Source organism: Calidris pugnax, unplaced genomic scaffold, assembly GCF_001431845.1.
Source record: "Calidris pugnax isolate Ruff unplaced genomic scaffold, ASM143184v1 scaffold132, whole genome shotgun sequence".
Lineage (NCBI taxonomy): Eukaryota > Metazoa > Chordata > Aves > Charadriiformes > Scolopacidae > Calidris > Calidris pugnax.
The window spans coordinates 100,749-172,069 of record NW_015090910.1 but is presented as its reverse complement, the minus strand read 5'-3'; the positions used below and the strand labels follow the sequence as shown (position 1 = coordinate 172,069).

At 44.4% G+C, this 71,321-nt stretch overlaps 1 protein-coding gene and 1 long non-coding RNA gene across 3 annotated transcripts; one reads left to right on the top strand and one right to left on the bottom strand.

Annotated features, from left to right (window-relative positions):
- The first annotated feature begins 11,744 nt into the window (after window positions 1-11,744).
- SH3BGRL2 (SH3 domain binding glutamate-rich protein like 2) lies at window positions 11,745-45,101 on the top strand. The gene is made up of 4 exons (XM_014949353.1): window positions 11,745-12,006; window positions 31,884-32,069; window positions 41,215-41,295; window positions 42,431-45,101. Exons 1-4 carry the CDS (start codon window positions 11,962-11,964, stop codon window positions 42,443-42,445), a joined length of 327 nt encoding a protein of 108 aa, XP_014804839.1. The 5' UTR covers window positions 11,745-11,961; the 3' UTR covers window positions 42,446-45,101.
- Window positions 45,102-50,506: 5,405 nt separating this feature from the next.
- LOC106892263 lies at window positions 50,507-63,622 on the bottom strand. Of its 2 annotated transcripts, XR_001412840.1 has the most exons (6): window positions 63,523-63,622; window positions 55,986-56,091; window positions 53,483-53,648; window positions 53,124-53,193; window positions 51,470-51,658; window positions 50,507-50,665 (listed from the first exon to the last, which is right to left on the bottom strand). It is a non-coding gene; the product is annotated as an uncharacterized LOC106892263 (long non-coding RNA). The 2 variants fall into 2 exon arrangements; XR_001412841.1 differs by lacking the exon at window positions 63,523-63,622 and having other exon boundaries at window positions 55,937-56,003.
- Between the last annotated feature and the right edge of the window lie 7,699 nt (window positions 63,623-71,321).

Sequence of the window (71,321 nt, the reverse complement as noted above, 5' to 3'; positions counted from 1 at the left end):
GATTTATAAAACATGATGAAAAGAATTGCTCACTTTTTCCCTTATAGAAGACAGCATTTACTTTATATTCATTTTTAAGCAGGTTTCCTGGAAAAACAGGAAGCTGAGAATCTTTCCTGCGCCTTGCAAGTTCCCAGTGTCATTCCTGGGGGGTGGAATATAATCCAAAGCAACTGAAAATGCCCTGCCATCAGCCTGTCTCTGTTTAATCTATTAGCTACTCAGCTGTATATTGTATTATCTGACACACAGCACTAAGCAGCTTAGCTGTCCGAGATCATATTAAATATGTTGGGTTTAGCCTAATTCTGCAGTGCCCCACGAGGAGACACCCTGGTGTCCATCTGGAGCCCTTCTGAGCCAGTTTGGTTCTACACAGGGATGGGGACCCTCCTGCGTGGCTCATGGAGGAGAATATTCTTTCTTTTGGGGGAGAATATTCTTTTCCATCATCTGGTCCTTCCTTCCTTCTCTAAAAACCCTTTTTTCAGCTCCTGTTCCTGCACTTACGAAATGAAACATTCAAGCGAGCCCATGCCCTAGAAAACAAAAATATCCCTCTAGCAGATCATCCAGAAGTTTATAGGTTAGAATGGAACTGCCTTTAATGAGTTCTGCTGGAAAAAAACCACAGTTTAAAAAGAACTCCTACCCTGCATTTTCCATACTTTAAAAATACATCTTTTTACTATTTTGTTAATAGCTCACTGGAAGATTTACAACCACATCTACTCCCTCTATTTTCTCTTCAATTACTTGTAAAATTCATGTCACCTTGCAAAAAACCCCTGAATAATCAGGTTTCTCTTGAGTCTGCCAAAAGCCCCTGACACTAATACATGGTGCCTCTTTTTGACACCTCTCTGAGGTTGAAGGGATGAAGGCTCTGTCCTGACAGGTCCTCGCAGCCCCCTCTCCATCGTGGCTCCAACTGTTCCTGGCACGGATGCCTGGGCTCCTTTTGCTGTTTGGGGAGCTCCATCTGCAGCTCAGGGATCAATCACCAACTGAATTTTACCCAATATATCTGGATAGGTTTGATGGGGATGATGAATGTGATAGAATCATTGAACCATAGGTTGGAAGGGACCATTAAGATCATCTGCTCCAACCGTCAACCTAACTCTGATAAAAAACCATCACTCAACTATGTCACTAAGCACTGTGTCAACCCTCAGCAGTCACTGCCAAGAAAATAGCAACATTATTTAAAAAGAAAATATATCTGCTCAGGCTTCTTCTCCTTATAAACTCTAAAATGCCTATTTTAAAGTCCTTTTGGTGGGAAATTACATTGGCTGTTGGAGTGAAAGGTCCTATGACCTCAATCGAGATGGGTGCCAGCGCCGGGAAAACAGGATAGAGTGGTGCCATTTCCATGGGATTTAAAATTAACCTCATTGCCTGATTGGCTTACATTGCTAATCCGATATACCAGGGCTAAATATAGCCTTTGAAGACAATGTCTTTCCACGCAAATAATCACTGCAGGCTAAAAATGGGTAAAAATGGAAATGAAGAAAGAAAAATGTTAAATTAAATTCTAGACAAACTGTCATCTTGCTAGAATATTGATCTGAAACTGTGCATAGAGAAGACACCTGCAAGGGAGAGGGAAAAAATAAATAGAGAAATTAGTAGGTTTGAATAGCTATTTATAAAGGGAGAGTTTCTGATGCTGTCAGCAATTTCTGTCAAAGATCTACCTTCAGAGGCATCGCTGCTGACTTTCAGACATTTCATGTTTTATTACTGCATTTCCATCATTAACTATGAATGGTGTCCCTGGATGATCTGCAGGAGCTATGAATCATTCATTATAACTAAAACAATTTTTTTTTTTTTTCATTAAAATAAATACGAAAGAGTTTCCGAAAAAAATGCGGACAGCAAAACCTTTAGGAAAGAACTCAGAATTGCAGATCAATGCTACAGAAAAGCTGCAAGGTCAGAGAAGGAACCAGAGAGTAGAGACCTGAGATTAAGACTCTATGCAGGTCTTTTTTTTTTGTTTTCTCCTCTAGTCTCCTAAATTCCCAAAGAATGTAAATGTAAAATGTATTATGTAGGCAGGTGCGATTCTAGTTTAATAAGTCCATAGTAATATTTTGTAGATAAAAGAGCTGCTTCTGTGTGAAAACCAGCTCTGTAGCACTAAACCTGTTTGGGAACAGTCTTTTATTTCCCATATTAGTGCAAGACGTGATTTTCCATGTGACAGACCAAAAAGACTTGCTTCGCTGACAAAGGTTCCTATCATCTCTGCTGGAATTCAGTGAGCTCCAAACATAGGAGAAATATTATGACCCAGTTCACTTGGTCTTATTTATTTGTTAGTATAACTTGTACCAAGAAGTATAAATAGCCTGGGGAGGTTCACGGCGCTGGTTTTGATCAGCCTCACAAGAAATTTGCCCTGAATCCCGAGGGGGTTCATTCTTAATACATGAATTCCAGCCAAAGGGAGAAACTGCATCTTCAGCTGAGATCCTCATTAAATCCAAGTCCCGTAAATAATCAGAATCATTCGGTTCAACATCTAGATGAAGTGTTCGGATGAACAAGTGAGGCAACCCAGGCTTGGAAGTGACAGCAACATGGAGATAGCGTGAAGATACCACAAGTAAAGCCGAATCGTGGCAAGATGGAGATGTCTATGGGTATAAAAACCATGATTAGCAATTTTGAAGAAGACATACCTGCTGCTACACATCAGGTTGGCTGCACAACTCAGAAGCAACCCAGGCTTCTTGACCTGTAGGCCAGTATCTGGCCACTGGGTCATGCTATGGAAAGTTTGAGAGGTCCTCACCAGTCTTATAAACTCTAAAATGCCTATTTTAAAGTCCTTTTGGTGGGAAATTACATTGGCTGTTGGAGTGAAAGGTCCTATGACCTCAATCGAGATGGGTGCCAGCGCCGGGAAAACAGGATAGAGTGGTGCCATTTCCATGGGATTTAAAATTAACCTCATTGCCTGATTGGCTTACATTGCTAATCCGATATACCAGGGCTAAATATAGCCTTTGAAGACAATGTCTTTCCACGCAAATAATCACTGCAGGCTAAAAATGGGTAAAAATGGAAATGAAGAAAGAAAAATGTTAAATTAAATTCTAGACAAACTGTCATCTTGCTAGAATATTGATCTGAAACTGTGCATAGAGAAGACACCTGCAAGGGAGAGGGAAAAAATAAATAGAGAAATTAGTAGGTTTGAATAGCTATTTATAAAGGGAGAGTTTCTGATGCTGTCAGCAATTTCTGTCAAAGATCTACCTTCAGAGGCATCGCTGCTGACTTTCAGACATTTCATGTTTTATTACTGCATTTCCATCATTAACTATGAATGGTGTCCCTGGATGATCTGCAGGAGCTATGAATCATTCATTATAACTAAAACAATTTTTTTTTTTTTTCATTAAAATAAATACGAAAGAGTTTCCGAAAAAAATGCGGACAGCAAAACCTTTAGGAAAGAACTCAGAATTGCAGATCAATGCTACAGAAAAGCTGCAAGGTCAGAGAAGGAACCAGAGAGTAGAGACCTGAGATTAAGACTCTATGCAGGTCTTTTTTTTTTGTTTTCTCCTCTAGTCTCCTAAATTCCCAAAGAATGTAAATGTAAAATGTATTATGTAGGCAGGTGCGATTCTAGTTTAATAAGTCCATAGTAATATTTTGTAGATAAAAGAGCTGCTTCTGTGTGAAAACCAGCTCTGTAGCACTAAACCTGTTTGGGAACAGTCTTTTATTTCCCATATTAGTGCAAGACGTGATTTTCCATGTGACAGACCAAAAAGACTTGCTTCGCTGACAAAGGTTCCTATCATCTCTGCTGGAATTCAGTGAGCTCCAAACATAGGAGAAATATTATGACCCAGTTCACTTGGTCTTATTTATTTGTTAGTATAACTTGTACCAAGAAGTATAAATAGCCTGGGGAGGTTCACGGCGCTGGTTTTGATCAGCCTCACAAGAAATTTGCCCTGAATCCCGAGGGGGTTCATTCTTAATACATGAATTCCAGCCAAAGGGAGAAACTGCATCTTCAGCTGAGATCCTCATTAAATCCAAGTCCCGTAAATAATCAGAATCATTCGGTTCAACATCTAGATGAAGTGTTCGGATGAACAAGTGAGGCAACCCAGGCTTGGAAGTGACAGCAACATGGAGATAGCGTGAAGATACCACAAGTAAAGCCGAATCGTGGCAAGATGGAGATGTCTATGGGTATAAAAACCATGATTAGCAATTTTGAAGAAGACATACCTGCTGCTACACATCAGGTTGGCTGCACAACTCAGAAGCAACCCAGGCTTCTTGACCTGTAGGCCAGTATCTGGCCGCTGGGTCACGCTATGGAAAGTTTGAAAGGTCCTCACCAGTTGTATCCCAAAGGGAATTCTGCTCTTTGGGTTCACTTTGATTCACAGTTGTCGTCTCACAGCCTGAATCTGCAACCCAGCTTGCTGAGTGTCATTCATTCACACAGATGAATTTTGATGTTTATTTGAGTGAATTCTCTAGTCTGAGTGAGGTCTACTCAACAGGAATGAGGACCCCAGATACCGGCGTTAGTGACGAGGTGGGGAGCAGGCAATGGAATGGAAATGAAAAAGCTGAACTGGCTCTGGAGTAATATGAAACAATAGTCTTCCTTTCTGTGAAGCCTTCTGTGAGGTCTTTGCTGGACCCTTCCTCGTCTTTGATGATGTGAGGGATCTCAGGAGGAAACCCCTGACACTGGCTTCCACTGCAGCCTGCTCTGCAGCCCAAACTGGTCTGTGTTATGGCCTTTTGTCTAGGTTCCCTTAAGAAATGCTGCATCCAATTATGATACCAAAGTATGCATTGTGCTGGGTTTGATATTTGTCAGATTTCCCTAGACTGCAGTCATCAACATTAAAAAGTTAAAACTGAGTCAAAGTTATCTCCTGTTATTTCAAATAGAACTGTTTTTTAGTAGCAAAAAGTGTAGCAAATAGACTGGGCATCACAAGTATTTACCCGCTTAGGCTCTGAAATAGCTGTGATATCATATTTGTCCATTTGTGGCCAAAAGACAACTTTTTTATATATAAGTTAGGAGACAATTCATTAAAAAAAAAAAAAGTTTTTTCAAAAAATTGTAGCTTCTTTTTCAGGAACTATCCAGAAGCAGCCTATGCTGACCAATTCACGGCTAAAATAATAGGTTGTGATTGAGACAGGTAAAATAGGCTAGTTTGTGTGCATTGCTCTTGTAAACCTTAAGATTTCAGGTGTGTTTCTACTTGCTAAACAACCTCCTTAATCATTTTCTGTTCTAAATTTTAGTCCAATCTTTAGCATTTTTACATAGCATATTCTGCACTCGAATTAATCCCCAAAAGCATCAGAGAGCAAAAGGTTGGTGTTAGGTTTAGCAACACACTTGTTTGGCCGTACCTTCGCTAGTTATTTTATATCTGCTCTTCTGAAAGTAATTCCAGTTCAGTCCAGCTACATTTAGAAGGAAATCAATAGCAGCTTTGACACACGCTTCCCCTTGCCACGCCGTTAGTACAACAGCGGACTGGTCCCCTCTGGCTGCACGATATGGCTGTTGCTTTAGTGAAACACAGAGTGTGTATCCAGAAGCGATGAATTTTGATGAATCAAACAAATAATATTTCTTGCTGCAAGATTAATTTTGCTAACCTCTCATAACTTCCCATTGGGCTTATCGTGTCTGTTTTCCAGATTTCCGATGAAGACCAGTTGTCCGCCTTTCACCATCCTTTTCCCAGTTAATTAAAAAACAAACAAAAAAATGGGGTTGAATTAGTTTTTTGTTCTTACCATCCAAGTCATGCTCTGAATAGTCTGGAAGCTGTTCTGAGCTGTGCCTTCACTGACAAAAGTAATACATACTCATTGTGTCAACCGGCACTTCTCCCAGTGGGAAAACATGGACACAAAGAATGGCATTTTTGCTGCAGAGAAGAGCTGGGAAGGTCAGATGTGACCAGGGGTAACACTGCTTTCTGGAGCTAACTTTTGGGAAGTGCTAAAAATGCCACTTAGCGTTTTCACCACTTTATGTTTTAGAGCTGAACAACAGTAAGACATTAATTAGTCCTCTAAGGAAAACATTCTTCCCAACCGCTACCTCCCCGGTACCTTTATGGCAGCAGACAGTAAATCTCAGATAGCTTTGGGATGGAGAGAGCTGCACTGAAGATCTGATCTGGGAAAACATGGCACAAAAAAATCTGAAAGGAGTAAATAAATGTTAGCAAATCTTGCAGGGTTACTTTACCAAAGAATTGTATCTGCTTTGACAGGCAGATCCATGGTTAGCACCAGGGAGCCGGGTTGAGGCTAATAAGATGATGCATGAAAGGGCAATGAATTGTCTACCTCTCACTTGAGAAGTTGTGTGGTTTCTCGTTTACTCAGCTGCTGTTTGGCCTGGCTTATGTTGCTCCTGCATCCTCCTTTGCTCAGCACATTAGTTGCAGAGGTTGTATCTACGCTGACCTGATGGTTTCCATCCAGTGTCCTCCTGCTCTGAATCCTTGTCTCTTCCAGGTGTGTCCAAGCAGCAGAATGTTCTCTCTGTTCACACCAGCTCATGAAACTGCAGTCAGGTCCCTCGTAGGGTGATACAACCCATCTGCAGCACATCCCCAGTCACCGCTGCCATGTTTGCCTTTTCCACCTCTCCCACTTGCTGGAGCCCCTTCTCCAGTTCGAGGTTTGAGGTTCCTAAAGGTCACCTCAAACCTGTGCCCGAGTACAGCTTTGTGTTCCCACAATGTCAATGTGGCCTCCATGTGTGGGCTTGAACCCACGTGTGAAATGCAGTACACACATAATCTTTATCCTCAAATTTATGTCAGCTTTCCAAGTCTGAGATTTTTTTTCCCACTCTCTGTTCTGTGAAACATCTAAAAAACTCCCAAGTGCTATAAAAATAATAACTATTCTTAGTTTATTTGGTACATACAGTTTAGGAATGTTGCCAGTATTCATGTACTCAGCTGCTTCTTATTCTCCACAAGATTACACTCTCCTTGTCCCCGTATTCCTAAATATTATTGCTGACCCACTTCTCCTGCGTCCTGAAGAAATGAAGCTTTTAAAGTGCCTCCTCAGAGTGGAACCGGACAGACATGGAAAACCAGCTGGAAAACGGCCAGAATGAAGGTGGTGGTAGATTGCTTTTCCAAAGGCTTGGCAGAAGATCCCTCAGGAAAGGTCTGGCAGGACTGTAATGCTCTGTGTCTGCTCCCTGGGTGCACTTTGCATCTCCAGCACTCGCTAATTTACATTTCAGTGGGAACTGCAGATGGGGAAATGAGATTTGTGGGGGCTTTCAACCCTCGTCCCTCTGCAGTAATGGAGATTACTAAATGTCGTTCAAATTAGCAGAAATAAGGATGAAGACATGAGTGCAAAATGAACTCTGACACGTCTCACACCACATAGCTGGAAGTTTAAGGCATGATGTATGATTTTATACAGAGTATCACCTCCAGGTTCAGTTATTGCAAGTCAGATGACTGAGATAAACGAGATAATGAATTTCACAGGAAAATGTTTTTCTTTTCAAAGGTCCCTTGTATTAGGAGTTCATGGAGGGAATCAAAGCAGCCACAGATACTTGCTTCATGTCCTACTTCAACTCAGGGGCAGCAGATCGTGACTTCCACTGAAAGGCAGCAGCTGAGAAGAACGGACTCCTATATAGGTTTGGAATTATCTAGATATATTTAGATTTAAATGGCATGAAGGAAGGTTTACTCAGCTCACTGTGGGGTTTTTTTGTGCTATCAGGATTAAAAATCACAGAATCACAGAATGGTTTGGGTTGGAAGGGATTTTAAAGATCATCGAGTTCCAACCCCCTGCCCTGGGCAGGGACACCTCCCACCAGACCAGGTTGCTCAAGACATGGTCGAAAAATAATTCTGAAATGAAGACCAGCTGTACCTTTCCACTTTCCTCAATATCCCACACATTTGTGAATGCGAGAATCAAAACTGTTCTCAAAATTGTTCCAGCTCTGTCTCTTCCCGAGAGCCTGCTTTGACACCTGCACTTTGTAGGAGCTTCAGAGTAATTCAAGTCAAAAGAGTAAAAGCTTTTGTCTTGGGACAGTGTTTAATTCTGTTGATGTTATCTCTAAAATTCTGACAGTGGGGAAAGCTGTGAAATGCTCTGAATGTAAACCTCTGGCTGGGGAAAAACCCAGAGTCCTGGGTGAAATGGAGTTTGTTATTGGGACACTCTGGTGTGACTTACACAACCTCCAAAGCCATTTTTGCAAGGGATAGAGTGACCTTGGCTAGGAGCTGTGTGTGTTGAGGAGGAGCCACAACAGTATGTGCAACCCACGCCTGCTGGCGTTAGTGCACAGCGGAGAGAGTGTACCCTGGAGGCTCCTTCCCTGATTAAACCGATACCTTAAAAATCCAGTGGCTTCTAGATTGTGTGTGGAGGATCAGGCTCCAAACAGCATTATCTCATAGGCTTTCAAGCTGTGTCAGAGAAGATATTTCCAGACCGCTCCAAACAGCATTATCTCATAGGCTTTCAAACTGTGTCTGGAGAAGATATTTCCAGACCATCAGCCGCCGCGCTGAGTGCCATCACTCAACAAATGGAAAAATCCTGTACTTACACCACAGTACTCTGCCCGCTTTCTGTGTTTTACAGCCTTTAAGGTATCTATTTTCTCTTGGGATCTGCAGCACGAGATCAGCTGATGATATCCCATAGCTCTCTTGCAGCTGGAGTGCTCTGTTTTCTCTACTATTTATCATCTCCTTTTGCTGCTCCCTGGCATGCCAGCCACATGTCTACCAAGGAACATTGCTCAGGACTGTCAGAGCTTTTAATGACACTTTAAACCCATTAATTTTCAACATGCTTTGCTATTTAGAATTTTTTTAAAGTCCTAAATACCCCAAGTGTGTGGATTGTTCCAGAGTCTGTGTGAACTCACCACGTCTTGGCAACCTTTCAGAGAACCCAGAGAAATAACGGGTGGGTCCCAACAACCCATAGACCAGAAAACATCTAATACACCTCAGTCAGACTGCTCCTTCCAGGTGAGAGATGAAGCCATTTTTATCCACTTTTTCAGTTCTGAATATAAGGTTCCATTTCTCTAGGATTTCCCCCCTGTGCCTGTTGCATATTGCTGTACAAATAATCTTTTATCATAATTAGAACCTTCTTTGTCTGAGGCTGCACTTTCATACTTCTGGTTTCACATATTCACAAGCCTTGGTTTTGTGTGTTCTTTGTTCCCTTAGCAGCAGCAGCAAAGTTCTCTTTAATCTTCCATGAAGATCTGGCACAACAATGAATCATTCTTACCGTGAAATCTTTAGAAACTACCCTCTGCCCCCCATAAATTTACATCTCTAACTCCAGTCTCCACCTCCTGTAAACATAGAAAATGGCCCATAAATCATTTTAACAATGTTTTTAATTTATCACAGTTCTTCTACTCAACTAAATATTTGGTCTTCAAGCCTCTAGAACTGTACAATAGAAATGGACTAGAAGGTGCAGCCTCATTTACTGGCAGTGGCTGCAGGATGGAGGGTGGTGGCCAGTTTCAACCTGTGCAAACACCTGAAAGCACAGAATTTCACGTGGTTTTACCCTCCACAGAGTTTTGGAGTACTTGTCTGCTGAGGGAGCTGCACAAAGTCAGAGGCTGCTCCACAAGCTTTGAAATCTTCAACTTCTCAGTGCAGTGTTTCTTTTTCCTAACTTTCTGGGTTACTTCCATGATGGAACTAGCTCTTTTGTGTGCATGGAAATACCAACAAAAGAGAGAAATGAACAAGCTGTCTGGATTCTCAGTGCTTAGGCTACATCAGTGTTGCTGTGGAGAAGTTTGAGATGCAAGATTTTTAGCCCAAAATATTATAAATTTACTTATAAAAATTGAGAATTACAAGAAAACTCATTGAAATACAGCTTGGGATTGTTCAAAATCTGTTCCAAAGTGTGTTTGAAAGGACACTTTAATGAAAGGTCCTGCATTCACGGTCAAGTAGTAGAAGGCAGGCAGGAAGCCCCCTGCTCTGTCTTCGTTGGTGTCTCTAAATCTATATGGAATAAGGGTGCAGAAGCATTGGCTAGAAGCTGTGTCCAGCGTGATGGGTGGAAGATCTCCATGAGCTCTGGCACTTCAGCCTTTCCTATCTTTTTTTTTTTTCCTCTTTTGCTTTATTTAAGAAATATATTAGAAGGCAGGAGTTACAAATGTTGTAATTTAATACTAGATATTAATGATGTGAGAGAATCAAATACAGTCAGCTGCAGTGAGTTGCCCTGATTCCATTTATTTAATATAATAACAGTAAGGTCAAACTAGAACATTAAAACCAGTATTTTGTAGTAGGGAGTAAATAGAAAAGTAGTTGGTAGTAAAAATCTTCTCCTTTTTAAGGAATTTTAGAGAGAGGCAGGAAAACATGTTGTCAGAAATAATCCTGCACTGTGAAGGAAATTCGCTGTGTAAGGTAATGGGGATTTTCCAGGAAAATCCCTATAATGACTCAGCTGTCACAGCGTTTTAACAAGTTGCTCGGAGTTACCTCACAAGCCAACGTGGAAAAAAAAAAAAGTTGTTTGCCTCCTTTGTTCTTTTTGCTGGTTGTTCAGCAGCGATTAACCAGTAACCACACTTTGGTCACTGGTTTGTGGTTCCCAAGGCAGACAGGAGCACTGAAGCCAGAAAAGCTTAACCTTTGTACCCAAGTTTACTCCAATGAAGTTGACCCTGTTTTCAGCAAGCGCCCTCCTGAAAGCAAAGTAATGCCTGCTTATAAATCTGTGCCAGACCTGAATTCCCAATGTTAAAGGCTTGGACTTTATATGGCTGATACCGAGCTCTGGTCCAGAGGAGAGGGAAGTCAGTGGAAAGCCTCCCGGTGACTTCTACGAGACACAAATCAAGCTCAGAATGAGCACTGAGCCTCCTGATTGTTTTTTTATGGCTCTTGTCCACGCAACCTGCAGAATTTCAAAATGAATGATGAATATTTGAGGGGTAATGGTTTTGAACCGAAGGAAGGGAGATTGAGATGAGATGTGGAGAAGAAATTCTTTGCTGTGAGGGTGGTGAGAGCCTGGCCCAGGTTGCCCAGAGAAGCTGTGGGTTTTAAATTATGTGTTAAACCGTGTTTGTCTAATAATAAAATAATGTGACTCAACACAAGACATCTGAGCAGTGTTGTGTGTGCCAAAGAGAACGATGGAAAAATAAGAGTCTTTTATCCTTGCTGCAGTCCCTAAAGGGGCTCCGGGGGAGATGGGGAAGGACTCTTGATCAGGGAGGGGAATCATAGGATGAGGGGGAAGGGTTTGACACTGAAAGAGGGGAGATTGAGATGAGATCTGTGGAAGAACTTGTTTGGTGTGAGGGTGGTGAGAGCCTGGCCCAGGTTGCCCAGAGAAGCTGTGGCTGCCCCATCCCTGGAGGGGTTCAAGGCCAGGCTGGATGGGGCTTGGAGCAACCTGGTGTGGTGGGAGGTGTCCCTGCCCAGGGCAGGGGGTGGCACTGGATGATCTTTAAGGTCCCGTCCAACCCGAACCATCCTGTGACATTCTACGAAGGCGGCACTGGTGGCCCCGCTGGAGCAGGCCGGGGAGCGGGCTGCCATGTCCCCCCCCTCTGCGGCCCCTCCATCCCGGTAGAACTACAGCCCCCGTCGGCCCCTGCGCGCCGCCCCCACCTTTCCCGCCTCTCGCCGGTCCCGCCCGCCTCCTGTCAGCCCGCCGCCGGACCCGGCTCGCCACAGAGGGGCTACCGCTGCGGGCAAGCGGGGTGCTGCGGGTCGGCGGCCAGCCTCGGGGGTGGCTCTGGCGTGGGTGGCCTCCGTCCTCCCGTCCAAGTGTTGTGAGGGGAGCGGGGTCCCCGCCGCTTCTCGTTGCCCGGTCCCGTCGCCGCGGCGGCTCATGAGGTGAAAGATGGTGATCCGCGTCTTCGTCGCCTCCTCCTCGGGCTCGGTGGCGGTGAGTCGGGGCTGAGCGGCGGGGAGAAGGGGAATAGAAGCCAAAGGGGTCGCCGCGACCGGGGCTGAGCCCCCGGGACCGGCGAAGAACCGGGGGAATGGGGCAAACTGCCCGGCGGTGTCGGTCGCCATCCCCGCGGTTGCCCTCAGGAACTCGCCACAGCTCGCCCCGCACGGGCACGGCCCCGAGGGTGCTGCCAAACGCGGCTCCCTTTACCCTCCGCAAAAAGGCTGCTAAAGAGTAACTTGTTCCTTAATTGCCTTTAGCAATCACACACACACATCTCCCCCCCCTCCCCGCCCCCTGAAATTTGTGGGCGACAACTATTGTGTGTGTTTAAAGGGGCTTAAAGGTGATTAAAGGGGGAGAAAACTCGGCGCCTGGGTGCGGGGGGAGGCCGAGCCGGGTCAGGTGCGGTGCCAAGTGCTAGGGGTTTAACAAAAAACCAAACAAATAACTAAAAGAAGAGCCCCCAGAGACAAAGTTGAGGCCGGCGGCACCTCCCTGCGATAACCGGTAACTCGGGAGGAGGTGCAGCTCCTTTCAAAGGGGGTTTTGAAAGGCGTCCCTCTGCTTAATTGAAGCTCTTATAGCTTTCTCCTGTTGAATTAATTATGCATGTGACCTGTGAATTTCTGTGTTTTCACAGAAAGTGGCAGCTCTGGTTTCCGTTAAGGCAGTTGAGCGTTCTACTGAATTTGCTCTTTAATGAGAAACGTCAGAAGGATTTAGATATAATCGCTATTCTTCATGCTCCAGCAGTGAAGGCAGCAGCATTTTGGGGTTGCGGAAGGAGGTAGCGCTGTATTTTCCCGACTGAGGGTTTACTGTGTGTTCCCTTCCTTCAGCCTTTTACTGGGCGATACTTGTTTTCAGTTCAGTGGCACGGTGACAGGTATGTGTTCTGATATGTTTTGGCATGAAGCCTTCAAAATGCTTAGTGGCTGCATTACAGCTAATAAGAACTAATTATCCGTTTCAGCAGCCAACTGAGTGAAGGCAGAGCATCTTCAGAACTCTGTAATCCATGTTCATCAAGCATCCGTGATAGAAACATCTCCTTCCCGGCGTGGGCAGTTGGTTCCTGCTGTGGTAGCTCAGCATTGTGAGGTTTAGTTTCTGTTTCATGCCTCACAGCCTGAACAATAACGCAGAGTTTTACAGTTTATTTTTGTTGAAGGCAGGGAAAAAGGGCCACCACGTAATTAGCTCCCCCGTTATCTCCTGTTCTGACCAGTCTGCAAATAGGTTATTGATGGGAGGTTTTGATTTTGCCCTCTCCTTCCCCTATCTCTGCCTGCAAGGTACATGTCCCATTAGCAGTAGCAATATAACCCTCTTTACTGTTTATTAACCCAAATCTGAGTTAGACAAGCAATTCAGCTTGCACATCAGTTCATTTGCTGACTTTTTTCTGGGTTGGACAAGAAAAAGATGACATAAAATACGAATAGCAGTTTGAATACTGGTGATGGTCAACTTCGCATAGACAGCAGTATATCTGAGTACAACCAAACAGCGAAGAGCAGATAATTTAGTGATTGAAAATACTGTTACACAGGGCCTGAGCCCTGCCATCTCTTTTCTGTCAGTTTTTCTTCATCTGTGTTATCGCAGGAACCTTCATTGTGGGCTGGGTTCCTGCTGTGCTCAGTGTCACATCACCCAGGCTTTTTTTCTGTGAGCTTTGCAGGGGGCAAAGCGATCCCAGCTAAGTGATGGAGAAAACGACAAAGAAAAATCTGTTACCAGCTGGTTATGTGGGAATCCCCATCTGGAGAAAAGGGTAGTTACTGTATTGCAGGTCTCTGAACAGGGAAGTTCTAAACTTATTTTCTTCCTCCTGGAACTAAACGTTAGTGAAAGGAAACAAAAAAGTGTTTGAGTCGTGTAATTCCTTGTCGTCTCCTCCAGACTTCAGCACAACTATGTCTGCTGCTTTTTGGTGTCCTGTGCAATTAATGAGACTGGATGATTTCCCTCTCTAGAGGAATTAGTACCTCTTAGAGATCCTGCTCTGTCTCCTGATAAAAACAGAATCCGTAGTTTAATTTCCCCCCCTAGGTCAGCTTGAGTCAAATCCTAGGGTAGCTGCTTGCTGTGGCTGAGATTACTGTCTGTCCTGCTGTCATTGACCAAAAACTTACATATGTAATATTTGCTGATAAACTAAAAGATAAAAACTAGAGTTATTTTGTTAAATTACTCTTTAAGATGAAAACTCCATCTAGTCTCTAGAGTAAGCTTTTGGTTCTGTTTGTTACCTCGCCGGCAGCGTGCTGTTAAAGCAGGGGCACTTCTCAGTCCTATTTCTTCTTTGTGCCTGGAATAAAACTGGTTTGAGTTTGCAGAGAGGGAGGGGTGAAGGCAGTGATTTGTTTAAATAAAAACAATATGCAGCAGTTTCCTTATGTTAACTGGTGGAAGAGATGATATTGCCAGGCAAATATAATGAGCTAATCTCTTTGTGCACGGCTCCTCTTGAAATCTTCAGAATACCCAGGCCAAATGATAGGCATTTGGCTGAAACACCCCTGAGAAATTATATTCTGGTTGTGTAGTCAGCAGATGCTCGAGTTTGCATAACTTTCCTGGAAACTTCTAAAATGTTTATTGATCCTGGTACTCGGTGTAATCTATTTTGTGCTAACGAGGATAAAAATATGTAATAGCCGTACACGATTCTGAGAGTTCAGCACATAAAATATTTTAGGGGTAATTCTGGAGAATGAGAAAGGGAAATAATTGGAGTGGATGAGATGGAGCCAAGAACAATGTGAACTTTGGTCTTGGACTTCTCCCTGCAGCATCTGCCTCACTCTGAAGTTCTGAGACCTCTGAGAGCTTGATGGTAGTAACTTTTTTGCTGTTTTTTTAAATAGAACTTATGAGTATAAATGCCTTAAAAGAGCTCAGATGTCCCAAAACACAGTTGTTGCTTGAGTGGAAAACATTCACCTTCAGTGTTCATGGAAGCTGGAGGGTGGGTTTACCCTGCAGGGATGCTGCAGGCAAGTTCCTGGGACCTTCTTGAGGGAAGGGAGGAGAGAGGCATTGTGTGTATGGGGACATTTCTGAATAACCTTGTGTTGTTTTAAGCGTGCCTTAGGCAGATCCCATTGTGTCACAATGCCTGAATAGGCAGGCAGGCGTGTTTCTACAAGCCTTACTGCCTCCTACTTTTTTCTGACCTGAATTTCCACTTGTTGGTAAGCTGTGTCTCGAATTCCCAGCCCTTCTGTGTGGGACTGGGGAGGCAGGCTTTGCTGCTCCTCCCTGATAAGGACAATCCATGGTCTTTTGTGCTTAGGAGAAAGGCTACTTTAAAATTAGCATTTACTTTTCTCCCTCTGCAGCGGTTTGCTGTTTTCGGCAAATAGGTAATGCCCTCATTTTTCATCAAATCATTCCAAGGTGACTGTAATTTAATCTGTTTCACGTTTTCCAGTCTATCAATAAAAATTTACACCGGTGCTACTGTACTGTGTATTGAGGCAGTTAAATGGTTTTCAGTGTTTTAAAGCAGCTCTACCTTTGATGGGAAGCTAAGTAGCTCTACCCCTGGAATTCCTCCAGTTATCTGGGAGTGCCACACCAGAGGAGACTTCAGTCAGAGGACTGAAGCTCAGGTGAGGGGGATGTCACTGAAGAGCTTTCAAATAATAGAGAAATTTCAAACCACTCTCTCATTTGTACTTTCTCTGTGCTAATCATTTATTGCCTTGGAGCTTTGTCTGTTAAGCTGAATGATAGGGAAATTACTGAAATAATGGAACAGCAGGTTGCCTTGGAGCTTTGTCTGTTAAGCTGAATTATAGGGAAATTACTGAAATAATGGAATGTCCTCTGACCAGTGAGAGATGCAAAACACTTCCATATCTCATGAATATACAAAAATTTCAAGGGGAAAAACTCGTGACTGAAATGAACTCCATTTAGTGTACAAGGACAAGCCCTGCTCAGCCACGGTCTCCAGGAGAACATGATTAGGACAGGAAGGTTTGGGGAGAACAGCAACAACCTGAAACGAATAGCCTTTTCAAAATGACCAAAACTTGGACTTTGACTTTTTCTACTGAAAAGAATTACGGATTTTTTTTACTAGGAAGCTTGATAAGATAGGGGCAGTTATAGCTAAATTGTTTCTATAGCAAATATTGGTTTTATGAGACAAAAGCTCTGATTTTGTTTAAGCACATTATGCTTAATCCAACAAGTTGGACTTTTTGTTTCCTGGAATGATTTTAAATTACAGTATAAAACACCAGAATGTCAGAATAGTTGCAGTCGTGTTTGTTTGGTTCACGTGTTGTTGGATAAGGTGATGAAGACAAACACAATGCTAACATTCTTGAGGCTAAGCTTGTCTCCTAGCGATAATGATGAATTTCAACTCCACCCTTGTTTGTACAGTCATTGTAACTCAACATTGCTCAGGAAGAATGTGCTTCCTGTTGAGAGGTGTGGAATAAATTAATTTAGAATGTGCCACTTCTAGAATATCCACCACCCAACAGTGGTTTTTTGTTTTTTTTTTTTGGTCTCTGCACCCCAAGAGCACAACAAAGTGATTTGGTTGAGTGACACAAGTGCCTTTTGTGAAAACTATATTAGTTATGGTGGTCATTTGGAGTGACTTACAACTCGGTGCATGTGATTTACAGAAGTTGAACTACTGATGATATAAAATATTAAGCTTTGCAAATTATAAATGTTAGCATGGTTTTTTAATTTCAGACGTTTGTAAAATCAGATCGTAGCAGCAGGTAAGTTAGTTTTTCAGAAATGAGAGGATAATCTTTACAATTAGAAGGGATCCCACAATATTTACATGTGAAATAGCAGTATTTTGAATGTCTAACCACATCTGTCGGAGTGTTGAGGGTACACCTGTTGGATCGGATCCTCAAAGCCTGGTGATTTATGAATCTCAGAAGAACTGAGTCGCTTCACTAGGTCAAGCTGGCAGTGCTTTTGGCTGGGCACCTCCAGAGTTGTGCTGTGGCAAAAGCAGCAATGCTGGAGGAGAAGTTGGATCCTTGCTCAGGCACAGGACGTGTCATGTGTAGCCATAGCAATTATATTGTACTCATAGGAAAGATCTGGGAACTCTCTGGATCTAGTCCCTTAGACTGGCAGAATTAGTTCCCTCCTCCTTCCTGGGGTTTCTCATTGTCAGGGCAGGTGGCTCATATTCTTCTTTTCTGGCTTCTGTCAGTCCTGTTTTGCAGGGTCCTCCTGGCAGAAGGACCTTGAGGGCCCCGCTCATGACTGTGACTTCTGCAAGACAGGGAGGTCAGAACTGAAGGCTACAGCTGTTCTTCACCCTGAGGACCCTCTGTAGATCTAGCTCTCGAGGCTGTATTCCAAAAAAGTCTAAATTCTAGTTACATCCTCCTGCCTTGTGGTGGGGAGATCTAAGAGCCTTTGAACAGCGTTTCAGGCCTCTTAAGGAGGTCTCTCAGGAGGGAGCGGGTGAGAACACTAGTCACAAGGATGCAGGGGGAATTTAGCCCTGCACTTAGTCAGTGTGTGGTGTTCAGTACCCAACTCTTGCACCATTCTTGTGTGCTTTAGTGCTTTTCAAATATTTACACTGCTTCTTGGCAGATAGGTCATGTCAGAAGTAATGCTACCTTGAAGAACACGCTTTAGACTACACAGTGTCACGGGCGGTGGGAGTCCTACCGACCTTTGATAACAATTATAGCTGTAATAACACTTCAAAGGAGGTATTGTTCTGACTGTTTGGAGTGTGTGTGTTGGCTCTCTGATCTGCTTTGTGCAGGCATATGATGGTTCAATGTCTCTGGCTACTATATAGTGACATTTTCATTAAAGATTTAGCCCTTTATTTTGAATATGTCCACATGGGTTACAAAGAATAAAACAAGAAATAAAAAGCGACTTGTCCGTTTTAAGAAGGTTTCTCCCCGCTCTGTTTTTCTGTAGAGTACAGCAGTGTCAAAGTGCAAGTCCCTGAATGGACATCACAAATCATAGAGTCATAGAATTGTCCAGGTTGGAAAGGACCTTTCAGATCATCTAATCCAACCATCAACCCAACGCTCATAAAAACCCATCACAAAACCATGTCTCTAAGCTCTATGTCAACCTGTCTTTTATATACCTTCAGGGATGGTTACTCCACCACTTCCCTGGGCAGCCTGTTCCAATGCTTAATAACCCTTTCAGGGTAAAACATTCTCCTTAATCTCCCACCTGTGTCATCAAAGCCTGGAAATTCATCTTTTTTAACCCTGGTCATAGTGTCAGTGATCACAGGAGGTCACATATAACTGGTCACATATGAACTTGCATGCAATTTATTGGTAGGACTGACTGTTGGATTCCTTCTATTTTCCACCTTGTAATGTGAAATGAAAATTAATTTGGGCACATAACTCACCTGCCTGTTTTCTAGAGAGTGCAAGCCAGGAGGAGAAGTAGGGAACGGAGCATATGCTGTTCTTTGGTCGTCCCCATTTTGTTGTCTGGCACTAGTGCAGCGATGTATAAACTTGCCACGTTTATGGCACATTCATCATCACATTATTCCCTGCCAACATTGCTCCTTGCAGAGACAGACTCCGGCAGAGGGGCAAGGCTGGCAGCTCTCCTGCTGTCACACCTCGGATCAGCTGCTGAGCCACAGCTCTTGGTACCAGCGACTTTAAACTGGTGAATTCAAATTCAAATTCAAATTGGAAGCGGAGTGGTTTTCCACATGCAGGCTTGGTGTCTGGTTTCTTGTCGCTGCAAAGGTTTCTCAGCCAAAGGACAATGAGTTGAATTCTCTTACCTGTGGCCATCACAGAACTGCTTTCCCAAAATTTGTTCAGCTACTCTTCAGTAGTGACTTTTTTTTTTTTTTTTTGCTTATTTCTTATTTATTTTTTGTCAGAGCTAGGTTGATGGTTGGACTAGATGATCTTTAAGGTCCTTTCCAACCTAGACGATTCTATGATTCTATGAATTAAGTCACTGCTGGACTAATGCAAATCCTATCAGCTGCAGTCGTTTGCTGGGATGTGGTGTCTAATGTAGTACATTCCAAAGCTTATTAGAATTAGTAAAAACATCTTAATTGACCAACTGGGCTTTGATTCAAACCAGGTGGCTTCTGTGCTTACCGTTAAACATAAACAGTGTCTCCTGTGAGTGAAAACTTCAGGGCTTTAACAATGTGGATTGTTCTAAGTGTTTTTATTCATGTATATAAACTGTACAACGCTGCTGGCTCCAACTTTTATCATCACAGGCTGGAAGATCTGGTCTGTTGTGATCGTTTTCACCAATCTGCTATGAAATACAGGTCTTCTGAGTGCACTGGGTAGATCCCAGTTGAAGCAAGAGAGCATGACTCAGAAAAAAATGCGTCAGCATTAATGTGGAAATTCCATCACAACTTTCACAAATTGGTTTTATTTCCTGACATTTTCATATATTGCAGAGGATGACACCAGGCATTATCTGTGCTATTAAAACCTTTATGAGTGATTATTTGGAGCAATTTAATAGTAACACTAAGAATCAATTTAAGAGTGGTTTCTTAATCATGGAATCAGGGTCTGTGTTTTCAGAGCAAGGCAAGTGAATTTTTGTGTGTCTTCGTTTGAAAGAAAGGTTCCTTTGATCTGAGGAACAATGGAGCATCAGCAACTGAAACCTGTCATTACTTGGCTGCAGGGATAGTGGAATTATCATCCCTGTCTAATCTAACGAAGCACAATTCAAGTATGCATTAAACCTTTGATCTGGGTCTGCTTTTCTAAGGTCAGACAATCTTCCTGAAGCATCTCTAATGGAGTGATCCCATACGTTTATATAGAAGCAGAGACAGGAGCAGCCTTTGAAGGATGTAGATAGCATCAAATTCTTCAGTAGGAACCTGCTAGGAAGCTAAAATTAGTTAGAAAGGAGATACAAAACTGGTCTTTGATCAGAGGAGGCAGCTGCCTTGAAGGCCCTGACGTGGAGCAGTCCCATCCTACCCAGTGAGACTGGTTTGCCTGCAGCAAGGTGGGGTTTCTGGTAGAGGGTTCCCAGCATCAGGCCCTGGGAGAGTCTGAAAATCAGTGAAAATTCAGCAATGCCTTTGGCCACGTGGAGGTGACTCCTGTTGAACTTCCAGGAGATGTGTCTGCAGTTTATGGGCTAATAATCAGATGGCTGCTGTGTTTGGGGACGCCCCTAGCCATCAAGAAATGGGGCTGCAGAAGCATCAAAGAAAAGGGAATTTGCACAAAGGGAGCTGCAAGAACACACAAGCCACAGGGATATAGTTGTTTTTGTTGAAAGAGAACTAACGTTGACGTTTGTTAATAAAGTTAGAAGCCTCCTTTTGCTCTCACTTGAGTCAAAGGTAATTCTGTTATTGATCTGAGTAATAGCAGTGGCAGTCAGTCCTGCTTTAGAGAATAATCTATCAACAAAATCCATCCTCCTAGCCTTACAAAAACATACAATAGCACTTTGCAGGAATACAGTCCCGTTTTATCTGAAATCTGACATTTGTCTCGGGAGCCACAAATGCATTTTTCTGTTGCTATTTCATGTACTGGTGGGAAAACCTCTAAATATCCCTGAGAACGTAGTGCAACAAATTCAGAATGACTAGCACTGCTGCTACTGCTGCTGGTTTAAAGTGCATTATCAGGGGTGTGTGTATCTGGAGTTGGCAGAATGACACAGCTGTGCTGTGCGGATAGTCGCTGTCAGGAATAAAGAGTGAAAGTATCGACAGCTTTATTTCCTAAGCTTGTTTTTCAACTTCTTTTGGGGAGTTTTGGAATCGTAGTATCTCTGGTCCTTCAGGAGGAGAACACAAATAAATGCAAGCATGGTCCTGCTTAGGGAAAGGCCAGGTTTTTCCAAGTGTCCAATCATTCTCTGAAATTCACTGTGGAGGATTAGTGTGGAAGAAATACGGATGTGACCTACATGGGAACAAGGTTCTCCATGAATCCCAGTGTGCCACCACTGGCTGAAATGGTGCTGTGGTCTTGGCATTTGCCTTAATATCTCTTTGAAGCTCCACTGTGTTGTCAGGAGGCTCTTCAGCTGCATGTGGCACCTTAGGGCTCCACATCTGGTCCCAGAAACAGCTGGAGCTGCAGTTGGGTGTTGGGCTGTGGGTCCTGAGTGACAAAATAGAGAGGGTGCAGCCTCTCAGGTGGGGCAGGAGGACTTACATCTCCAGCTGACAGAACTGAGACCCCACCTAGATGGAACAGGACTAATTACTTAGCACATCTAGGTGTTTTTATCCATTCTAACCCATAAATGTTCCTATGCCGCTGGGTTTTGATGCTTAAAGCTAACGAGAAGGAAGAAACATGACCTATTTTTTTTTTTTTAGTGCCGAGAAATTTGCTTTCATATCTCATTTGCAATAAGTGCAGAAAATACAGCTGGGGAGGCTTTATTCATTGTTACAAAACAATGTGACTGATAAATACATAGAGCTAGTTCACAGCACTCAGTGCTCCGCTGACTCACCATGTCACAGAAAAAAAGACAATTGTCTGTTTTCATCTCAAAAGTTCAGGTGATAAACATGTTAGATAATAGGAAAATGTGTGGATGTCATAATAGGAAAATGTGTGGATTTCTCGTTAGGGAGATTTTTTGTTTTTAAAATTTTATTTTTCTTTGTGGAATTTAAAATAGAATAGAATATTTCAGTTGGAAGGTACTTAAAACAATCATCTAGTCCACCTGCCTGACCAGTTCATGGCCAACCAAAAGTTAAGCATGTTATTAAGGGCACTGCCCGAATGCCTTTTAAACACTGACAGGCTTGGGGCATCGACCGCCTGTGTGTTTGACCACCCTCTTGGTCAAGAATTGCTTCCTAATTTCAAATCTGAACCTCCCCTGTTGCAGCTTTGAACCATTCCCACATGTCCTATCACTGGGTACCAGGGAGAAGGGCTCAGCACCTCCCTCGTTTGAGGACCTTCACATCCTTCTTAAATTGTGGGGCCCAGAACTGCACACAGTATTGAAGGTGAGGCTGCACCAACGCTGAATTTCTCCCCTTTTGATCGGCTGGAAAACATGTTAGATAATAGGAAAATGTGTGGATGTCATAATAGGAAAATGTGTGGATTTCTCGTTAGGGAGATTTTTTGTTTTTAAAATTTTATTTTTCTTTGTGGAATTTAAAATAGAATAGAATATTTCAGTTGGAAGGTACTTAAAACAATCATCTAGTCCACCTGCCTGACCAGTTCATGGCCAACCAAAAGTTAAGCATGTTATTAAGGGCATTGCCCAAATGCCTTTTAAACACTGACAGGCTTGGGGCATCAACCGCCTCTGTGTTTGACCACCCTCTTGATCAAGAATTGCTTCCTAATTTCAAATCTGAACCTCCCCTGTTGCAGCTTTGAACCATTCCCACATGTCCTATCACTGGGTACCAGGGAGAAGGGCTCAGCACCTCCCTCGTTTGAGGACCTTCACATCCTTCTTAAATTGTGGGGCCCAGAACTGCACACAGTATTGAAGGTGAGGCTGCACCAACGCTGAATTTCTCCCCTTTTGATCGGCTGGAGATGCTGTGTTTGATGCCCCCCAGGATGCAGCTTGCCCCCTTGGCTGCCAGGGCACCCTGCTGACCCATACAACTATTACAGCATTTTCTTACTTTCCAAAACTTGCTTATGAAACAGCTCTCTTCGCTGCTATTTCAGTGAACTTTAAAAAATTACCAAATATTTAACATGTTTTAAGAAAATAAAGAAACAAAACATAATTATTGTGGTTTTCCTCCCTCCACAAAATCCTGATTTTTGGGACAGCCTTGTTTAAAAACATAATTATTGTGGTTTTCCTCCCTCCGCAAAATCCTGTTGGGACAGCCTTGATTCACATTAACAAAGCAATAGCTCTTAAATCTCTGGAGATTTTCAGCAATACCAGTGGTGGACTTCTGTGTGCCAGACACCAAATTATTCCCTGCTCTCCTAACTCTGCAGGAGGAACTGAGATTCAAGGGTCCATTTTCTTTTCATCCCTGCAGGACTAAGGACTGAATTTCCAGTGGTTTAGAACTTTATATTTCTCAATTACCTTGCTGAACGGGGACTTTACTGGAAACCAAAGGATATTCTTCAAAATCAATTAACTTACAGAAAATCAAAAGAAATAAACATATGAATAAACGTAATGTAGGATGGAGATCAGAGAAGTACTTGCATTTAATTAGGATGTGCTAAAGAACAGCTGAATTAATAAGGGTTGCAGTTATTGTACTTGTATTTATGTGTAAGTATACATTTTGAAAAGGAAGAGAGATGTTGCTTGTTGAAAGGGTTTCTTTCATGATGCAAAATACTGGCTATAAATATGCCATTTTGACAAAAGAGAGTAGTATGAGGAGGAGTTAAATGTAGAATGCTAAACAGGAGAGTTCAATTATTCTCTGGCAACTTTGAGAGGTTTCTGTTGGAAAAATGCATGAAAATAACACTTTCTTTTTAACCACTCTCTTGAATTACTGAAACATATGGCGAATTGCAAACAAAAACATCTATCTATTGAAAGAAGTTAGCTGCCAGCTAGGGTTTGAATTGTTTGTCTTTGGAAATGACTTACTCTAGTCCCGAAGGATGCTTCCATCTGGAGAAGTTTTTGATAGCTGAAAATACGCTTTATGAATCCCTGAAATCTTCCAGGTTGCTCAAAGTTTCTCTTGTCTTTTGTGGTAGCCACTAAGATCCCCAGACTTGGTTAAAAAAAAATAAAATAATCCTGGCACATAATTCCAATAATACGTCCAGCTTCAATGCTATTCTTACTCTTTTGATGGGAAGTAATAAGCCAAGATTTGGTTCTGATGGCATCTGGTTTCCTCCAGTCCACCAGAGACTCACACCTAAGTGGATTTTCAACGCTGTAGGAACACGTTGTTCCTACTGCAAGAAGAAAATTCTGATCGAATCATTTACTTCATTTGTGTACATCAGTGGCAAGTCTTGTTTCCTGAAATACAGAAGAAATCAAAAGAAGTAGAGTTGGGAGTGACTTCAGGGGGTTTGTGAGGTGCACACAGCTCACTGCCTGCAGCTGATGTTTCTGTAGAACCTTCTGGTTTTCCTTTCTTGGTCTTTTCCCTTTTTCTGTTTGTTCCATATTTGTCTCTCCTATTCCCTTTATGCTTATTGAGATAATACCAGGGAAACCCCTGAGTAAACTCCCACCATTGCTTGTTTGGAGCAGCGATAGATGTATTTGTACTTGCTAAAGACTCTGTTTCTGAGTCTTACCTTGTTACTTGCAGAGAGAACAGTGATTTTTTACAAACTATCTTAAATAAGAAACTTTTCCCTTCAGCTTGTAATGGACATACACAGAAATAGATTTAAGTGCGTTTTATCACAGTGCAACATCAGACAAGGAAAATCTGAGTCGAGTGGGCATTGAGCATGGAACAATTTACTGTTTTCTGTAGCTTTATATATGCACAAAGCTGAACAGATTGCCCTCCTGGTTCAAGAGAACATTGCACATGGTGTGTCCTTAATTACATCTCCGTGTGCGGGCGGAAGGTTGCTGCTGGCAGGAGAGCAGGGCAGTGCAGACTGCACGTGGCCACTTCTCAGGGACAGCTCTGACCAGATTGCAAAGTTCTGTGGTTAATTTTGAGGATGTTGAAACATTTTCTTGAGGATGAAGCATTGAAAGTGTTTTCAGCTCCTTGGAGGTTTGTTCGGAGGAGACTATTTTCCTTCTGTTGCATGTAATGCAGTATTTGCTGCGGCAGGCAGCCACTTACTTTACTTTTGGGAATAGTTATGCAATGCTGACTTTTTTAGTTTTTATTTTTAAAATGTCTTATTATCTTTACCTCAGCTTCTCATCTCCTTTTTCCTTGTGTAGATAGCTGAGTTGTATTTTCCTGTGCCAAGAATTGCAGAGTGATATGGGGTTGGAAGGGACCTCTGGAGATCATCCAGTCCAACCCCCTGCCAGAGCAGGGTCACCCAGAGCAGGTCCCACAGGAACGTGTCCAGGTGGGTTTGGAATGTCTCCAGAGAAGGAGACTCCACCACCTCTCTGGGCAGCCTCTGCCAGGGCTCTGCCACCCTCACAGGAAAGAAGTTCCTCCTCGTGTTTAGATGGAACTTCTGTGTTCAAGTTTTGTGCCCGTTCCCTCTTGTCCTGTCCCTGGGCACCACTGAAAAAAGCCTGGCCCCATCCTCCTGACACCCTCCCTTTGAGTATTTATAGGTGTTGATCAGATCCTTCTCTTCTCCAGACTAAAAAGGCCCAAGTCCCTCAGCCTTTCCTCATAGGAGAGATGTTCTAGTTCCCTCATCATCTCTGTACCCTCTGCTGTACCCTCTCCAGCAGTTCCCTGTCCTTCTGGAACTGGGGAGCCCAGAACTCATCAAGAATGATGAATGAATCATAGGACCCTTTGTAAAGGTCTGTCAGGGCACTGCCATCTCCTTGCAGTAAAAACTGGGTCAGTTGTGCTGTCTTTTCCTAAGCCAGGCAAAGAAAGGGAAATTTGGGAGAAAGTCTCCGTCGCTACAGGTTGCAGATGTGACGGGACCACAAGGGTTTGGGTATCAGCCCCGTGAACCTGTGGGATTGTTTTTCATTGCTGCTGTGTGAAATCAAAACCCACAGTGGGAACAGAAGGAAGGAATGCAGATGTTGCTTATTGTGTTCAAGGCACAGCCTCCTCCTCGCTGTTCGGAGGGAGGCATGTGTAGGTTTGTGTTAAAATTGTTTGGGGTTCTGCTCCTTTGATGTGGTTCGGGCTTGCATCTCTTTTTCTTAGAGATGCTTAGAGGTTCTTTTTCTTTTCTTTCTCATCTCCTTGTTATCTGGGAGTACGTGTTAAGCCTCATTGGTAGGAGAGGAGAAGATGAGTGGTCCTCGGCAGTAACACTACGACATCTGTAATCCCCGTGGTTCTGTTTGCATGATTTATACAGGCTCCTGTTTGATGTTTTCGGCTGTGGGAGTGTTGTGTTTCTCTAACACAGCTGCGGGTTTTGCAGTTCATATTTCAGATACCTGTAGCTGGTCACGCTGCAGCTTCTGCTGAGCCCTTCTCTTAGGGTGCGGTTTTGCTGCTGACATAAACGGAGGAGGTTGTGGTGCTGACATTATTAATGCTTTTTCCCTCATTCCCCTGGTTCCTTCATTATGCTTGTGCAGGGAAAGCTGCAGGAGCTGCTTGGCAGGAGGGAGGAATGTTGTGTCATCTCGGTGACAGACGGTGGTGAGATCTGCTTAGCTGTGTCATCGCACTGCACCCTAAAGGTGCCCCTGCCAAAGGCAATACATTGAATTTTGAGCTGAGTCAGTGCCTGGCTAACGTGGTGCTGCAGTTTGGGAGTAAAGGGCAGGCACCAGCAGAGTCACCAGCTTGAAAGAGAAGGGAGGGAACCAGCAGGACCATCTCTTAGAAGATACTCATCATGAGGCCTTGTTCTCAGCACTCAGTGGTCTGAATATTTTTTGGGGTGGGATTTTGTGGCAGAAAGCAGGCTGTTTGTTCTTGGGATCTGTCTGCAATGACAGAATCACAGAATCTTCTAGGTTGGAAGGGACCTTAAAGATCATCTTGTCCAACCGTCAACCTACCTGACAAAAATAGACACCCGCACAACAAACAAGGAGCACCACCATCACTAAACCATACCTCCCAGCACTACATCAACCCGTCTTTTGAACACCTCCAGGGATGGTGCCTCAACCACCTCCCTGGGCAGCCCATTCCAATGGCTGAGAACCCTTTCAGTGAAAAAATTTTTCCTAATATCCAGCCTGAACCTCCCCTGGCGCAACTTGAGGCCATTTCCTCTGGTCCTGTCGCCTGTGACTTGAGAGAAGAGACTGACCCCAATCTCTCTACACCCTCCTTTCAGGGAGTTGTAGAGAGCAATAAGGTCTCCCCTCAGCCTCCTCTTCTCCAGGCTGAATAACCCCAGCTCCTCCAGCCTCTCCTCATAAGACTTGTGCTCCAGACCCCTCACCATCTTTGTTGCCCTTCTCTGGACCCGCTCCAGCACCTCAATGTCTTTTTTATGGTAGGTGGCCCAAAACTGGACACAGTATGACCAAACAGTGCAGGTCCCTTCAGTTGCAGGATGAAGAGGCTGTAGGACAGTGAGTACTTCACATCTCAGCAGCCAATGCACCCAACGGTACCTGCTGTGATTCCCTCTGCTTGCAGGTGGGAGGACTGAAGCCCAGGGAACATCTTATCTCCAGACGGTGGGAGTTAAGAGTCCAGAGCAGAAGACCAACCTCCCATGTCCACTTTGTGGGCACCAGTCTCTCCGACGGTGGGAGTTAAGAGTCCAGAGCAGAAGAACAACCTCCCAAAGTGTCCACTTTGTGGGCACCAGACTCTCCACAACATGACTTCTCACACCCTGGAGAGATTTGGAACTGAGAATGGGTCTGCTTTGTCCCGTTTATATTAACTGGGTTAATAAAATGAGGCAGAAGAGTTCTCTTTAATCATGGCTATTTCACAGTTCCTATTAATACCGCTGTTTGAGTCATCTGCCTGTAGTGTAGTATAGTATTTATCCTGTGTGGGTTAGATAAATCCTGGACTAGTGAGATTTTTGTAGTGTATTGAATATCCTTGTTAAAATATTATAGAATAATGACATAGGCTATTTCACAGTTCCTATTAATACCGCTGCTTGAGTCATCTGCCTGTAGTATTGTATAGTATTTATCCTCTGTGGGTTAGATAAATCCTGGACTAGTGAGATTTTTGTAGTGTATTGAATATCCTTGTTAAAATATTATAGAATAATGACATACTGCTGCCATTTAGTAATGGAGAGACCACATGATCAACTTTTTTGGTTCAGTCTCTTTAATCATGGCTATTTCACAGTTCCTATTAATACCGCTGTTTGAGTCATCTGCCTGTAGTGTAGTATAGTATTTATCCTGTGTGGGTTAGATAAATCCTGGACTAGTGAGATTTTTGCAGTGTATTGAATATCCTGGTTAAAATATTACAGAATAATGACATACTGCTGCCATTTAGTAATGGAGAGACCACTTGATCAGCTTCTCTGGTTCAGCAGCCAAGTCTTTCTGCTGCAGAAGACCCTCCGAAGACAGGCTCAGGAAATATAGAGAGGGGGGAAAAAAGAAGCAAATTGTGACCTGTTGTAAATGATGAGAAGCTTCCAGGGAACTTTGACTAGAGGATGGGATCTGATTTTGCTAAATTTCTGGTCCAATCTGGAGATGATTTAGGATGGTAATATCCTTAATCTGCTGTTAAATGAGTGATAGATTTACCTTTATACCGGAGATCGCTGTTCAGATTAGCTGGGAGATCTGTTTCGTGATAGATTTACCTTTATACCGGAGATCGCCGTTCAGATTAGCTGTCATCCCTCTTTATATTAGTTGTGTAGGAAACATGGATCTTAAACAGGAGAGTTTTCAGTCTCACCAAAGATACAAAAAGCGAAGTGACTGAAAGCCAGAAGTGAGGCAAATTCTCAACAGAAGCAAGCAAATATTTTAAGTGAAGGCAGTTAATTAACTATGGGAACCATTTACAAAGACTAACAGATTCTCTGTTATTATCAGTTCAGGAACGGAGCTTAGGAAGAAAAAAAATCCAAAGAAACTCTTTCCTCCTAAGAGGTATTAATGCAGGGATGGTGAAGGTCAGAAGAGATAATCCCAGCGGTCCCACCTGGCCTGGCCTGAGGATGGCTTTGAAGTGTTTCTTCAAAGCGGGCTGAAAGCGGATCCTCCTGTTACCTGTTGCAAATCAGCATAAAGAAATGAAAACCAGGGGAGAAAGCCAGATACTTTAGCTGAGAGAGACTTTTTTTTTTTTTTCTTTTGGTAAATCAGGCTACTGAACAAGTGATTAGCTCCTTTTAACGGTGATGTATGTCAAAATGCACATCCTGTTTTTCTGCTTTTTAATCCTAATAAGGAGACCAGCTCCAGATACTGGGAGAAAATGGAGATGGGAGCTTTTTTTACTGGGCACTTTTTCCTGTCTTACTTTTGTGAATAAAAACATATGTTAACAGTCAAACCAAACCCAGAGAAATGTTGTTCAGAAAACAGTAAGCCTGCTAAATGTATGAGAGACAAATATCATGACTGGCTCTATCAGAGTTTTCTTCATGTTAAAGATAGATTTGGATTGTATTATGTAAAGAGACACAGGTTTTGTTTTAAAGTCAGTGTCACTGCTCAGTAAAAAGAGATGATGTTGCCTGTTCCTGGTTGTATTTCTGGCCAGTACTCTTTCCTGACTACAAGGAAGTTTTAAAAAAACCCAACACCAAACTGATATTGCTTTCTCCTCGTGTCCTGTTGTCGTTGCTCAGTGTTTCGTGTGGTCCAAGGCTGGAAATTTTTAGGGCTCAGAGTAACCAGAGGCAAGAGCTGTGGGCAGGGATGTGAGGCTGACGCACTCCCACGGCACGGATCCAGTTGTGGAGGAAGACAAAGGTCCTGTGGTTTTCTTGGGGAATAATCAGCTGGCTCCTATTGTGGCAGATGCTCTGAGCATCCATCTTAAACAACAAGGCATAATTTAATAGGATTTTTAATGTGCTCTTGTTTCAGTTTGCAGGCTCGAATCAAATCCCTCAGGGGAGGAGAAGATGCCACTTTTTTTTGGCTAAAAATTTTTGGGGCATTTTGTTTAAATTTATGCTGCTGGTGCATCCCCAGCTGATAACTCATGCAGATGTCGTGTGGAGAATTGCAAGGCTTCTGGCTAAAAAAAACACAATTTATTTCCCTTCAACATTTTAATTAGTTTTATAAAAATAAAAAGGAGAGATTAGGAAATGTGGGTTTGTGGGAGAATTCTCGTGGCGTGAGCAGTAAAATATTAGGGATCTGCTTAAATCTGAGTTGCAGATTGTCTCTTTTCGGCTTCTCTTGCAGCTTTTTTTTGGTGAAAGAGGAAAATATTTTTGTCTTTCACTTCTACATTAACAGAATTTTGTCCTTGCAATCTTTAGGGAGGCAGGGAAAGGCATGTTGTCTTTGGTACCAGCAGTGATGATGATGCAGTAATTTTGCTGTTCTCGTTAATGCATTATTTGCATCAATTTCAAGAGCTGCCTTCTGTATGAAAAAGTGATCCATGTCACCCCACGTGTAAAGAAAAGGAAAAAGAGTAAGACACTGTGACACAAACTCCCTATGCAGCCCACTTCTTAAAAAAGACAGAGTAATCATTTAAGAGCTTTGTCTTTGCAGTTCCTTGGGATGGTTTCCCTCTTATTTTCAAGGAAACAATGACTCCATCAGCATCGCCTCCAAAAGTAATCTATTTTTGTGGTGCGTTTAGGTAGACAGAACGGGTTGTGTGACAAGAACAACTAGCACATGCACTTTAAAATTTCTCTGATTTTCAAATAGTATCTAGGTCGTATGATACCCACAGGCGTGATTCATCCACCTGGGCTTTATGCCAGTCAGCAACCGTGTGGATCTCACACTCCAGCAATACTGTAAAATCATTAAAGCTGTATTATTTGTTTTTTTCTGCAAATAACGCTGTTGATACTAACTAGAAAAAATGCAGATAAAGATTTTGTTTCATTAAGTAGCTGCGAAAAGTACAGCGTGGACTGAAAAGAACGGAGAGCAGACATAGCTGACTGAGCCCAGGCAGCTTCCCTTGGCCCTACAGACTGTCCTTTCAAAGGTTGCTCTCTTGATATAAAGTCCCATGTCATAGAACCATACAATCACAGAGTTTTCCAGGTTAGAAGGGACCTTTCAGATCATCTGGTCCAACCATCAACCTAACTCTGATAAAACCCATCACTAAACCATGTCTCTAAGCACTATGTCAATCTGACTTTAAAATCCCTCCAGGGATGGTGCCTCAACCACTTCCCTGGGCAGCCCATTCCAAGGCTTCATAACCCTTTCAGTGTCAAAATTTTTCCTAATATCCAATCTGAACCTCCCCTGGTGCAGCTTGAGGCCATTTCCTCTTGTCCCATTGCCTGGGACTTGCTGCCTGTTGAGGCAAAATTAGTCTTCACCTGAGTGTATCTGCTTGAAGCCCTGCTGGCTGTGAAGTGTTGATCTTAGATAGCTGTGATGAGCTAAAAACTGCCAGTGTTCTGCCTCTGTTAGGCTTTTGTATAAAGATGATAATCTCCTCAAGGGGCAGAAACCTCATACATTTAGTACAAACCTCATGCATTTTTATTTTTTTTTGCAGTGAAGTTAATTTTCAAGAGATGAGATCATGGTTATTTTTAGGCGTGTGTATTATGCAGACAGACACTCTTAATTAAAGATTCAACAAGCCTTGTTCAGGGAACCATCAGGCTGCATTTTTAAAAGATGTGTGGGTGTCTAGGAAAACAAAAATGTGTGTAGCTGGGGTGGTTGTTTTTTTTAGCTGTACCAACATGTTTATCTCAATGAACACTTAACGGAGTAGATCCTTCTGGGGCTCACCAGGTTGCTTACCTTGCATTTCTAGGTGGTGCCTTTAAAAATGTAGGCCCTAATGACTTTGAAAACAAACTGCCTCTTTTAATTCCTCCTGCTGAAGACCCCAATATAGATCTTTTTTTAAAATCATCTATAGAGAGTAAAAGCTGAAATTCCCCCAGATTAACTAAAGAGACAGCCTTCTAGAACTGAGGTATAACCTTTGCCAACTTGTAAAGAAGACAACAGCGTTTAAATTTTATGAATTTAAAACTGAAGAAAAGCATTTTCTCCTTTATTTTGTGTAGTTTGTGACTTCTGTCCCACTTCCATGGGATAGGGAGAGGAGGAGTGTGCTCAGGTTTGCAAGCATGTCTGATTTATGGTGGACTTGTTCTAAGTATTGGTCTTTTTTTGTTTTAATTTCTTTCCTCTAGATAAAGAAGAGGCAACAAGATGTGGTGAGGTTTCTGGAGGCCAATCGCATAGAGTTTGAAGAAGTGGATATCACCATGTCAGAGGAGAAAAGACAATGGATGTATAAAAACATTCCTGAGGATAGGCAGCCCGCGCAGGGCAACCCACTGCCACCGCAGATATTCATCGATGATCGGTACTGTGGGGTAAGTAGCTGTTGTGGTTGTCAATGGATGATATATTAGTATGCTCTGTTGGCCATTTAAAAAGCTGGGCCGTGCTGTTGAGCTTTCTCCAGTAGGATCTGAATTAATGGTGACAGTTTGGGGCGATAGGAGCAGGTGATGATCCTACAAAATTCGGATCATTCATCTGTAAATCCAGAAGTTGTCATCAGCTGGTGGATTCCCTCCACAAATGTGAGGATTTGTAATATCACATGCTTCGGGTACGACCTGTTGATGGCCAACCTTGTGAAACTCTGCTATAAGCTGAGGATTTATGGGTTTTTTGCCACTTGGGTCTAGTTCAGGCACAAAAATTCAGAAGGAAATCTTCGGTGTAGTAAATGAGAACATTGCCTAGACTGAGTTATATTTTCATTCTAATTAAGCTCCTTCTCTGCTTGAGACTTGTCTTCCTCTGCTGAAATACTGCTAAGCGTGAGAGCCCGTGAGTCTGACGAGATCGATGGGTGGACTGGTTTCTTTGATGATGTAGGCTACAATGATTTCTCAGTCCTCTAGTGTAAGCTGGAACATTAGCCTTTGATATGTCCAGAATGGTAGTCGACCTGTTGATGGCCAACCTTGTGAAACTCCGCTGTAAGCTGGAGATTTATGGGTTTTTTGCTACTTGGATCTAGTTCAGGCACAAAAATTAAGAAGGAAATCTTCGGCGTAGGAAATGAGATCATTGCCTAGACTGAGTTATATTTTCATTCTAATTAAGCTCCTTCTCTGCTTGAGACTTGTCTTCCTCTGCTGAAATACTGCTAAGCGTGAGAGCCCGTGAGTCTGACGAGATCGATGGGTGGACTGGTTTCTTTGATGATGTAGGCTACAATGATTTCTCAGTCCTCTAGTGTAAGCTGGAACATTAGCCTTTGATATGTCCAGAATGGTAGTTTGGTGGATGAGAAGCTTGACATGAGCTGGCAATGTGTGCTGGCAACCCAGAAATCCAACTGCATCCTGGGCTGCATCAAAAGCAGCGTGGCCAGCAGGGTGAGGGGGAGATTCTGCCCCTCTGCTCTGCTCTGAGGAGATCCCACCTGGAGCACTGCGTCCAGTTCTGGAGTCCTCAGCACAGGAAGGACATGGACCTGTTGGAACAGGTCAACAGGGAGCCACGAAGATGCTCCGAGGGCTGGAGCCCTCTGCTGTGAGGACAGGCTGAGAGACTTGGGGGGGTTCAGCCTGGTCTTTTCATACTTTGGCCATGTTGACTTGCACATCTTTTAGAAGGTGGGTTTGAGATACCGATAGACTGGCAGATGGGAGAAAGGGAGGTTTGATGTATCACCCTGGCTGACTCGGGAAGGGATTGGGCAAGGTTTGGCTGTGAATTCAGCAGGAGAATGAAATGGGAAAGAGGGTCTTTATAATCATAGTAGCTGGATCAGATTAAGTACTGACTACAGTGTGGTGGAGATACATCCAAGCTGGTTCTAACTTAGTCCCTGCCAGACTCAGCAGTGCTGTGACTAAGCTGCTTCTGGCTGATGGATCGTTCAGATCTGCTGTGAACCTGTGAACTGCAGTGCAATTGTTAGCTTAATGCAGGAAGCTGGTGATCTAGGACAACTGAAAGAGGGGAGATTTTGATGAGATCTGGGGAAGTACTTCTTTGCTGTGAGGGTGGTGAGAGCCTGGCCCAGGTTGCCCAGAGAAGCTGTGGCTGCCCCATCCCTGGAGGGGTTCAAGGCCAGGCTGGATGGGGCTTGGAGCAACCTGGTGTGGTGGGAGGTGTCCCTGCCCAGGGCAGGGGGTGGCACTGGATGATCTTTAAGGTCCCTTCCAGCCCAAACCATTCTGTGATCCTTTGATTCTAAGTGTTTTACTCTCCTGCTTAGCCAGTGTGGTACACTGCAGCTCTGAGCCTTGGGCACTGTTTTAGTCTGGGAGAATCTTCCCAGAACTTTTATTCACCTTTGAACAAAATGTTGTAGAAAGACCACAATTGGGCCCTCTTTGCCTTGCTGTGTCTTTTCGTATTTTGGCGATGTTGACTTGGACATCTTTTAGGAGGTGGGATTGAGATACCAGTTAGACTGGCTGATGGGAGAAAGGGAGATTTGATGTATCACCCTGACTGACTCAGGAAGGGATTGGGCATACCAGTTAACGAAATATATCTGGCACATGGAAGGGATTTTACCCTCGCTCATGGATCAGCCCCTCACTTAAAAATAACATTTATGTTGTTCTGTGTGATTTTTAGTTTGCCTGGGAAATATAATGGAACATCCCTCCCATATGTTTTACATTGGCCTTACTTGTTCATCTCAGCAGAATAAATAATATCTTCCTACTTCTGGGTAAGAAATATCAGTTAACGAAATATATTTGGCACATGGAAGGGATTTTACCCTCGCTCATGGATCAGCCCCTGACTTACAAATAACATTTATGTTCTGTGTGATTTTAGTTTGCCTGGGAAATACAATGTTTTAAGTTGCTTCTTACCCTTTCAGCTTGTCTTGTTTTCACCCAGTCTTGGAAAGTGCTGTTTGGAATTGGCGAAGAAGAAGATGTCATGCAACATGTGAGATGATCTTGTTAATCTGGCTGCTCAGCTGATAACCTGTTCTGGTTGTGCAGAGCTAATCCTATTACTAGACCTCAGCATTTGCATGAACATCTTTAAAGAGCCAACACGCTTTGAAGGAAATGGTGTTTTCTAGGATGAAGGAAGAAGGATGTGCAGGATGTCCAAGGCTCATCAGTTCACCTGCTGCATTAGTTAAGGAAGAGCTTGGGTAACAGAGTGGAGGCAAAACATTAGGCAGGAGGCAAAGAGGGTTAAAATATCACAATTAGATGAAGTCAGCAGACATCGCACAACTTGTCTCTCTTTGTCATTTCCACAGTGAGTGTCTTCATATGTTTGTCTTGTCATAAATGATAATAATAAAAGAAAATCACTATTAGATAACTTAAACTGAAGAGGGACCCACTGAATGTTCTGTTAGTTGAGTCAGTGAAAATTATGACTTATATTTCTCATCCAATTTGCTCTATTGTCAAACACTGTCTCTTTTTTTCTGCCTGCCAGTTCTACAGCCTAACTGGAAAGCTGCCTACGTGCTCTTTCTGCCTTATACATTCTTAATGAAAATACAGACTTATTTAATAAGTAATATTTAACAGTAATAATACTGGTTTTTTCTGTGTTAGTAAGAAAAATAATGCTTTTACTTTGTCTCCCTTTTTCACTTTAGTAGAAAACCTCAGCAATGAGCACAAGGGTAGTATCTCAGATTTTTCTCGCTAGGACGTTACCATTTGAAATAAGCACTTTTCACAATGTAACTGCAGTATAAAGGAAGTCTGTCTTCTGTATTTTCAGTCAGTATCCAAAATGGGTTGGTGTGGGCCACCCATCTATACATTGTGTCATTTTCTAGGTGTCCTGATGTGTCGTGGGCCTGTTGAGCTATGAACAGCTTGCCCTTACGTTACTTGGCAGGCTGTTACTTTGTGTTGCTGGTCACTGGCTTGTCCTTCATGCTGATTTGTCTTTTTCCCTCAGTTGCCCTGTTCCTTGCTCCCTTTCTCCATGTACATCAAACTGGAGACCTTGTTAATGGCTGTTTTCAGCTTTTGCTGTTTGCTGTGTTATCACTTTATTTTGCTTTGCCTGGAAGAGCCATGATAAAAGTATTGGCCTTGAGCCCAATCTGCTATTTGGCCCCTGCCATCCCAGCACTCTGGGAACCATCTCCTGGAGACAACTAGCAGTTAGACCTTTCTCCTCTTCTCCAGCAGGAGAGGAAACTGTGGAGGAAATTAAGAATGGCACCTTCCTCTTCTCCTCCAGGACGGAGGTTTCCACCTCAGTTGCAACAGCCCTCCAGTTTCTTGAACATCCCAGTGTAACCAGAAGGTTGTACTGGTGTGTGCAGAGACACTGACGTTGGCTTTTCGTAGGGTTAAGCGACCAGTTGGGAATGCCCCACTGGAATTTTACACAGACCATGGAAAGTCCAGGCAGGTGGAGAGATGGCTGCAGATGGGTGCAGTAGGGCCTGTAGCACCACGCCAAGCACTGAAATGCTTGAATTTTTGGCTTCCAGAGTGGAATTTGCAGCCCCCAGCTAGGGCTCTAACTTCTTCACATGGCAGGTAAGAAAATGTTATCCAAACAGGATCTGCAGTTGCCAGAACACCGGACACAGAGAGCTCTTAAAGCAGAAAGCAAGAAATGCTGAGAAAATGATGTCTGAAATTAGGCCTGTGCCTCACACCTCCCTCCTCCGCTTTCTCTGACATCTCCACAACTCAATACACAACCCTTCTTAGACTCAAACTGACTCCTGGATCTTTCAGAAGACTGGAAATGTCCGTTTCGCAGTGAAATCCCACTTGAATTTTACCCTTACAAAGCTGTGAATTAGCACTTTGAAACATGGACAGTTTTATATGCAGAAGCTTTCCACTGATGTGAGGTGGCCTGAAATTTAGGCCGATGAAAATTAAAAGGGACTCCTGGTGGGAGTTTGAACTGATAGGAAAATATTTACATGGCAGGCTGACTTTTTTATTTTTACCTGTTTTTTTTTTTTTTATTTCCTTTTTTTTTTTTTCCTTTCTTGGAAGCTGCTGATACGGTTTAGAGTGTGAGGCTACGTCCTGATAGAGCACCTAGTGGGTAGCAGTAGAAACAGAGATATGTGATATTTATTGTCCTTTCCTGAAATGTGATATATGGGTATCAACTCCATCAAAACAGTGAAGACTGTAGACAAGAAAGAAATGAAATAGGCTGCTGAAAGAGGTGCAGTGTTCTCGAGAAACTATTCAACGTGCAGGCAACTACTGTGGCACTGATTTCTTTGCACTGTTAACTATAAGTCCCTTCTGTTTTTTTTTTAAAGACCCTGGAAAGATTGATACAAATTTCTTTTTCTTCCTTTTTTGTGTTTGTCAAATGACAAATCGGTATCTGGTCACTGAGAAGAGAAAGAAAAGGGAAGAGTCTGTAAGGTTGTAACTTCCAGACTATGCCTGTGGTTTTCCTCTCTGCTTCTCCACTGCTTTTCTGTGTCCTGAGGCAAAGAGCTTTAGTTCTGTGTGATATATCCTTAAGAAAAGGAAGCGTGGTACCAAAGTGTAGAGCAGCCAGCCTGCCCAGCATAAGACCTTAAAAAATAGAAACTCCACAGTTCAGTAAAAATAAAATAATCCAAGAATTTTACCTTCCCCAGAGCCATTAGAACTGGTATCTTAGTGCTGCTGGTTACCCTGCAGTGGAGAGAGTACCTTCCTGCTGAGCACCGCAGTTTTTATTTGTATTTTATTTTAATTTTACTTTATTCCTCTCTGCTTTCTAAACTTCTTGAATAGCTGTTACAAGGTGAAGTAGCAGATATTTGCTTGTGAACCATCCCACCACATAAAGATGATAGCTGTCAAAGATTTGATGCATCTCTGGAGATAACTTACTCTGGTTTTAGACATTCTGTTTCCTAAATAAAATGATATAGAGTGTTATGTATTTTAAAACATTTGAAGGTGACCAGTATAAAATTAGAAATGTCACCTTTACAGGAGATAGTAGAAAATAGCACACATTTTTTTCTTTTAGATTTTTATATTTATTACACTGCTGTTCTGCAGAACTGATGCATAATCAGTAAGTGTGACAGAAGCTACTAACAATTTTGTATAGGATCCTAATTCTCCTTTGCATGAAATGAAAAGTTCCTATTGTGACATAGAGGTTTATTTTGGAAGGTGTCACGGCTAATTTGGTTAAAGTCTTTTATAAAGGACCTGATCTATTAAAATATACTGTGGAAAGGGTAAGAAAGCTTACACAGTGAAAGCAGTACTTTGAGGATGTGGTATTGCACAGGGTATGCATGCAGGATGAAGTAAGAAATTATTTTTCACCACTATTTCACTTGTGATTGTGCTAATCTGGTCATGTTCTAATACACACTTTGAAGATGCAGCAAAGTTATAATCCATTTATAAGTAAAAACCCTGTTAATCCCTTGCAGTGCCGTTACAATGAGTGGGGCTTTCTTCCTCCTTTAGTAGATTCACATTTTTGTTCTTCTCGGAATTAACCACAGAAAATAAAGAGAAGGTGGAAAGATGATTCTGCCAGTGTCCAATTCCTAAAATAAACAAATGGCAGGGGAAAATCTGTATTTCATTTAGTGCCCTGACATGTTGCCTAATATTGATTATGGGTAAAATGTTCTAAAAGGAAAACCAACTCACACGTGGTTGTCGTGTCCCTTGTAAAGTTATATCTACTTTAAAGCAAGTACTTGTTTTAAAGTAGATGTAACTTGTTTTATTGTTTACTGCAGTAAACATCTGTCCCTTAGGAGAGGAGTAACAGGTTGCTTTGTAGAGTGGATTGTATAAGCTCCTTAAAGATCCTGTGCAGAGATCTCATTAGAGGGTCATCTAATTGAAAACTGTCATGTTTAGACCGTCCTGTGTCGTGCAGACAAGATCTCCTTGGTTTTGTGTATTTATATAATATTAAAAAAAGACTCTCACATGCACACAGGCTCCATCTCCAAGGCAGAGCTGTGCTGAGTAAGAGCTTTCCATTGTAATCCTAATCGGATCAGTGAAGGAGTGTCATCTGTCCTGGAGAACCGGACTGCCCTGTGCAGGAGGGATGCTGGCAGCTCCTCCTCAGTGCGACTCTCACATGCACACAGGCTCCATCTCCAAGGCAGAGCTGTGCTGAGTAAGAGCTTTCCATTGTAATCCTAATCGGATCAGTGAAGGAGTGTCATCTGTCCCGGAGAACCGGACTGCCCTTTGCAGGAGGGATGCTGGCAGCTCCTCTTCAGTGGCAGATCCAGCTCCTCCTCAGTGCCAGATCCAGTGTTAACTCACCCAGTGGCACAGCACTGATTCACTGCATTGAAGTCAGGAGTTCCCCCTTATTACTTGTAAAAGCAATTACCTTGCCCCTTTTGTAAGAGCGAAGAGATCATAACCATATATTGAAAAATTGTTGCCAAAGAGAAACAAATAGGAACAGCATTCCAATAGATTATCTTTGAGGGCTGACTGATAATTAGTGCAGTTTAAAAAATCTGTATAAAAAGCAGTGCAAGTTCTATTTGGGCGGGTTCCTCATTTTTCTGCTTCTTGGTGTGGTCAGCAGTAAGGATTTGTCAGAGATGTGTACCAAGCTCACTCTGTCACTTGTGGCAAACTAACAGCAAACGGTGACAAAGCCAAGTTGCTTTTTAAAAGAAACTTACTGCGAGGAATTTTCTTCACTGTGTACCAAGCTCACTCTGTCACTTGTGGCAAACTAACAGCAAACGGTGACAAAGCCAAGTTGCTTTTTAAATTACTGTCTTTGAAACTTCATTAGATACAGTCTTCTCCTAATCTCAGTTGGTAGACAGTGTCTGTGCAATTGCTAATTGTAGGTGCAGTCTCCTTTGTGTTAATGTTTTGCTTTCACCTGGTGCCATCAAGCTTGTGTTGTTTTCATAGAATCATAATGGGGTTGGAAGGGACCTCTGGAGATCATCTAGTCCAACCCCCCTTCCTTGAAGCACAAATAGTGATTTCTGCTGAACGGCAGCGCTGCCAATCCTAACTTTGCTGGGCCAGTAAAGAGTTTGTCCCAGCAGTGATGGTGTTTGTTTAAACAAGCCTCAGAGTACCTGCTGAACAAAATGCTGGGCCAAATTAATTATGGCAGTGTCTGTAATCACATCACTGCAGTGATACCCTCACGTTGCACCAGGGGAGGTTCAGAAACTACTTCTGCAGGATAAAAGCTATTTTACGTTTTTCTGCTTTTTCAGGGAAAGCACCCGAAACTGTAACAATGAGAGGGGAACTCTCAAAAAGTAATGAAATTAGGGGTGAGGAGGCAAAGAAGTGCTAACTTTGGGAGTGACTTGCACAGACTGAACTCTCAAAAAGTAATGAAATTAGGGGTGAGGAGGCAAAGAAGTGCTGACTTTGGGAGTGACTGTTGCACAGACAAGGGAGCATGTGGAGGCACGGAGACTGCCTGATGCTACTCTATTAAAAGCAAGTGTGTGCACAGTCAGTGTTACAGGGATTTCTCTTGTTGAATGCATTCAAGTTAGGCGTAACTATTCATCTTAGATATTTAGAGATAATTGCTGTGTAGTGATGAGCACATACCTGAAATTTCCTGAGAATTCCAGAGTATTTTACATGTCTGAAGTGGTTAAAGAAGGATTAATATTTCCATTCTGCAGTTACGTGGTGGAGGAAAAGCCTCTGCACTGGGTGCTTTACTGTTTGCTGGTGGTCATAGAGGAAACCTTTGCCAAATCACCAAGAGAATCTGAAGCTTCTTGACTTCTTGCCAGTTGCCCAATCCATTCACTAAACTGTGTTCTGTTTTTTTCTTTTTTTCCCTTGAAAACTGAATATTGTCAGCTCATCTAACGACAGAAGATTAGCAGGTGTCCAACGCAAGAAATGAATCAATAAAAGTAGTAGTAACTCTTTGAGATCAGAACCTGAAAACCTAAAAGGAACTTAATCATGATGATGAAGCTTTTTTTTTTTTTTAATCTTTCTATTTAACAAGTTTCTTTATTTTCTTATATATTTTCTTTATGTTCTTTAATATTTTATATTTAAGTATGTGGTTGTCCAAGGCTGAGGTATGATTGCTGATTTCAAAGGATACAATGATGATGGAGTATCTGTTCCACCACAGAGGAAATAAGGAGTTGAGCTGCCTTAGGACTTCTTCTTGGAGATTTCCACGTTAGGAAGTATTTTGTGTGCTAAAATGCAGATTGGAAACCTGATCAGAAACGTATTTGCATTTTTAGGCACTTAAATACCCTTTAAAACATACCTGCAATAGATTTCTTTTTTATGCAAGCCCATGTTTATATTTTCCTGTCAAATAAAGTAGCGAAAAGTGTTGTAGTTAGAAAATTTATGTGTTTTTCTTTGCTTGGTGATACCCTGGCAGTTTAGAATAGCTTTTATGTTTGCATAGGAGAATATGGGTAAGCATCAAGATTTTCCTCAGCATCATTACATATCCCCCTTTAGCACAGTACATGGTGTGCTAAGAAAAATCAGGAAAACACAAATACAAATGTTGACCCACTTTTTTTTTTTTTTTTCCCTTCCTCTCTAGGATTACGATAGCTTTTTTGAATCAAAGGAGAGCAACACTGTCTTCGCCTTTCTTGGCCTCAAACCTACTTTGGCATCAAAGGTCAGTGTAGCGTTACAGACTTTTCATGGTTTTCTTGAAATACTGAGATTGAATTTTCTTCAGACTGAAGGAACTCTCTGCGTTTGGATGCACCACTGCCCCGATCCATACCTGGTCCATATCAGCTTCATGCTAATGAGGGAATTGAAACGGTTGCCATGAAAAGCAAAGTGTTTTAAATGAAACCACGCATTATACAGGGAAGTTAATTTGAGCCAGCAGATAAATGAAGTTTAAAGAATGCGTTCGCTTTCACATTATCAATCTAAATTGAAAACAGCTGACTTAATTATAACATGAGACAGAACTAGGATCTTAATCACTGGAATATCTGCAGCTTATGTTACCAAACCATCATCTTACTGGGCCAGCCTGGCATAATGGCTCAAGCAGGACAGCATTTATCCATTAGCCATGAATTTATAGTTTTCAGTTAAATGCTGACATGCTGGAGTGGTGAGGAGTTATATCAACTTTTTGAATAAGAATTCAGTTTTAACAAATACACATATACAGGTGAGAACACGAAGCCAGGTAACATCTTTCTGTTGAAGGCAGTGTAAGGAGGAGATTTTATTCCCATATGGAAGCCTGGGCACTTGTTCAAAGAGACTGTGTGGGTGCAGTAGAGGAGACACATAGGGGAGGATTTTTTCCCCTTGCCTACTGTAGAGATAGCTGTGTTTGGCAGTAGTACTGTTTCATGCCTGGATGGTAATTCTTGGGTATCTATGGAGTTCCTCTTCTGCCAGGAATTTATTTCTGGACCCCACGAGGGACAGGAGTGGGAGGGAACCTCAGCAGGGAACTGCAAAAGCAGGTTATTTTGGCAGCCTGCCTTGCTTCCGTGCTTGGAGAACTAGTGCTAGGAAAAAAAAAAAAAGATGATGTCCTGCTGCAGTCAGAAATAGCAGCTTCTGTGCAGCTCTGTTCCTGGGAAATAACCCGTTGTAGGGCCTGGGGGAGTGTCTCTATAAACTTGGCTAGATCATGGCTTCTGTCCTGTGGTGCATCCTCAGCTGCTGTGTGGACCAGGCTTAGGGAACACCTTTAACGTGCAGGTGACAGGCACAGGAGATGAGAACGTGTTCATAGCGTTAAGAAACTTGTCTTTTTTTTTTTCTCTTCTGAACAGGAGTCGGAACCCTAGAAGGACTATCTGAAGTATGGATGGACACACCTCCCAGATGAACGACCCTGTTCTTCAGCACACAACAGCTTCCCTAATGGATCACTGTGACAGAGCAAACACGTCATTAGTAGCAGTCTGCTTGCCACCGGACGCTGCTCTCCAGTAATTTGGAGTTAATTACACACGTATGAAACAGGATTAAGGCCAGGCTACTCACCTTCCTTTTTTAAAAATGCTCATTGTGGATGTTTCACTCTTGTCTTTGGATTGCTGTTGCAACTGGCACTGATATTCTAACAGGCACGTGTGTTTGAGGATAAGGAGTGGAAGTGTTGGGCTTCTGTCCCTCATGGATACACTTACGTAATCAGATTCCTTACCTTTTTTAATTCTTCCAACTACTGTAGTTGAAATTAGCTCCTCAGGATAGTTAAAGTGCTGGTGGTTATTAGAACGTTTATGCTGGCTATGATCCAGAAGGTAAAAATCATCAATCCTAAGATCTCAGTCTAAGCCAATAACTGCCGTAATTTTTTGCTCTACGTTTATTTATTGCGATATTTATGTTAGCTCCTGTTTATTGTAAGAGACACGGGCTGCTAAACTTCTTCACGAAAACTTGATTTGTCTGACGATGCACATTGCCACTGACTGTTTAAAACCACTTGTTGTCATCATGGAGGAGATGCCAAAGTGAAATATGTTGAGATGGTTCCTGGTCCAAATGCGGGTGAAATGCGCAGGAAAACACTTGGTGAAAAATACCGGGTAGTTCAGGAGAGGTCTCATAGCTAGTGATTATATTGTTCTCTCTTGACTGGGAGAGGCTTTAACACCCAAAGCTGGAGCTCTGTAGTTGGACTATCTTAAAATGAAGTTTTGCCAAAAACCTTGAGTTTACCTTCAACAACACACAGCTCCACCATGAGCCACGTGAGAGTCAGGGGGATACTTTGAGAGCCAGGGCTTGGTCCCATGAATGGTTAAACCCTCTACCATGGTCCAAGAACACACCTAACCCACCCGGCTGTTGTCCTGGTTATATCTCCAGGCATGGAAGTGTGGAGGTGCCTCAGGGACAGCAAGGAAGCTGAGGGTGGGCTCAGCTGAGGAGCAGGAGCCAAGCGAAGGAAGTGGAGGTGGTTCCAGTGGGACAGCATTGATGCCCATCCCAGAACTTAGGCCTGTGACTTGCCAATAACCATTTAAAAAATGCATTCTAGACAGAAGTCAAATTGCATTATGCATTTTGAATCAAGTCTGGCTGTAGCAATAACAGCTATGCTGTGCTGGAGCTTTTACTCCAGTGATTTCGTAATGAGAGGGCAGTGCCATTCCAGGAAATGTCCTGATGTCTTTGGGTAAATGAAAATCAACAGTATATGGGAAAGCTGCTTTGCAATCCCAGCATCACTCAGACTGTGTGCTTTGAAGGACGCCAAACTTGTAAAAAGTGTCAGAAAGCAACACTTTGTGCAACAAATCCTGTGTTCTGTTTAGAATCAGTAACCGTGGCATTCGAGAGGTGTTAGTGGGAAGGGAGAGGTGGAGGTCCAGCACTGCCAAAATCAGGGCTGACACCAACACCAGCTCAGGTCGGGTATGGATTTGTCCAGCAGAATGTTAAAAATATCCAAAGATGAAGATCTCATAACCCTCTGGGTAACCTGTCCCAATGCTCCAGTGATCTTCTAGTGAAAACTTCCTTTTCATGTCCAGCCTCAGCTCCCAGGGTGTAATTTGTGTCCATTTCCTTTGCTGTTTCCTGGCACTCATGGGAAGGGATTGGCACCATCCTTTGTGTTGCTGCCCTCAAGACAGTGGTAGGCTACTGTTAGGTCACCTCTTGGCCACCTTCTTACCAGACCAAACAAGGACCAGGTGGAGCGAGGAGCACCAAAGTCTGTGGTTCTATTTACTGGTCAAAATCTTTAGCTGCAGCACCTTCTCTAGAGGAATCCTGAATGGGAGTTCAGAACATGCATATATGTAGATGTATATACGTATATGGATGTGCATTTTTAAGAAATACTTTGCCTGTGGTAAGTTACTGTGATGTTTTTGTCACCAATGCCATGTTTTCATGAGACAAGAACCTCACCGTAGGAAGGGGGTGTGACGTGAGGTGGAGCTGTATGTTGTTAACTTCACCCAGTTCAGTATAACTATTCCTAAAAAAAAACCACAAAAAAAACAGTTAAAGAAAAATATTTAACTTTACAAATGAATACAGGTAGAAATTTACGTAATTATGCAGTTGATTACAGAGAAGCCATCCTGGATTTATCCTGTACTTGATATGTTGTAAACTTTGAGAACTGCCTGAAGTTCCAGTTCTGAAAAACTTATTTAGGTAGCGTGTCAGAAAATAAATCCACGTGAGGAATCCTGGGCCAGATCCCAGGTTTACTGACGGGAGAGGCAAAACCCAGCGCTGATTTCTCCAGGGATGAAATTAGTTTCACCAAACTCCTCTGGAGTTTTTGATAACTGTAGAATAGAAGGCTAGCTTGTTTCAGAGCACGCGTGGTGGCACCGGCGGTGGTGTGGAGGACAACACTAGCTCCAAAGACATCCTGCTTGCTTGCATGGATTGGCAGTGTAAGTCCCTTAGGAGATGTGCTTTTGAATTATAAAAGTGGCTAGTTTTAAAAAAAAAAAAAAAAAAAAAAAAGCATATATATTGCTTGAATGTGAATTTGGTCTGTTGTGCAACAGCCTTATTTTTGTAATTAAAAGAAGTAGAGTTCTAGTTTGTTACACAAGATAATCCGGAATATTTTTAATGAGTTTTGTAACGACGAAATGGGGTAACTGAAATGGGCTGTGGAAACCGGAGCCGTCTGTTGAAAGAAATAGCAAATCCTTAAGTTTTGCTTGAAATATTTGCATATAAAGGTATGCTTGAGAACCAAACGATCCCCATTTTTAGCTAATCCTTGTAACTGCCCCGCTTTTATTAAAAAGGGGGAGTGGTGTGGGGTGTAAGTCTCTGCCCCTCGCCGGAGCTGTGGTGTGGGGCTGACGCGTGTTCACTGTATCAGTGGCTTTGATAGAGGCTGGTTCTGTTGGTGCCACCCGTGGCTGGATAGTGCCTTGCCAGAACGTAGGGTCTTCTTCGACTGAAAAAGGGGTAGTTTTAAATATATTGCTATTTTGCTATTTTGCTATTTTTTTAATAATGCGGTAAATTGATTTTGGGGCCTGAGTCAAAAGGCAGACGCTTTGTAAGGTTGAAACAGTTTTTGATGAGTCTTCTGAACTCCTGATTTTTCTTAGTTTGGCTTTCTCGTTTATTTTCTTGTCCTTTTTGTTGACTGTCTAGAATCAAACCTTCCAAGGGAAGTGGACCTGGAGTAACTCTGTGCAATTTTAGTCTGTCACTGTTGTATGATTGTAAAGTCCCTAAATCCATGTTTGCACATGAAGTGTTGAGCAGCCCAAGGGCTATCACTGAAATGTGTGCAATTTTAGTCTGTCACTGTTGTATGAGTGTAAAGTCCCTAAATCCATGTTTACACATGAAGTGTGGAGCAGCCCAAGTGCTATCACTGAAACAAAGAGGAGCTGCCAAGCTCTCAGTGGATTTCTTGCTTGTCCTTCCTGGCCCCCATCCCCCCATTTATTTAAGGACTCATTAAGGCCATTTATTTATGGAGTCCCGTTCTGGGAATACTGTGGTTCAAGCAGTCGGACCCTGAGATTTTGGGCAGTGCCTTGTGGCACTTCACGGTAGAGCGAGATCTTCACCAGGAAAGTGCCAAATCCTGTTTGCTATTTTTTTAATAATGCGGTAAATTGATTTTGGGGCCTGAGTCAAAAGGCAGACGCTTTGTAAGGTTGAAACAGTTTTTGATGAGTCTTCTGAACTCCTGATTTTTCTTAGTTTGGCTTTCTCGTTTATTTTCTTGTCCTTTTTGTTGACTGTCTAGAATCAAACCTTCCAAGGGAAGTGGACCTGGAGTAACTCTGTGCAATTTTAGTCTGTCACTGTTGTATGATTGTAAAGTCCCTAAATCCATGTTTGCACATGAAGTGTTGAGCAGCCCAAGGGCTATCACTGAAATGAAGAGGAGCTGCCAAGCTCTCAGTGGATTTCTTGCTTGTCCTTCCTGGCCCCCATCCCCCCATTTATTTAAGGACTCATTAAGGCCATTTATTTATGGAGTCCCGTTCTGGGAATACTGTGGTTCAAGCAGTCAGACCCTGAGATTTTGGGCAGTGCCTTGTGGCACTTCACAGGGGTGCAAGAGCGGGGTCTTCACCAGGAAAGTGCCAAATCCTCTTAGTCTTTGGTGACTTGTCCACTGATTTCAGTAGATCTTGGCAGTGAGGAGGAGGAGGAAGAGGAGGAGGGAGCTCGGTGTGTTCTCCCTGGGCAGAGAGTGGGAGTAGGAGACACGGTGTGGAATGGCCTGTGGCTGGTTGATGGCCTCCTTCACCCTCTCAGGGGATTTGGGAGGGGAGATGGAGAACAGCCCCTTGAGAGCAGGCAGGGCAGATCTGGCTTACTCTCTTCTTCCTCTTCTTTACCTCTTCCTCACGTGCTTCCTCCTGTCCCACCTAGACCTCCCTGCCTGCAAAGCTTCCACTCCCCACCCTTGGTAACATCCCTGTGAGGTCCCAAAATGTGGAGCTGGTGTGTTCACCTTCCTGGCGTCGGTGTTTCGAGGGAGCACGTTGCATCCTGGGCCGTGTACACGTGGAGTTTTAAATTATGTGTTAAACCGTGTTCGTCTAATAATAAAAGAAATAATGTGACTCAACAAAAGGCATCTGAGCAGTGGTGTGTGTGCCAAAGAGAACGATGGAAAAATAAGAGTCTTTTATCCTTGTTGCAGTCCCTAAAGGGGCTCCAGGAGAGATGGGGAGGGACTCTTGATCAGGGAGGGGAGCCATAGGATGAGGGGGAATGGTTTTAAGATGAAAGAGGGAAGATTTAGATGAGATCTCAGGAAGAACTTCTTTGGTGTGAGGGTGGTGAGAGCCTGGCCCAGGCAGTCCCTAAAGGGGCTCCAAGAGAGATGGAGAATGGTGTGTGTGCCAAAGAGAACGATGGAAAAATAAGAGTCTTTTATCCTTGTTGCAGTCCCTAAAGGGGCTCCAGGAGAGATGGGGAGGGACTCTTGATCAGGGAGGGGAGCCATAGGATGAGGGGGAATGGTTTTAAGATGAAAGAGGGAAGATTTAGATGAGATCTCAGGAAGAACTTCTTTGGTGTGAGGGTGGTGAGAGCCTGGCCCAGGTTGCCCAGAGAAGCTGTGGCTGCCCCATCCCTGGAGGGGTTCAAGGCCAGGCTGGATGGGGCTTGGAGCAACCTGGTCTGGTGGGAGGTGTCCCTGCCCAGGGCAGGGGGGTTGGCACTGGATGGTCTTTAAGGTCCCTTCCAACCCAAACCATTCTGTGATTCTACAAAATAGCACTTCACACCATTTCCAGAAGTCTTTAGTGGGAATTATTTTTAAGTGTTTGCAGGTCTTCAGGTTGGGATGGTTTCTTTTGCCCCAGGAGGTGATCACTGGACACTTGAAGCCAGGAAGCTGCTTTTTTCCACGCAGGGTGTCTGACCACACGCGCAGCAGCTCATCACCCTGCTTAGATTATGCCAAATTGGCACAGAACGGGGCCATTTCCCGAAATCTGGCGGATTTCCCCACACAGTGGTTTTCCAGCACTCGTGACGAAGCTTTTCCTCCTCAAGAATAAAAGGGTGAGTAAACCATTTCGCACGAAGCTCATAAATTTTTTTTTTTTTTGAGAGGAATTTATATTTGGGCGCTACATTTAATTAGCTTTTCCCATGCTTTTGGCTTTGTCTTCTGGATTTATGGTGCTGAGGTCAGCCAGGGCAGGTACTGTGGTAGGTGTAACCCCTGCCACCACCTCCCAGCAGCTTCACCACCCCCGTTGCTGCCGGCTTTGCAGCTGGGAAGGATCCTACCCCTTGGCTTTTGCACGCAATGGAGCCCCGTGGCCGTCATTAACAGGGATTTATTTTACTTTATTGGAGGGATGAAGGATCTCCAGTAGAGAGAGGTCATCAGGGAGCATGGTCTTCAAGCCTGTGGTGTTAGGGGTGGCCCTTCCACTGCTGCTTTACACCATTCCTGGAAGAACAGACAAGCAGAAGTGGGGAAAAAAAAAGGGGGGGACCTTCATCTGCAATGGAAGGGGGTGGTGTGTGGAAAATCAATTGGGCAGTGGACACCCCGTGGTGTTTCAGCAGAGCCTGGTGACACAGGGGATTGACTTCTCCACAAAAGCCCTAAGATTGTCCCAGGGCACAAGTGGAAGAACTTATTGCAAACATCCCCCAAAGCTTTAGCAGTTTCTAGGGAAAAGCAGGGATGCCCCAGCGCTTAAGCCAGTTGCTAAAGGAAATCAATTTTAAAAGCAGATGGTTTAATCAGGCTCCCTGGCTGTAAAGCTGCGTCTCTGGATGTTTTTACTGGTTTATTAACAAGTCTCTTGCGCTTATTTCTTTCCTGTTCCTTGGCAGATGCTTTCATCAGGGGTAGGTAAAATCCCGTTTTCATCCCTACTTTGCCTAGAAATTGATTAAAGACAAGCTGGAATGCAGATTAATAGTGATAGGCAGAGTGAAATACTTAGCACATGCATTTAAAAAAAATAAATAAATGCCATATTAAACAAGTTGTAGATGGGTTGTAAAGGAGTTTACAGGAGGCTCCTGCCTCCCCAGGGGTGGTTTCTCCGGGGAAGCAGCTCTTTCTCCAAAGCTGCAGGTTTACATTACATCGGTCACAAAAAATGTAAGTTCAGAAAATATTCAATATTTGTTTTAACTGATGTGTATGTGTCTCAAAGACTGTTCATGAATAGGCCCCCTGTATCATTCTCTCCATCAAATAAACCCAAGGCGGTCTAAGTAAGGGCATAAATATCTAATATTAGGGAATAATAAAGCACTAAGGTCAAAATGACCTTTAATTAATCTCCTCCTTCTGACTACCTCTGTAAATACCACCGTGGTCCATGGCTTGTTACCACAGTTAATTACCGAACTAGAAACAATCAGGGAATGACCTTCTTTTTGGGGAGATTGCTGGGGGTGCAGCAGCAGGAGAGGCACAGTGCTCAGCAGAAATAACACCGGCACCAGCAACCATAACCTTTAAAAATGTTTCCTGCTAAACAGAGATCAGGTAAGAACATAATCAGGTCTTTGTTGACACAAGATCATAGGGGAAAAAAAAAAAACAACCACCAAACACCCCCATTTAGATGGACAATGCTCACAAACCTTTCTGCTCAAACGGTGTTTCACCCGCTGTGGGTGTTGGGAGGGTGGATCAAGCAATGGAGCAAGTGGCTTCTTCTCCACTGGCCAACTCCCTTCATAAAGTTTTCCATAAATGATGATGCTGACTTGGGAAGTGAAATATCACTGCCTGTGCCTTCTCGGTGCGTCGCTCGTCTTGAATTCGCATTACCCCTCTGAGAAGGTGACTGGATGCCTGCAAGAGGACAAGAGAGGTCACCCAAAGCTTGCCTTCCTGCTAAAACTACTTCTAGTCATCCTAGTGCTGTCACCCAGGCTAAAAAATAAATATAGTTAAAACAGAATTAAAAAATTAATATCACCTATCCTAAAAAAAAAATAAAATAGATTTTGCATGGTGTTTTGAACGTCATTCTTGCTGCTGAAAAAAACATCTTTGCATTCAACAGGCATTTCCTCATACACACAAGTTGGGGTGAATTATTTGCTGACAGGTACATGGTTCACCTGCCTTTTCCTCTCTACCATGAGTGATGATGAAACACGTGTGGGTTTAGAGTGGCTTTCATCATTTCTGAGCCAGCTGGCACACTAATGACGTGGGACTTTTCCCTCTTAACCATCTGCTCTGGCAGATGATGGTCGAGCACCGTCTCATCAAGGATGTGGTGGTCCCTGGGGTCTCCCACATCAACGTGGGGCCTGGAGTGTCAAATCCAGAGAGGCTCTCCTTGGGTTAAGCAATCAGAGACTCTCCAAGCCCACCCATAATCTGCTTACTGGTTAAGCTGGTTGGGAGGCAAGCGGCTGAGACCCTGCTGAGCTTGCCCAGGGGGTATGTGGGGGGGTGGTCATCTCAGTCCAGGCAAAATTTTGGAGGGTCTCAGGTTGTGGAAAGAGCGCTGACCCCACTCAAAATTCAGAGATGAGTTGTTCTCTTGCCTGCACGAACACATGTGACGATGATGATGAAGATGATGATGATCTGCTTTAATCTGGAGAGGCCAACAAAAAAGAAAAAAAGGCAAATAACTGTTGAGGTAAGAAAAAGGTGCATTTTCCAGCAGTGCTGCTAACATCGAATTCAAAGAGCAAGAAAGACTTTTCCATGGCTTTCACTGAATGCCATGAAGCCCAAAGACTCATCCTACGTTCAAAACCCACAAAGGTTTCAAGAGGGAGATACTTTTTATTATCTCACCAGATTTTAGTATGTGTTGCATCCAAAAAAAAAAAAAAAGGTCTTTCCTTCACCTTCTGGCTGCTCCTCCACTTGGCTACACTGGAAGAGCATCCTCTATGTAATAAAACCAGCTGAGCATCCCTGACCAAAATGGTGCTGGTGTCGGAGGTGCTGGTGAGATCTCCTGTCTCCCAGAATCACATGGGGTTGGAAGGGACCTCTGGAGATCATCCAGTCCAACCCCCTGCCACAGCAGGGTCACCCAGAGCAGGTCCCACAGTGGGGCTTGAATGTCTCCAGAGAAGGAGACTCCACCACCTCTCTGGGCAGCCTCTGCCAGGGCTCTGCCACCCTCACAGCAAAGAAGTTCCTCCTTGTGTTTAGGTGGAACTTCTTATGTTCCAGTTTATGCCCGTTCCCTCTTGTCCTGTCCCTGGGCACCACTGAAAAAAGCCTGGCCCCATCCTCCTGACACCCATCCTTGAAGTATTTATCTGTGTTGATCAGATCCCCCCTCAGCCTTCTCTTCTCTGGACTAAAAGACAGAAGTCCCGCCGCCTCTCCGCATAGGAGAGATGTTCTAGTTCCCTCATCATCTTTGTAGCCTCTGCTGTACCTTCTCCTGCAGTTCCCTGTCCTTCTTGACGTGGGGTCTCAGGGTGGTGTGGTTCAAAGCCCTGGGCCTGTGGGCAACGATGGCACGAGAACAGAAGTGTGTGTGTGTAGCTCTTGCAGTACGTTTCATTCTTCAGCCAAATGAGATATAATCACATTTCCTACATGTGCTTTTAAAGGCCCCAATTCCCTGCAGGAATAAAAAGAAATTACTTGGTAGATTAATGTAAACACTTCACTGTAAAAACCACAGCTTTTATGTTTGGGCCAAAATATTTATGTTTTCCACCGGTAGGAAAATACATGAGACATACCTGCCCATTATTAATCATCTTTATGTTAAAAAAACCTTTCATTTATGGTTACTAAGTACATATTGTGTGATTAGGCTGTTTTAAAACATGATGAATGGAAATTTTTACCTCTGTTCTGCCAATGGGGCACTTTCCATACTCAGATGATATTTACATTATAAATAGCACCAGCCGACTGCATTAATACTAATAGAATCGTTTGTTATTGCTCCCTCAGCACTGCTGCTGAAAGCTCCTTCCTGGGATTTAAATCCAGCTGGGAACAGGGATTTAAAACACCGGGAAGGTGTTTGTGTGCCATTAACCCCTGGGATGCCAGCCCCAAGGCACCTTTCCCTGCCCGTTAGCTCCTCGTGGAAACAAATCAGCATCACAGAATCTTCATGGTTGGAAGGGACCTTAGAGATTGCCAAGTCCAACCACAAAAAAACACCAAAACAACCCAAAAAAACCCCAAAACAAACAAACAAGCAAAACCACAACCACAGACAGACACAACCCAACAATCCCAGGTACTAGAGCATGCCCTGAAGAGCCACATCTCCACGTTTCTTGAATACCTCCAGGGATGGTGACTCCACCACCTTCCTGGGCAGGCTGTTCCAGTGCCTGACCACCCTCTCAGGAAAGTAATTCTTCCTAAAATATAATCTAAACCTCCCCTGCCCCAACTTCAGACCATTCCCTCTGGTCCTGTCATTATTCCTTTGGGAGAAGAGGCCAACACCTGCCTCTCTACACCCTCCTTTCAGGGAGTTGTAGAGGGCAATGAGGTCTCCCCTCAGCCTCCTCTTCTCCAAACTAAACAGCCCAGTTCCCTCAGCCTCTCCTCATAGGACTTGTTCTCCAGACCCCTCACCAGCTTGGTGGCTCTCCTCTGGACATGTTCCAGCAGCTCAATGTCCTTCCTGTAGTGAGGGGCCCAAAACTGGACACAGCCCTCGAGGTGAGGCCTCACCAGTGCCCAGTCCAGAGGCACCATCACTGCCCTGCTCCTGCTGGCCACGCTGGTCCTGATACAGGCCAGGATGCCATTGGACTTCTTGGGCACCTGGGCACACTGCTGGCTCAAGTGCAGGGTGTGTTGCTGGCACGATTGACCCACGTGAGCTCTCCTCATCATAGAAACACATTTCTGCCCTGAAATGCATCTCTACATGCACAGAATGACACGGAATCACAGAATGACACGGAATCACAGAATGCTATGGGGTTGGAAGGGACCTCTGGAGATCATCCAGTCCAACCCCATGCCAGAGCAGGGTCACCCAGAGCAGGTCCCACAGGAACGTGTCCAGGTGGGTTTGGAATGTCTCCAGAGAAGGAGATACTAAAGCTCACCTTTGTGCCAAGGCAGGAGGTTTGGCTGCAGCAGGGCATCACCGGAGACCTGGAGCGCATCGCCATCTCTCTGCAAAGATAAATTTTTATGAGGAGTAATGGAAGGACAAATGGAAAAAGGCAACCCTGAAATGAGCAAAGCACCAGAGTGGTGCCACGTCACAGCTCTGTGACCCTCAGCTTCGCAGAAACACCTTCCCACCCTGGCTGTTGGGTCCTCTCACCCTGGGACACCAGGACATTGTGTTGCCTTTAGTATTTACTTTTCTGTGCAGAGCTGCTCAGTGACAGCCAGGTTCCAATTAGGCAACATTATCTAAAAATGTAAAGTTTCCCCAAAAAGACAACACATGAAATACCTTGCTGTGGTAATTGGTGGGGTTTTTTCCCTCGTTCCTCGATTGCAGACATCATAATTATTTCACATCATCTTCCTGCTAGTTGGGAAAAGATCTGCTTACTTTCTGTGGAGGGAGGAGAGGGGAAGGAGCCCAGCTGCTGATTTGTTTATGTTGCTTTGTTATGCTGAGAAAAAAAAGAGAAATACAATAGCAGCAAGTGTCCCATTTCACTTTTTCTCTCTTCCCTTAGGGTGTGCTTTAGCTGCCACTAGAGATAATCACAGCTTTTTTTCCCTTCCAGGTGTTTCAAAATTTATCCCTTAATACAGCTTGTATAAAAACAACACGCATTTCATAATCAATACCTTGACAAAACGTGTCTTTAGGGTTTGGGTTTTTTTTCAGAATAAATATTACCATTATTTTAACACGGACTCCAACTTGCTGGCTCTGCAATTACATCACTAACTGATTTGTAGAGCTGCTGAAGTAAACCTGCAGAATTGTATTCACAGGCAGTGTCTCTGACCTCTTTCATGGAATTTTTTAAATCCATTAGAGCAACAGTAACAAAATGCCCTTTAAGATGTTGCCTTTGTTCTCTAAACCATAGTATTAGATGGAGCTGGGATAAGCGTAGGTGGGCCATTATTCGATGGGATATTAGTTCTCTTCGGGGGTAAGTTCAAATAAATGAATAAAGTTCAAATAAATAAATCACAGCCCACGGAGTCTTCTCATCCTTCTACCGTGTCCTTCTCTTCCAAAACCTCAGCTTGATTTCACGGTCACAACCGCGGTATCAAGGTGTCTCCAAAGCAACAGTTTAATATATCTTTTTGCCACTGCAGACCATGGCTTCTGCTTTTAGAGTCATAGAGTTGTCAAGGCTGGAAGGGACCTCCAAAGGTCATCTAGTCTGACCTCCTCGCAGTCAGCAGGGACACTCTCAACTAGACCAGGTTGCCCAGGGCCTCGTCGAGCCTGGAGAAGAGAATCTCTGGGGAGACCTTCGAGCCCTTTCCAGTCCCTGAAGGGGGTCCAGGAGAGATGGGGAGGGACTCAGTGAGGGGAGCCATAGGACAAGGGGGAACAGTTTTAAACTGAAAGAGGGGAGATTGAGATGGGATCTGGGGAAGAACTTCTTTGCTGTGAGGGTGGTGAGAGCCTGGCCCAGGTTGCCCAGAGAAGCTGTGGCTGCCCCATCCCTGGAGGTCAGGCTGGATGGGGCTTGGAGCAACCTGGTGTGGTGGGTGGTGCTTGATGATGCATTAAACATTTCAAGATTTTCCCTTCCTCATATTCATGTGGGTCTGAGGGGAGATAAAAAGTTGGGTTTGATGTCATTGTTAAGTAATTAGACTTGTCTGGACTTTCATCAGCCAGTGCAATTGCTCCCTCGGACCCGTCCATGTGGCGTGATTTGTAATTCAGCACAGAATAGGTCCCCTTGGCTTCACGTAATTGCTCAAATTTTTATTTGTCAACCGTTGCAGATCACAAGCATTTTCAGTTCTGCATAGACAGGCAAATGCTGCCGAAAATAACCCACATCCCGCAATTCTTCCCTCAGGAGCTTATCCATGAACATTGTCAGTGTTCCGATTAATGAGACCAGGCTGCTCCCTCCCACTCGTCTGATTAAAATATTTAAAGGAATACGAGACAAATTCGGACTCTCTAGCAAGTATTAGACATGCTTTTCTCTGTATTAGCTGATTTTTGCTCATCTTGATGAAAAAAGGGAGAGGAAATCTCAACGTTTCAAGAGTCTACTACTGCCTAAGTCAGGAAGGCTCCCTCCAGTGATGGGGACAAGCTTTGCCATCAGACAAAAACAGGGGTCAGATTGGAACAAATTTTATGAAATGAGGGATGAAATAGGCAGCCAAGTCAAAAGGAGTGGGGCTGGAGAAGCAATGGGCACAGAAAACAAGAAGTAGCCCTTCCTTATTGGAAAGCTTTTCCTGTGTTTTAAATATATATATTTTCAGCAAGTCTAGTAAGAAGATTAATGGGGACTTAGAAGAGCTTTCAGTCCCACAATTTCCCTCTGATTTTCCTCCAAAGACAGAAAAGTGTCGCGTGGGAAGAAATGCTGACGGGAGGTGTTTCTGAGGGAGTCAGTGGTGTCCAGGAGCAGGACACAGCTGCTCGACCACAACATAATTACTTAATCTCTCTATCAAGAGATAACCCTGATAAGACAGTGTTGATCAAGGAAGGGAAATTTAAAGCTCTGCTGATAAGCACCGAGCGGTAATAAGACAAGCTGCTTGGACAGGAGATCCCCATGGAAGAGGGCACATGAGATGACCATGACATCCAGGTCTCACTACTCAGCTCTGGGGCTTCTCACCTCCCTGCAGAGATGTCCACTCTGTGGTGGGTCCTGGGGTGCAGGGGGCAGGAGGACCATGGGTTTTGATGCCAGGGAGTCAAACACTAAAGCGAAGGTATTAATGGTCTTACCAGGTTTTGGGAGCTTGAGGTATGAACCTCTACTCTGTTATTGACTGACCTTCCAGTTCAGGAGAGGCTGCTCTGGCAGATGGTTTCACCAGCACTCCGGAGAGATGCTGAAGAACTTTCTCCTTAATCCGCAAGCGAGGCACAAATCGTTTCTGCTGGAAAACAATATTAAAATTGTTGATTTTTACACACAAAAAAAATAGCATCCATTAGTCAAACAAATGGCACGCTCAGGAACTGAGCAGCGTGGGAGAGCAAATTGATTGCAGCAGTTGTCTGCTCCCCCCAAGTCTCTCAGCATTTCAAAGGGTACATAATGCCCAGCTTTATTGTTTGCCGGCCCTTTAGGTTGGAATTGAAATGCAATTAAAATAGCACTTGAGAGAGCCATACATTTTAATTAATGGCCTGCATTGCTGAGAAGTTGGAAAACAAAGGGAGCGTTGCCCACTTGCAATGAGTAAATCAAGACAGATGTGTTCCTGGGCGTCCATACATCAATATGACGACATAATCTAGTAAAGCCAGAAACCCATCTCTGCTGCAATATCACTCGTTTTGCTTCAGAAATTTAGCCCAACGGGTGTGTGTGATAAGTTGAGTGCCAGCTCAACAGCCCCAGTTTTTAAAAACGGGACAAAATATACCTGAGGTTCTCCCGCAGGGCTCCAAAACCAAAAGGAGCCCCCCATGAGACTCAGCCCACCCAACTCTCCTTCCCAACGTGCTGCTTCTCCTCTTGGTTTCCAGCTCCCAGAGCTCTTGGTCCCTGCTGCCAAACTGGTGGCTTGGATGAAGGAATTGCAGACAGGGATGATACCTGCAAGTGATGGGAGGAAGGTATGAGCCCTGTGATGGCAAGATGAGCTCCTTGGAGCCAGGACCAGTGCATATTCTCCCCAATAAGCATGGAAGGAGCCTGGATAATCTGCTCCCCATGGACAGCTTGGATGCAGCATCCCTCTTTTGGAGGATAGCCGGGTTATACAGTGTTTTATATATGTGTGTATAGATGTAGATTTATATATGCCAAGGACTGGTACCCAGCAGATTTGCAAGCCCTGATGCGTATTTTCTCTCCCAGTCCCTACGTTCATTAATATTTCACGTGATGATCATCTTGTACACAGCATTTATGGCACTGAAACAGGTTGCCCAGAGAAGCTGTGGCTGCCCCATCCCTGGAGGGGTTCAAGGCCAGGCTGGATGGGCCTTGGAGCAACCTGGTCTGGTGGGAGGTGTCCCTGCCCAGGGCAGGGGGTTGGAACTGGATGATCTTTAAGGTCCCTTCCAACCCAAACCATTCCATGATTCTATGATTTACCTGCAAATACGTCAACACATTGAAAACCAAATGATGACACTAAATTTTGCTAAATAAATAAAAAAAGGGGAAGTGGTTCACATGATCTAAGCCACAGAGACTTCCAAGAGTGTCTAGATCCACCCACACATCCCACACCTGTTTCAAGTCTGGCTAAAGAGCAGGGGCTACATAGAGGAGATTTCTTCAGGTCTCTGCAAGGGGAAAACCAAACCCAACCAAAACATCCAAAAGAGCAAACTCTCAGTAAAAGCAGACACTGAAATGAGAGGCTGGAAAAAAGCAAACCTAGCAACCATTTTAAAACACATTTAGAGACCTCAAAATTGCAGGCCAGAGATTGCTTCTCCTCTTGGTTTCCAGCTCCCAGAGCTCTTGGTCCCTGCTGCCAAACTGGTGGCTTGGATGAAGGAATTGCAGACAGGGATGATACCTGCAAGTGATGGGAGGAAGGTATGAGCCCTGTGATGGCAAGATGAGCTCCTTGGAGCCAGGACCAGTGCATATTCTCCCCAATAAGCATGGAAGGAGCCTGGATAATCTGCTCCCCATGGACAGCTTGGATGCAGCATCCCTCTTTTGGAGGATAGCCGGGTTATACAGTGTTTTATATATGTGTGTATAGATGTAGATTTATATATGCCAAGGACTGGTACCCAGCAGATTTGCAAGCCCTGATGCGTATTTTCTCTCCCAGTCCCTACGTTCATTAATATTTCACGTGATGATCATCTTGTACACAGCATTTATGGCACTGAAACAGGTTGCCCAGAGAAGCTGTGGCTGCCCCATCCCTGGAGGGGTTCAAGGCCAGGCTGGATGGGCCTTGGAGCAACCTGGTCTGGTGGGAGGTGTCCCTGCCCAGGGCAGGGGGTTGGAACTGGATGATCTTTAAGGTCCCTTCCAACCCAAACCATTCCATGATTCTATGATTTACCTGCAAATACGTCAACACATTGAAAACCAAATGATGACACTAAATTTTGCTAAATAAATAAAAATGATCTTTAAGGTCCCTTCCAACCCAAACCATTCCATAATTCTATGATTGAATTATTGATTCTATGATTGATGGAAACACGTTGACACATTGAAAACCAAATAACGCCACTAAATTTTGCTAAATAAATAATAAAAGGGGAAGTGGTTCACATGATCTAAGCCACAGAGACTTCCAAGAGTGTCTAGATCCACTCACACATCCCACACCTGTTTCAAGTCTGGCTAAAGAGCAGGGGCTACATACAGGAGATTTCTTCAGGTCTTTGCAAGGGGAAAACCAAACCCAACTAAAACATCCAAAAGAGCAAACTCTCAGTAAAAGCAGACACTGAAATGAGAGGCTGGAAAAAAGCAAACCTAGCAACCATTTTAAAACACATTTAGAGACCTCAAAATTGCAGGCCAGAGATGTAACAATTTGCAGAGGACAGCATATTTTTTTTTAGGTAAATCAGTCTTTCCTGGACAAGGGAAACTCCAGGAGAAAGTGGAAAAAGAAGGCATCTGGGAAGCAAGATGACAGAGGAAATTGGCTGCTCTCAGTATGAGATAAAAAGTCTTTAAAAAAATAAGCCAAGCTGTCTTCTCCCCTTGTTCACATCTCAGTTAAATCTGATCATTTTGGAGAAGAGGTGGACAACCTTTGGGGTTATAATCCAACAGCAGGCTCTCATCTAGGTGCCCTCAGCAAAACACGGAGAGGACTGGGATGGAGAAGTGAGAAAATGCCACTTAACAAATCAGTGAGCCTCCTGCATTTCAAACATTTTAGCCAGTTTTGGTCACACCATCTTGGGACCATTAACCCTTCCAGTGGCCACTGCTTCTTCTGTTGGCTCACGCCACATTAATGAGCAATCCAGCCCAGTCGACCCATTTGACATGTGTGTGAAACAAGGTCTCAGAGGGGCTGGGGGTGGGCAGAAGACCCCTCTGCTGAGCCTGCAGTAGGAGATGTAGAGACCTACATGTCCAGACCAAGGAAGTCCTTGGCACGCGTGTGTGCAGAATGAGAGTGTGCAACTCTCCAGGATTGTCCATTGATTTTGGGGACTGGGGAGAAAAAGAATTACCATTTTTTTGCAGCCTGGCTCCTATCACCTCTACCTTTTCACCAGAAATGGTTAGAAAATATTTCTCAAGTGGAAAACAGTTGCTTGTTTTTTTTATTTTATTTTTATTTCCCCCCTCTGCATTTAATAAATCACTTTAAATGCATCACCAAGGTTATCTAGCAACTGGAAGCCCTAGAAACATGTACCCGCTTCAGAGGGTGTGATTTATCCCTGAGATGAGAAGAAGGTGGGTGGTCCTTAATCCACACCTGCATATTCACCAGGGAAGCAGGAAAGCTGCAGCACTTCATCTTCTGGAAGGTCTACCTGGGTGTGCAGATCTCCTCCCCATTGCACATGAATAGAAACCGTGGCTCAGCCTCATGAAACAAAGCCCAAACTGGCCTTTTACAACCCCCCCTTTTTTTTTGAGCTAACAAAAAGCCAGGATGGAGGAGATGCACGTGAGAGGTTACCAACAGCTCAATCAAACGCACCTAATTAGAGGCACTGAAGCGAAGGCAGGGCATTTGGATGAAACAGGCATTTGGATGAAACAAAGAGACGCCATGTAATTATTAAAATAACTAACGTGTTGCTTTATAAACCACATATTTAGGGTTACGCTGTGTTCTGAACTTTGATTTACTCACACAGTTCTGTCTCAATTGCCAACTTTTATAACAAGCCCAAACGAGCACAGCTGACCAAAGCCCCTAAATCTACACACGATCCTTGATGCCAAGGAGAAAAAACCCCTTTCTCTAATGATCAAAGCTTGTAGGTGAACTTGAACTTACCGAGAAGCTAAGGCGGAGTCTGGAGAAGAATTCATCATGAAAATAAACCTTCAGATCAGGTATCCAAGACGAAATATTAAAAATAAAGGAGGACATCTCCCCTTCTTTTCTCCTCTCTCTGTATCCCTGTGGGCACTCAGACCCCACTGCTCTCCATCTCCACCTCCTGTTGCTTTTGTCCTGCCTATTCTGCAGGTGAAAGCAATGAGAAGCAGCTGGGGGTGTAACTGAGAAAGAAATGGCAAGTTTACCCAGCTGGAGAAGTGGGAAATTGCATTGTCCTGAGCTGAAAGTGGATAAAATCCATTCACCTCCAGTTACCCTTGACTATACCTCTGCTTTGTCCTTGTGCAGGTGTATTCAAGCAGAGGGTTTGCAATGGGACATCATCGGGAACAAGTTAAATATGGGGGAAAAAAAAAATAATTCCTAGAGAAGCCACTGGAGGATATTCCCTCAGAATTTTAGCATTTAAAAGCTTTCCTTAAGAAAGTATTTACAGTGTTCCCTCATCTGTGCTCATAACCAGCACCTGGTTTTTTGCCACTGTCACCCCCAGCCCCCACAGGTACCCTCCCCACCGGTGTCTTCCTCACAGGAGGCTCTGGCAGAGACATAGCACCTGTACTGGGAGCAGGTAAAGCCTTTCCATAAGTCTGTCTGTGAAGGAAACAAAACATAGCCCTAAAGCTACTCACAGCTATTAATTGGGGTTTGCTAATTAGGAAGTGGAAGAGTCAATTTTTTCAGGAATTCATCCCTCTTTTTTGCTTGTAATGCCAGACAGCTTGAGTGCCCAGCCTTTGAAAGTAAGTTTTCAGAGGGAAAAAACAGGACCAAGAACCTGAGCTTCTCAAGATTCAACACCTGGTATGAAGGAGGCTGAGGGGGAACCTTCTCGCTCTCTGCAACTCCCTGAAAGGAGGGTGTAGCCAGGGGCGGTCGGTCTCTTCTAAGTCACAGGAGATAGAACAAGAAGAAATGGCCTCAAGTGGCACCAAGGAAGGTTCAGATTGGATATTAGGATAAATTTTTACACTGAAAGGGTTATTCAGCCTTGGGATGGGCTGCCCAGGGAAGTGGGGGTGGCACCATCCCTGGAGGTATTTAAAAGACGGGCAGACATAGTGCTTAGAGACATGGCTTAGTGATGGTGGTTTTCAGTGTTGGGTTGATGGTTGGACTCGATGATCTGAAAGGTCCCTTCCAACCTGGGCAATTCTATGTTCTGTGACTCAACTGGGAGGACGATGACCAAAAATGTTTGCTCACCTCCCTACTACAGCCTTTCTTTGACTAAAGCCACTCATGGTTATAAGGCACCACTGGATACCCTAAACCTTCTTTTATTCATCAGACATATGGTCTCCTGGCAGAGCCAGGGCACTGGGCTGGGTGGACCATTCCCTGGTCTTCTCTAGGATGCCTCCTGGTGTGGCAATTCCAATGTTGATGTAATAACCCCCACATTTTCTTCCTGCTGCCTCCCAAAGTGACACCTGCTTCTCCTAGAATGCCGGTCTATGTTCATCTCAGTATTGCCTTCCCCTTTGGTGATTGCTCAGAAGGATTTTGGGGGTGCAGGCAAGTCTCTCGCCGCCCACCAGGGCCTTTGGGGCTTGGTGCCCATGACCTGTGGCTACTGGAAGATGTGATTCCACACTTCTTCAACAATACCCCAGGTTAACGGCAAAGAAGCTGAGGCTTGGGCTGTCCCTGGGAAATTGGGACACCCAGGAAAAGAAGAAAAGAGAGGACTCCAGGAGGATTAAAGCGACACCTTGCAGGACTGACCCACCGGTGGGGCAGAGGGTCCCTTTGTAGGACCCCAAACTACGTCGATAACACCTGAGGATTCCCCATGGGGCAGCTCAGGGGCTGAACAGGTTAACTGGGAAAAAACTTTAGATCTTTAAAAAGGGTATTGGTGGGCAGCCCTGAGCTGTGTGAGGAAGAAAACCCAGCACAGGGCTGGGTAATCCTGGGATATTTTGAAGAAATCGTGCCCCCTGCTGATTTAATTAGGTTTTTTTTTTTTTTAGCCTCGGCTCTAAACCTGGTGAGAACATTCAAACACACTGATTAGCGTTCAAGGTCAATAACTCAGATGTCCTGCTGGATAGTAAAAATTCTCCTCTTTCAAGCCTGAAATGAGATGCTTATTATTGATTTTTTTTGAAAGCAGAAGGCAAAAGATGAATGGCTTATCCTTGCAGGGCCAGCCTTTCTGAGACCATGCCCAGCATTTTACATGCCCTTTGCAGCGTTTAATGGGGAAATAAAAGCCTGGCATAATAATAGGAACAGAAATTTATGATTAGTGGATTTGCTGGGTTTATAAAGCCTCTGTGAGTGTTTGTGACTTATCTGCATGGTAAAATCACCTCATTTTCTAGCCTGCCTACAAAGGACAGTCATTTGCTGCCCGTTTAAAATGATCCCATTTGATTAGCACAATAAAATAAATGGCTGTGGAACAGCAATCGCTGTTGTTGTTTTATGAGATGAGTTGTGGGGGTTTTTTTAATACCTCAATACCTGAGATTAGGTCTTAAAAAAAAAAAAAAAAGAAAAGCATGTTTTCCAGAAAAAACTCAGTTGTATCAAACCAGTGAGCACAGGGGTCACCCCCAAAGCTTCTCTCCTTGCAGGTTGGACAAAAATACCCAGGGCAAAAAGGGAGCCAGACCAGCGGGGTGCTGTCGTGGGGGTGTGAATCGGGGTCCTGGCCAGCCCCCCAGTCCCATCCCATAGTCTGGCTGGACGTGGGCTCCCGTTCCCCACTCCGCTTCCCAGCAAAGGGCCACCAAACCCCCTCTTCCCATTGCCCCCTTTCCAGTGCTCTCTGGAGCTGTGGTACAGAGATGCTCCTGCTGGATTTAAGCTAATTCCCACATTTCTTCCCCCCCAATACCCACCTTACTGTGCTTTCTGGTCCGGCGTTGTGCTTTGCCAATGTTAATGGAACCCTCCGTGACATTTTCTTTGGGCTCTCCTCTTCTCTCCCAGTCTCTCGGAGCCCAACCAAAAAAAAAAAAAAGAAAAGCATGTTTTCCAGAAAAAACTCAGTTGTATCAAACCAGTGAGCACAGGGGTCACCCCCAAAGCTTCTCTCCTTGCAGGTTGGACAAAAATACCCAGGGCAAAAAGGGAGCCAGACCAGCGGGGTGCTGTCGTGGGGGTGTGAATGGGGGTCCTGGCCAGCCCCCCAGTCCCATCCCACAGTCGGGCTGGACGTGGGCTCCCGTTCCCCACTCCGCTTCCCAGCAAAGGGCCACCAAACCCCCTCTTCCCATTGCCCCCTTTCCAGTGCTCTCTGGAGCTGTGGTACAGAGATGCTCCTGCTGGATTTAAGTTCATTCCAACATTTCTTCCCCCCCCCTCCCACCCCAAAATCCACCTTACTGTGCTTTCTGGTCCGGCGTTGTGCTTTGCCATTAGTTAACGCAACCCTCCATGACATTTTCTTTGGGCTCTCCTCTCCTCCTCTTCCAGTCGCTCGGAGCCCAACCTGCCTTCACTGGGAGGTCATTGAGTACCCTCTAGTGGATATTTTTGGAAAATAGAGCTCAGCTTTTTCTTGGATTCCGGCAGACTTTAGCAGCAGCAGCTCCCTGGAAAGCCTGGTGTTTGTAGTTAAGCTCCAGAGGGGATGGATCCCAACACGCCAACCGTTGCACGCTCCTACAAGAGCTCCTTCTCTTTGGCTAAATCGAACATGAAGGGCAAACAAGATTAAAAATCAATACTTCGGAGAGAAACTGCTTGGGCTTTTTGAACTAGTAGAGGTGTACGAGGGTGAAAATACCTGTAAGGAAAAAAAAAAAATAAATCAATCTGCCAATAGCATTTATTTTCAAGTTTTGGAATAGCCTGGGATGGCATCAGACCCCCGACCTACAGCATCCAAGGACAGGCTGGAAGTGATGGCAAGGGAGCTCCTGGGAGGGGCAAGGATATATCCCCATGATTGGCCTCCTTACCCTTTATTTATTAGCTTTATTCATCATCCCTTTTTTAAATTAACTAATGCATTTTCTCTTTGCTTCCTGTGGACTCCGTGCCTTCACAAACAGCCCAGCTCCCACCCAGCCCCTCGCTCCAGCATCTCAAAAAATGGGGTGAAAAAGGTCTTGTGTCAAGGTAAGGACAGGGATCTCCCTTGACAGCTACCATCACAGGCAAACCAGGCTTGACTGGGGGGAAAACATTTTAATTTGTAACCAATTAAAATAGATTCAGGTAGTGACAAACAGTGACAAACCTTAAAATGATACCTTTCTTCTCCCCCTTGTCCCAGGCTCAGCTTCCTTCCCAGCTCCTCTACAGCAGCCTCACCAGTTCGCCTTGTGCTGATGTCAGACTAAATGTCCTACAACTACCAGGCTCATCTCTATGCCTTTTTAACAGCAGCTTAATGCTAATGCTCTGTCAGGCTTCAGGAACTTCCCTGGTACACCAGGATGTATTCAAAATGAAGATGAGTGGGCTAATTATCTCCTAGGGAGATCTTTCAGGCCTCCTGAGTACGTAGCAAGACTTAAACCTATTTATGTCTAACACAGATTTTTAATGTCCTCGCTTATAACTTAGCAGCTAAAAATGTATGGCCTCTCTCATTCTGCTTGAAGATACCAACCTGCTTCTTTCTAAGTGCATAATAGAAATATTTATCTGTCTTTACCTCTTCTCCCCCATCTCCTTAGGAGGAAAGTTGCTGCAGCTGCTGCCCGCTGTTTTCCAGGGACATCCATCAGACTTTGCCCTTTGCATGTCTCATTTCTCTCCAGGAGCACAAGCTCCATGCTGGTCTGCTGGATAGTTCATAAAAAATACAGTACCTCTGTTGGCTGAAAAGGCTTCTGGACCCCTCCTGGTCATATGTTGGCCGTTCACCTTGCTTTTTTGATGCTGTGTCTTTTCTTGTGGAGTTTTTGGCCGTGGCTGCTGAAGCTGGACCTCATGCTCCATTCTTATGCCCCGCACTGGTCACCACTAAAAATTCAATTTCTGAACCACCCTGATGGATGGAGTTTTGCTTTCGCTGGGAATCACCCTTATTTCCAGCAAGTAGCTGGTTGTTCGTTTGCCATAATTTATCAGAAAACGGACTTTTTCTATATACAGATAGGTAAAAGAAGGGCCAGTTGGGCCCCAAACCCTCTCCCTAACCTCCTACTTTGCATCCTCCATAGTCCACCCCCTCCACTAACAGCAGAGACACCTCTGGCACTCCTCTGCCCCATCCCTGGGTTCATTGGGGTTTCCAAAGGATGACTGTTTGGTGAGGACCCATTTTCAACAACAGGCAGGGGTTCTCTGAGGGCCTTCTCAGCTGTTGAAGAACTGGCCCTGACCTGAGAAGGCCCCCAAAGGCACCTCCCAGGCTAAATTGTCCTATAATTCTATGTAAAAGTATCATTTATTGAGTGGTAAGATAGGTGAAAGCATTAAAAAGAGCGGGCTGAAGCATTAAAAAGCTAGAGGATGGGCTATAGGGTGAGGTACAAGACAACTCAATTCCATTATTGAAAAAAACTTTGGGTTGTTTTTTTTTTTAAATTTGATTTTCTGAAGTAAAACATCTCCAGGAAGCGTGTAACCATTTTTTAGTTCTATATTCCCTGACCCGATGATTTTCAAATTGCTTTGAAGCTTTGCTGTCAATACCAGGCTGTGGTGGTACCGCCCAGGGATGTACCTGACACCCTGATGATGTACATTTTCCTCACTTGCTCTTGTCTTATGAAGAACCTGTGCTCCCCGGTGAGCGAGGCAGTAGCAATACTGCTGTTTTGAAAGCCATGAGTCACCCGGGTTTACTAATAATATGTTCAAAATCTCTATCATTCCTGTTTTAGCCAGGGCTCTGGGACACTTACCAGAGAGCACGGGGCCACAGCAAGAATTTGAACAGCATCAGCAAATGCTAAAAGATGCTAAGCCCATCAGGGATGGTGGTAGCACCTCTGGGATAACGTACTTAAGAAGGGGAAAAAGTTGCTGTGGAAGTGGGCACGTGTAGCTGGAGAGAGAAGTGAGAATAAGTGAGAGCAACAACCCTGCACACACCAAGGTCAGTGAAGAAGGGGGAGGAGGAGAAGGTCCTCCAGGTGTGGGAGCAGATGGGGGTATGGTGAAACCCATGGTGAAGCCCCTTGTGATGCAGGTTCCTCCTGCAGACCTCCAGACCTCCTCCAGAACCTCCCCTGCAGACCATGGAGGTTCACAGTGGAACAGACACCCACCTGCAACCCGCAGAGATCCATGGGGGAGCACATATCCACCTGCAGCTTGCAGAGGACCCCACGCTGGAGCCACAAAGGAGACTGTCACCCTATGGGAAACCCACACTGGAGCAGGCTCCTGGTGGACCTGTAGAGAGAGGAGCCCAGGCTCCTGGAGAAGGATTGCTGGCAGAACTTGTGACCCTGTGAGGGACCCATGCTGGAGCAGCCTTGTCCTGAAGGACTGCACCCCATGGAAAGGACCCACGCTGGAGCAGCTTGTGAAGAACTGCCTGGGAAGGACTCCTGTTGCAGAAGCTCATGGAGGACTGTCTTCCATGGAAGGGAAGAGGAGGAAGGAGCAGCAGAGACAACATGTGATGAACTGACCACAACCCCTATTGCCTGTTCCCCTGCTCTGCTCGAGGGGAGAAGGTAGAGAACTTGGGAGTGAAGTTGAGCCTTCAGAAGAAGAAGGGAGGGATGGAGGGGAAGGTGGTTTTAGCTTTGATTTTATTTCTCATTATCCTACTCTGGTGTTAATTGGCAATAAATTAAATTAATTTCCCAAGTCAAGCCTGTACTGGCTGTCACAGTAACTGCTGGGTGATCTTCCTGCCCTTATCCTGACCCACGAGACTTTCCTCTATCTCCTACCCCCCTGGTCCAGCTGAAGAAGAGGGTGATTGAGCAGCTTGGTGGGCACCCAGCATCCAGCCAGGGGCAATGCTACCACAGAGAGATCTGCCAGCCCAAGCACCAAAGAGATGCCCTGTTTTACACACAAGCAGCAGGGTTCGTTTGAATTCAAGCACGAGCCACAAACACGTATAGAAAAAAAAAAAAAAAATAATAAAAATTGGCTTCGTTGGTGCTTCAAAGGGCGTGAGCTGCCACCCAGGGCAATCCCAGCGTGGTGCCTCCTGCCATCCCTTCTGCAGAGAGCCAACGGAGTGACTCACACCCTCATCTACTGACGCTCCTGGCGTGAAACCACCCCGCTCGCTCTTTGCCTTGGACCCAAAGTTTTCAAAAAGTTTTAAAAAGGGCCACGGGGTTGGCTTTTTTTGGGTTCATGGAGCCTCCTTTTGAAAAAGAGGTGTTCCCAGCTTGTGTCCTGAGAGGCAGGGCTGGCAGTCACCATCCTCCCCTGCTTTCCTCACCTCGCTGGTGCTGGCTTCTCCCCAGCACAAAGGGATGGAGCCACGTCCCCTCTCCCCATGGGTGAGAGCTGGGACACTGACCCACCAGGAACTCTCCATCTCTCCCCAGCAAGGGCTGCTTTGCCCTTTTCTCATCAGGCTGCAAGATCCAGATGGAAAACCAGGAGGTGTGGGCACATCCTCCCCCTGTTTTACTGCTGGGTGGAGGAAGTCTGGGGGCTGGAGGGGCATTGCTGCTTCCACACCCCCCTCTTTGTTGTGTGCATCCCCCCGTGACAGCCCGGCCACTCACCACTTCAGAGAAACTCCAGAATCTTTCCTAAAAAGCATTGCTGGAATTTTGCTGGAATTAGCACAGATGGCAATGACTACTTTTTAAGAGGGACAAGGAGCTCTGCATCTCTCCAGCCTTGCCAGGGGGGGCTGGCAGGGTGGGTGGGTGGGCACCGTGCTCAACCACACTTTCCCAACGCCTCCCGTGACCGATCCACTCACCTCTTCTGGTTACATTCAGCTCTTTAATCCTTTTCTCTCCCTTTCCAGAAGTGACAACTTCGCTGTTGGCACCTCCATTGCGTCACCACCTCCTGCTTGCTTTAATTTTTTTTTTTTTTTTTTTTTTTTTTTTCAACTCTTTTTTTTTTTTTTTTTTTTTTTTTTTTGCCTAACAGCATGTAATTAATCAGCTCAGGTTTGTAATAAAACATGACGCCCATTTAATAGACTGAGTCACCAGCAAAACGAGCCGGTGGGAAGGATGGCAGGGGAGATAACGTGGGGCTGTCAGCGGGGTGGTGGGGGTGGCCTGGCACAGCCAGCTCTGGGCGACACCAAGACCCAACCTGCTCCTGTTTCCTCGTTGCTTGGTGAGGTTTTGGCACCTTTTCCTACTTTTCCCAGCCCTTCTGCAGAGGTTGGGGAGGGGGGAGGAAGCCAGGTTGGTCAGTCCTTCCCACAAGCCATGGGCACGAGCAGAGGTTTGGTGGGAACCAGGGAGCAAACAGAAGGTGTGGAGTGGAGAATCATAGAATGGTTTGGGCTGGAAGGGATTTTAAAGATCATCCAGTTCCAACCCCCTGCCCTGGGCAGGGACACCTCCCACCAGACCAGGTTGCTCCAAGCCCCATCCAGCCTGGCCTTGAAGGGAGAAGGGCTACCACCCCCATGGGGACTCCTGCCCTCAGAGAATCATTTAGGTTGGAAAAGACCCTTGGGATCATTGAATCCAACCATCTACCCCACTCTACAAAGTTCTCCCCTACACCGCATCCCCCAACACCACATCTAAACAACTCTTAAACACATTCAGGGATGGTGACTCAACCCCCTCCCTGGGCAGCCTATTCCAGTGAAGAATTTCTTCCTAATGTCCAGTCTAAACCTACCCTGTTGCAGCTTGAAGCCATTCCTTCTTGTTCTATCACTAATTAACTGTGAGAAGAGACCAGCACCAACCTCTCTACAACATCCTTTCAAGTTGTCGAGAGTGATGAGTTCTCCCCTCAGCCTCCTCTTCCTCAAAATAAACAGTCCCCACAGAGGGGGACCATCCAGACCCCAGCGAGATGAACCTTTTGGAGGGAGCCACAAACTTCTGACCTGAGTTGTTGCTGGGATTTCAAACGTTGAGCTGATTTCTGTTCGTAGCACTTTTCATTGCCAGCCCTGGTACAGTCCCATCCTTACCCTGCATTAAGGGGTGACACAACACCCATGTCAAACCCCCCTTAAAACCAGCCGATCACCAGCACCGTGCTCTGTGGGCTCAGGAGGCACAAGACAAAGCAGTTCTGTGGCATTGTAAAATAAAACATCTCCCTCTTTTGGCTCAGAGATCATCAAAGCTAACGAAAGGGTCTCCTTACGTAGCTGAGAAAGGCTTTAGGGTTTGCCTCCAAACAGCCAAACCGATGTATCAGAGACCACCCCTTGGTAACAGCAGGAAGGTGTTGGGGGTTTGTACAACTTACTTTGTCAGAGCTGCAGAAAAACACAGCAAGAGCAGATCAGCTTCATTTTAGCACCAGAAATAGAGAAAATAGCCCGGATGGACTCAACAGAAGCGCTGATTCACGCACATTGGAAACAGAAGGATTGACAAAAGTGAAAAGCACAACATCCTGATTTCAATAACGGGGCGTATCCAGACACACACAGCAAAAGCAAACACTTTCTGATTTGATGGGGAACAACTGCAGTTGTGTCAGAAGCCTTTATAGCAAAATCACTTTAGCTTTGCTTCACGCCATTATGAGCATTTCCATACGACTGCTTTTCAGCTGTTTGTTAGAAAAGGCTTATCTAGAAAACGTTCATGATGTAAGCTAATTACACCCCAAATTAAAAGGGTTTTATTAATGAACAAGATAGTGGGGTTTGGCATTTGCTTTCAGCTTTCAGCAAAATTCCTATTTGATGCTGCACAAACTGATCCGGTCTCTTACCCTGGACCTGAAGTTGTGACAGCACAAATGGTGTGTTGTAAGATATTTGTTGCATGAGAATCACAGAATGGTTTGGGTTGGGAGGGACCTTAAAGACCATCCAGTTCCAACCCCTGCCCTGGGCAGGGACACCTCCCACCAGACCAGGTTGCTCCAAGCCCCATCCAGCCTGGCCTTGAACCCCTCCAGGGATGGGGCAGCCACAGCTTCTCGGGGCAACCTGGGCCAGGCTCTCACCACCCTCACACCAAAGAAGTTCTTCCCCAGATCTCATCTCAATCTCCCCTCTTTCAGTTTAAAACCCTTCCCCCTTGTCCGAACCGCTGAGAGCCCAGAGCTGCTCCCTGGTAGGTGGTGGCAGGACCAGAAGCTCATAAACTCAAAGAGAAATTGCCTCAAACTGGTGCCCAGAAGTCCCCTGCCCTGGGCAGGGACACCTCCCACCAGACCAGGTTGCTCCAAGCCCCATCCAGCCTGGCCTTGAACCCCTCCAGGGATGGGGCAGCCACAGCTTCTCGGGGCAACCTGGGCCAGGCTCTCACCACCCTCACACCAAAGAAGTTCTTCCCCAGATCTCACCTCAATCTCCCCTCTTTCAGTTTAAAACCCTTCCCCCTTGTCTGAACCACTGAGACCCCAGAGCTGCTCCCTGGTAGGTGGTGGCAGGACCAGAAGCTCATAAACTCAAAGGCTCAATGTGCTGAAAGAATGAGAAATTGCCTCAAACTGGTGCCCAGAGGTGACCCAAATCACACTTTTGCAAGATAACACCTAACATGAAAAAAATAAATATACAGGCTTGCTTAATTTAGAATTCAAATTCCTGTACTAATGGTTGGTTGGGGGATTTTAGTAAAATCAGAACCTCTATAGTTTTCAGCAGGGTTTAGACAATTCTGAAAATTATAGAGGCACTGATTTCACTAAAATGTATAGATTTATAGACCTGTGAGACGGGCAGTTCAGGCTGCCTGCTCAGCACTACGGGTGTATTCTGTCACACCAGTGCAACCAGGGGCATTCAAGAGAGTTTGAGCTACAGGTGTTGCACGTACAACCTCAAATCTGAGCCTTCACTGGGACAAGCCACCACTTGTCCTAGCATCTTGCTCAAGTAATTATACCACCATGGCAAAGTCTTTAAAAAAAAATCTAAGTAGGAAAAAAAGGTTTTAATATGCTTTTTTTTTTTCCAATTATTATCTGAATTTCTTAGTGAGGTAAGGTCTAGATACTAAGTGAGCTCTTAAAATCCTGTTAGTGTCACTGAGTGCCCTTTGCTGGTGAAAATTCTCACTGAAATAAGTGAAACATCACCTAGAGCTTCACCAAAAAGCATCAAAAAGTCAGGACGTGATTTTTTTAGCCGT

Coding starts and splice junctions, on each gene's coding strand:
- SH3BGRL2 (XM_014949353.1), top strand. CDS start 11,962: ATGGTGATCCGCGTCTTCGTCGCCTCCTCCTCGGGCTCGGTGGCG. Junction 12,007..31,883: donor CCTCCTCGGGCTCGGTGGCG/GTGAGTCGGGGC, acceptor TCTTTCCTCTAG/ATAAAGAAGAGGCAACAAGA. Junction 32,070..41,214: donor TCGATGATCGGTACTGTGGG/GTAAGTAGCTGT, acceptor CTTCCTCTCTAG/GATTACGATAGCTTTTTTGA.